This window comes from Gouania willdenowi, chromosome 13 (assembly GCF_900634775.1).
Source record: "Gouania willdenowi chromosome 13, fGouWil2.1, whole genome shotgun sequence".
NCBI lineage: Eukaryota > Metazoa > Chordata > Actinopteri > Blenniiformes > Gobiesocidae > Gouania > Gouania willdenowi.
Genome location: NC_041056.1, coordinates 19,209,141 through 19,280,715, shown reverse-complemented (window position 1 = coordinate 19,280,715; position 71,575 = coordinate 19,209,141). Strand labels below are relative to the sequence as shown.

The window sequence follows — 71,575 nt, the reverse complement described above, 5'->3', positions numbered from 1 at the left end:
AATACAAAGAGTTATAAATAAATGAAGATGAAAAAAAGAATGGAGATGGCTTTCTGAAGAGTCAAAGTGACCCTCAAGTATATTATAATTTTACTTTTGAAACATGCATCTGCTTGCACCTTCCCGCAATGCTAAAATGTATTTGGTGTAGTTGGTGTCGTAGTAATTTCGACAAGTTTTTATGAAGTGTTATTCCTCTTGAAATGCACACACACCTTTTCTATTTTGACCCAATATATGTGACACTCACAGTCATGTTTTTCTAGATTGTTTCTTTTTTCCCCAATCTATTTTCTCCTAACCTCAGCAATGCGGCAGGAAGCAACCAGCTATGATAGAGACACTTGTACTGTAACTCAGAGCCTTTGAACAGAGATAAACAGACGTATGAAAACCTTTGAATACATATTTTGAATCAAGATACTTTTTTATAGAATTTAGCCCTATAAAGTGTCATGGCTATCCATTGAGTTCTTTATGTTGGTTTGTTAGCCATTAGTCTTGGTAATTCAATTAGTACAGTGCCCGTCGGAGGTATGTATTCATATTGACATTAAGAGGAGTTCCAGTGTGGCTGGGAAAATGAATGTGATATATATATATATATATATATATATATATATATATATATATTCGTTTGGTAGTCATAACTCACCAAAATATTTAGTTGTTCCTTGACCCATTATCAACATTTCCTGAAAATTTCATCAAAATCTGTTCATAACTTCTCAAGTTATTGTGTACAGACAGACAGCGTTGCACTGCATTAGCTTAGCATTAGCATAAAATAGAACACTGATGTTGAAGTCTGTTGATGACATCATCAGTTTTGAACCTTCTTGGAACACCAATGACATCACTGTTGATGATGTCATCAGTTAGAACATTCTGTGATTGGAACTCTGATGACATCACTGTTGATGACATCATCAGTTCCACAGTGTGGATTAGTCACTTCAAATTGGTTTTAAATTGGTTGTGGAATAACCACATTGCTCCAAAATTACAGACGCACACACTCTGGGTATTTGGAAGCCGTTGACAAAGTTTCAGATCGATCAGACACCGCATCGTGGAGATATTCGCTCCACGGACACACACACACAGACAGACCTTTCTTGCATTATAGATAGATAAATGTAATTTTATCAAAAACATCTTGTGGCAGTTATATGAAGAATAAAGACATGTTTTAATAATTAAAACATTATTACTATTGGAGGCATCAATGGAGAGGAAACACTCCCTCGCTGTAGAGGAAGAAACCTCCACCAGACTCAGCGGTGCTGAATGGTTCCATCTGCCTCGACTGGGTTCGGGATGTAGGTCTGAAAAGTGGAGAACAGAACAGAATATAGAGATGTTATAATGTTATTTTTGATTGGTAGCACACAAATAGTGCTGCAAGAATGTAATACACTAGATTGTGGGTTCAAACCCCAGTGGGGTCTTTTAATAATTGTCGTCTGTGGGTTATAGTATCTTTTTGTTGTGGATTCTCTCGTCTTTCCAATCTTCACGCAGGAGTACCCAATCTTCTGATTACTACTCCTCACTATTTATTTCCATAGGACTGTTTGAACACTGAATGGCTGCTGATATATAATAATGTTATCCTCTGCTGATTTGACTGGATCCTGATTTTTCAGTCAGTCAGTCTTTTAATATGTTTTTGTATGAAGTTGTTTTTTTGTGTGTATTTATTGTAATAAACAGAACCACTGCTCCCTGACTTCTCCTTTCTCTACGATTGGGTCTTCCAAAGAGGCAACGTGACACAACAAAAAGACAATCCAGAAGTCACTGTATGCTGTGGGTTAGTCACATCTCGTCCACGGCAGAAAGACAATAGGTATTTATAAATTTAGTTAGAATAGGAATTTTATCTGGTTCAAAATGTAGATGTAAGCAGAGATGTTTGGTTTGATTAAATCAAAACAAGGATTCTTTCTTTAAAACCTGACTTATTGTGTTTTAAATAAAATCTTCCTACATTGAATAGTCTTCCTGAAATCTTTCTTTATCGGATTGTATCCCACCGTTTCTCCCATCGCAGTTTCTACAAACGCACACGCATGCATGCAGTTTGTTTTTAGTTTTTTCTTTTCATTTTACAATTTATACACAATCATTATCACAGCAGTTCAGGCTGCAGATAATCCAGCAGTGTTTGACATTTAGCAGACTTGTTTATGAAGACGCATTTATTAAAAGCTCTGGCTGACTTGAAGCATTACCCTCTTAAATGAAGTCAAAGGCTGAAGACACGCTCCCAAATGCTACAACATGACAGTAAACCAAAATAGCTTGTTCTTTATGATTTTGGATTTATATCATTCCAAAGAATTCTTTTTTCTGTACTACCAAGAACTTTTAAAGAGAAAAGCTATGCTTATACTGTATCAAACAACTCTGCTCATGTAATGGATTAATTCTGTATCCACACAAACCACCTGTATGTTTCGGTAAGTAAGGGCCTAGAAATGGGTTAGCAGGAAAAAAAGATTATATTAATCAGAACACACTTAGAGCAGCATTAGTCACTTCGACAAAAAAAGGATTGACAGTGTACATTTGGTACTTGACGGATTGCAAAGCTGTATGAGTCACTTTCTTTAAAGTCTTTAGTCTTTACAGTGCAGGCAAAGAGCTATAAAAAAAAAAAAAAAAAAGTGTAATGAATCAAAGCACTCAGCTACTAATTTATTTCATTGTAATAGAATTTGATTGCAGCTCAAGACCAATATGAAGAAAAATTGGTCAATCTACAAGATGTAAGCCAAGAGTGCAGCAAAGCTCGGCATGTGAAAGCCACTTTAGCTTTTATTTCAGCGTAAATACGCTGACGAGATGTAGAACAGTATTGAAACTGAAATTGTCAAAGGTGAAGGGCTAACAGTCAGTCAGGAAAGCCTCCCTTGTCTTTTGATTGTGTACGCAGAAAGTAGTTGACCTGTAACTTTGTGATCAAGATTGGCTCTAAGGGCTGGGGTGCAAAGCGGGGCTGGTCTAGCTCCGTGGCTGGAGGAGCAGCAGCCCCCGCCGCCAACAGAGGCCCGGCGCTCAGTCCTCCTCGCCGCGTCGGTGGCGCTCCCCCCTTACTTCCTGACCTTGTCATCGTCGTAGGCCTCTTTCACCGAGGGTCTGCGCTCAGTGCGCGCTTGTCTGGATTGAGCGGTTATTGTGATAATACTCTCCGTCCTCCCCCACGACAAAATCGGCGTCCACCGGCCATGGGAGCACATAGACAGTCGGGGACGGTGAAGTTACGTTGTTAGAAACTTTTAATGTCATAATCTACCTTGTTGGACTTTTAAGTGCTTTTAATTCATATGGATCCTTTTATTCTACCTGTTTTTTAACTTAGCGATTTACAACTGACAGCAAGTCTATACCTCCATGTTTAAGTGTATCTCCCATATTAAAGCACATGTATCATGTGCTGTATGATGTATCATGTAGAACATAATAAATAATAACACTGCCTAATTTGAACAACTATACTCTCTCATTCTTTAAGTTACAGTGGGGGCTGAACATTTCAAGCTTTTGGATTTATTTTGGCAGGTCCATAATACAGCTTTAGATGGTTTTGTTACAGAAATGAAAAATAATAATAATTAAAACATTTAGATTGGTACATTTGTTTTCATTCCTAATTTGCAAAGCAAAACAGGAGACTTTTTATTTATTTCTTTATTTATTTATAAAGGTTCTCAAACTCCGCCGATGGTGAAGGGTGAGATGTGTGTGGAGGATCATACATGATTGCATCCCACCTGAATGCATGCACGCCACCTCTCCTACACAAAGGAAGCATGAAACGCACTCTGATCACCGTTACACGTAACTCTGCTGCATGACACGGGGAAAAAAAGAAATCCTGATATTATTTAAGAAGTAAAATGTTGAAAGATTTACCATTTGGTGAAGGCAAACAGAAGGTCTGTAGCAATAATGAATATGATAAGTTTCAGATTTCTATTGCCTCTCTAACACTTTGGTCTGATTTAATTATGTGTGGCACTACTGCATGTGCAATGTATTATGCTGTGTATAATTGGTTAAGTGAAAGTAATGGGGCCTCTCAGTGAAGCTCTTTAATAAAAGAACCTTCGGTTCAATTAGTATAAATCCTAATAAATGCAACAATAATAATAGCATGCAAAACAAACAAAAAAAGAATGAAAAATAATAATTAGTGACAATTCTTTTAAAAAATGCTTCTATGTTTGTCCTCAATCATATTATTGTACGTATTATTATATCATAATGTCCTTACCTACTGTTGACTTCAAATATATAATTGAGCACATATGTAGCTTTACTGAAAGTATGATATGTGATTATAGAACCTCTCCTCGTCAGTTCTGGTCAAACTGCCCTAAGCAGGCCATCCTACTGATAGCATTTACCAAGGTCTCTTCTCAGAGGCTCAGTCATTGTTATGACTAACACTATTAGCAACATTGAAAAAAAAACCCTGACAGCACTGAAGAATGGCAGATTCATTGAGACACACACACTAAAACCTTTAAATCCCAGACTGGTCTGCTCCCAGAACCCACTAACCAAATAAACCCTGTGTCCGCATGTGACCAGCAACCCTAAAATTTGACTCTGTCTCATTTCATCCAAAACTGCCACAACAATGCACATATGTAGTTCTACTGATAATACACCGTAATATATATACAGGTATGTATGATCTTGGTTTGATTCATTCAAAACAAAGGTTGTTTCTTTTAAATGTGGTTTACAATGAAACCACCAAAGACTAAAACTGCAAATCTGACATTTATTGTGTTTTAAATCAAATCTTCCTACATTGAATAGTCTTCCTGAACTCTATCTTTATCTGATTGTATCTCATTGTTTCTCCGTCTGGCAGTCTGTCTTTCACTTTCTTTGCATTTCTTTTTTGTTAAGGCTTTATCCACTATCCTTTATTACCTTGTTTGACATTGTTTATCTCACTCAAATAATTAAGTGAGCACACTTAAAAGAGAATCATTCAGGCAAGTGGGAACATTACAAAAAAAAGCCCATCACAGTTTCTACAAACACACACGCATGCATGCAGTTTGTTTTGAGTTTTGTTTTTTTCATTTTACAATTTCTACTCAGTCATTATCACAGCAGTTCAGGGTGCATATGATCTAGCAGTGTTTGACATTTAAAAGACTTGTTTATGAAGAAACATTTATTAAAAGCTCTGACTAACATGAAGCATTAACATCTTAAATGAAGTCAAAAGCTGAAGACATGCTCCCAAACATTAGAGAGTAACAAATTAAAAAAAATAAAATAGCTTGTCGTTTTTGATTTTGGATTTATATAATTCCAAAGATTTTTTTTTCTTCTGCACTACCAAGAACTTTTCAAGAGAAAAGGTATGCTTATATAACACAACTCTGTTCATGTAATGGATTAATTCTGCATCAACACAACCCACCTGTATGTATCGGTACGTACACAACCAGTACACCTCCAGGACTCTGAGGCGTGCAGGTAAGATTGTGGTCGACCCCTCTCACTCTGCACATGAACTGTTTGTGACTAGTTTCTCTATATACAGTATATAATATTATATTATTATCTCTTCTTTTTTTTATTCTATTGTATATATTGGAAATTGCTTCTCATATTTTATTTTTTTAGGTACTTGTTTTTTAGCCTTGTTTTTTCTTTCGCACCGATACACCAAGACAAGTTCCTTGTATATGCAAATGTACTTGGCAATAAAAAACGATTCTGATTCTGATATGAGGAAAAATTGGTCAATTTACAAGGAGTAAGCGATGAGTGCAGTGAAGCTTGGCATGTGAAGGCTACTTTAGCTTTTATTCCAGTGTAATTACGCTGACGAGGGTTAAATCAGTATTGAAACTGAAATTGTTAGAAAGGTGAAGGGTAAGTTGTGTGTGGAGGAGGATGCAGGCAGGCAGGCAGGAGCAAGATTGCAAACAAAAAGTCGAAAACGTTTTGATAAAGGTTTGAATGGATGTTTTAGAGGCAACAAATACAATCTGCAAAGGATATATCAAAAAGAGGTATTTTTCTATCATTTCCATTTTGACAGTTCAAATCAAAAGACAGCTGAAGTATTTCCTGATCTCTAGTATTTTTTTCCTCCTTATTATTGATTTGTTCCTTTAGGTTCTCTTCTTTTGAATGAATCCCTTTGGTAATGCTTTTCATCTCTGAGCTACCAAAGTAACAGCAGTTAAAGCCAAGATTGTCAGAAAACTTGATTTTTAAAAACATAATGACAACCCTTTCAGTTTTTAATTTCCTTTTACTTTCATTTTCTAACAATTATCTCATAATGGTTTAAAGGGGACATATGCTAAATCCAATTTTTTAGCCCTTAAATGCATTTTGTTGTATATTTAGAGTGTTTAGAAGTACAGAAAAGTTCAAATTAGTCTCTTCAGGTGCTCCGTTGATATCTTTATATTCTGTTTTGGTCATATTTTTCAATCTGTTTCGATTTTTTTATTCGTAGTCCAAGCTCAAGGATGCCGAAGTTTCGAGAGTCAAAATGTTCGGTTGTTGGATGTAGTAACCCACACGCTTCATTACACCGTCTCCCTGCATCAGAACCTTTTCAAAGTGTGCGCAAAGCACTTCAAGGATGACTGCTTCAGTAACCTCCACCAGTATAAAGAAGGAATTGCAAAAGACTTTGTCTGATTGAGGGTTCAATTCCTTCTATCTTTGGAGACGACGAACAGAGCACTTCGGTAAGCTGTAAATAACGCTAAAAAGTGTGATGATAAGACGTCCCTATAATTGTTTTGTTAGCATTAGCAGTTGCACCGTCTTCATATGTTAGCGCTGTGTGCTCGTTTTAGATCCTTGATGATATGGCCTACGTGATTTAATTTAAGTTTAAAGTTTTCATTAGTCAATTCATTTTGCCGTTTTTGTCTCCGAAAAGACTATTAAAATGCATTTCGTGACATTAGCTTGGCGCTAGCGTTCGCTCGATGCTTGTGTTAGCTCACTTGTTAGGGTTCTGCAGGTTCATCATCTTCAATTTCATCTCGCTCCGCCGGGTTTGACTCTGGCTCGAACATGTGAGGCTGGATGGATAAGTCTTCCGTTGTTGACATTTTGTAAATAACGTGTGAATAAACATTTTCTGCGCCGCTACATAGCCATATTTCTTCTATCAAACTACAAAAATGGCCGAACAGGGTGGAGTTGAACCGAGTGTCACCTCTGTAACCTGGAGAGGGGACGGGGCATGAAGTGTCTCATTTACATTTAAAGAGACCGCACCAAAACGAGTTGCTCTCAGAAGCACATCAGAAAAGGGGCCTGTGGAGCTATAATAATGAGGAATTCAGACCCAAGCATTGCAGTTCCGCTTTATATAGACCACAACTGTATGATTTATATGTAAAAAGGAAGGACTTAAATGCATGATATGTCTCCTTTAAAAACGGCTGATTGAAAGAAAAAAAAAACCTGTCAATTTCCATTTTCTAAATCATGTCTGTCAAGTGGTTGGTAAAACAAAAACAAAAAGTTCTTCCTGTGCATGACTTGGGCCAACACACGCCAAAAAAGATGATGTTCACATGAACACACACGCTCCTGGGAATCTTGCAGGCATACAATCTGTCCTCAATCATACATGATTGCATCCCACCTGAATGCATGCACGCCACCTCTCCTACACAAAGGAAGCATGAAACGCACTCTGGTCACCGTTACACGTGACTCTGCTGCATGACACGGAAAAAAAAGAAATCCTGATATCATGATTTAGGAAGCAAAATGTTGAAGGATTTGGTGGAGATAAATAGAAGGTCTGTAGCAACAATAAATATAAGAAGTTTCAGATTTCTATTCCCTTTCTAACACTTTCGTGTGATTTAATTATGTGTGGCACTACTGCAGTGTATGCAATGTATTATGCTGTGTATAATGGGGCCTCTAAGGAACCTTCGGTTCAATTCGTATACATCCTAATATACACAACAATAATATTATTATGCAAACCAAAAAAGCAAAGAATGAATAATAATAATAATTCATGACAATATTTAAAAAAATAAATGCTTCAATGTTTGTGCTCATTTGTAAATTACATCCTTACCTACTGTTCACTTAAAATCCCTGAAAGTAGCTGCTGTGAAACCTCTGTTAAAAAAAAGAGAACACTGGATGCCTCTTTACTGGCTAACTATAAACCAATCAGCAACCTTCCATTCATGGCCAAGATCATTGAGAAGGTGGTCTTCAACTGAGTCAATTCTTAACATTCAACAAAATGTTTGATAAATTTCAGTCAGGTTTTCATTCTCATCACAGCACTGAAACTTCTCTTGTCAAAGTGATCAATGACATAAGGTTGAACACTGATTCAGGAAAAGTATCTGTTCTCATTTTATTGGATCTAATTGCTGCATTTGACCACATAGATTATACAATTTTGTTGCACTGATTGCAAACATGGGTTGCACTAAATGGAAAAGTAATGCAATGGTTTAAGTCATACTTAAAGTTATTTTGTAAGCATTGGAAACTTTGAATCTGACAGATTACCAATGTCCTGTGGGGTTCCTCAGGGCTCTGTTCTTGGACCTCTTCTGTTTAGCCTATATATGTTTCCTTTAGGACAAATTTTACAGAACTGTAAGGTTGATTATCAGAGCTACGCAGATGACACACAACTATATCTATCACTGAACCCAGATGACTATGGTCCCATTGAGGTGTTGTGTGACTGTGTAGAAAAAGTTAACTGCTGGATGAGTGAAAACTTCCTTCAACTAAACCATGACAAGATGGAGGTGATTGTCTTTGGTAACAAGGAAAAGAGGACTGCTGTCAGCAAGTATCTTGAGTCTCGATCTTTAAAAGCTAGACCAAGTCAAAAACCTTGGTGTTCTGATTGACTCAGATCTTACATTCAGCAGTCAGATCAAATCTATCACAAAAACAGCCTTCTACCACCTAAAGAACATCTCCAGAGTGAAAGGTTTAATGACTCAGAAAAATCAGGAGAAACTGATCCATGCTTTTATCTCCAGCAGACTGGACTATTGTAAGGGTCTTCTGACAGGAATCCCCCAAAAGAGCATCAAACACCTACAGTAGGTTCAGAACGCTGCAGCTCGGGTCTTAACCAGAACAAAGAGGTCAGAACACATTACTAAGTCTTTACACTGGCTCCCAGTCAGCCTCAGAATAGACTTTAAAGTTCTGCTGCTGGTGTATAAATCTGTGAATGGGTTTGGTCCAGAATACATCAGTGACATGTTAGTCAGGTATGAACCCAGCAGGTCTCTCAGATCTATGGACACAGGTCAGATAGTGCAGCCCAGAGCTCACAGTAAACATGATGATGCTGCTTTTAGTTCAAAGTGCCAGCAGAGCTGAAGTCAGCATCCAATGTGAACATTTTTAAATCAAAGTTAAAGGCACTTTTTTTCTCTACTGCATATGATGGGAGGGGGATTTTTGATCATGTTGATGATGTAATGTGTTTGTTGATGATTTTAATTGATTTTACTGATGATTTGAAATGTTGTTATTGATTTTAAGCTGTTGAATGTTTTATCATGTAAAGCACATTGAGTTGCCTTATGTATGAAATGCTCTATACAAATAAATTTTCCTTGCCTTGCCTTGCCTTCAAATACATAATAGAGCACATATGTAAGTTTACTGATAATACACTGTAATTTATGTACCGGTGTGTAGATATGTATATATTAGGGGCTTTTTGATACTAGATTTGTCAATATCCATTGATATGCGGACAACATTTTCAGTTTAAGATTTGCCGATACCGATATATACATCCCCCCAACCAATAGGTCATTTATGCATCACTCATCTCTATAGAAATAACAGATTATGGCATTAAATGTGATGCCCCTCTATATTTCACAAATAAATGTATTCTGTGCAAAATAGGAAAACTTGTTCAAATTTAGTAAAAAGTACCATTATTCATTTTTAATATGTTGTCTCAAACAATTTCACGTTAAATGTGATATACCGTAATTTCCGGACTATATGCCGCTACTTTTTTCTCATGCTTTGAACCCTGCGGCTTAAACAATGACGCGGCTAAAATTGTGGTATTTTCCTGGTTTTATAAGCTTCATGCCGCCACAAAATTGAGCTCCATCACATTAGACCAGGTGGTTAACATTAAATTGTTCTTGCTTGCACTGAATCATTCTGATCACTCATTTTGTCATGATACACACTGCCTCATCATAGCAACGACACAGAGAAATGTTGTCAGAGAGAGTGAGAGAGAAAGGGAGAGAAAGAGAGAGAGTGAGCGGGCACCCACTGTAGCAGCAGCGGGGATGAAGTAAAAGTCAGCCAGTTTGTAATAGAAATCACTGCGTTAGGTTTGTTCAGGATTGATCGGTGCTCTGGACTCTGAGGCTGATGGAGACACTTGTGTAATGAGGATCATTCTGATCTCCGCTCCGTCTACAGTAAAAGTCAGCCAGTTTGTAATAGTAGGATAACCTCATGAAGTTGCCAAATCACCTCGTTGGGTTTGTTGAGAAGCGATCGCGTCCGTATTCTGACTCAGAGTCCGACTCGCTGTGATCGCTCCGCTGTAGTTCACGGTAAGAAGAGCGGACGAAGCGGTGTATCAGTCTGGTTCCAGTAAAAAAGTGACCATAAAAAACTGCAAATGGACTGATGTGTAGACGTGGGGCAGTGAGGAGGAGACTTCATGTAGAAAAGGAAACTTATCAGTTGAAACACGGACATTTCCCTGCAACCTAACTTGAGTACAGCAGCCCACCAACCTGCCTGTTCTGATTGGCCGAGTTGTCTGAAGGGCACCCTCATCAGCCAATAGACTGCGGTCTATGTTAGGCTGCGGCATTTGTGTGGATTTTTCTTAGAAAATTTCTCAATTATTATAATGCGGCCAATAAAACAGTGCGCTTTATAGCCCAAAAATTACTGTAATTTTTTCAATATTGGTTGAAAAACGATTTAATGGCTGATAATATCGGTGGGGCGATAATATCACCCATCTATTGTATTTATATAATAATAATTCTATATGTGACAAGGTTACAATGGAATAGTCTTCATTCTCCCCTAAAGCACCTGAATCCACAGTGACTGATAACCTTTAAAAAAAACAAAGATAATTGAGGTGCTCCTTCAGTCTTCATATCTAATTTAACCTTTACATTTAAATCGACCTGGTCACTTTACCTGCCAAGAACAGCATCAAATCCACGTGCCCCTATTATGCTTGGTGTCACACGCAGAGGTAAGAACATTGCCACAAACGGCTGGTGCTTAATGAAGTAAATTTAAAGCTGACATTTAGCTCATCTCAGCAACACTTGAGCCACCTTAGCGACTACGTGGTCTAGAAAAAGAGTTTTATGGTGCATAAATCTTTAATGATAGCGCTTACTGCATGTTGATGCTGTCTCATTTAGAATTACATACATTTATGAAAGATTCATGTGATTGTGAAAAGTGCACATGCTCATGTGACAAATTCTGCATGTTGAGTTTATCACTTTTCATGCTTGAGGAGAACACTATGCCTGAGGACTGGATGGACTGCCAGGAAACCTCAGACACTGCCAGGCTTGAATTTCAGCCTCCTCGGGTTTTAACTGCTCTCTTCCTTTTCACTAATACGAGATGTGAATCTCTTGCTGATTATTTCAGTGGAAAAGATAATAGTTATGTGGTCATCTTAGAAAGGCCAGGCAAACTGTTTAGATTCTGCCAGCTTGTGACATTTACCGGAAATTTCCTTCATTTACTCAAGCTATGAAAACAATGTGGTTGATTAAAATGTGTGCCTTGAATGCAGGTTTTAAGTCACACTGTGTCATTACCTTCAGCATCAAACTGATGCCATAATCCATGCTCCTTGATTGTGCCCCTTTGTGAGTTTTTTTAATTTTTTTTATTATTATTGGTTTTTTTTTTTACATTTTTAGATACAGTTAAAATTAAAGCAACTACAAAAGAAGAATGATGGAATGGTGTTCCGTAAACACAATGTAGATATATTGTTATTTGTTCAGTATCTTCTTTGTAGCTTTAAAGTAGTTTTTAAAAAAAAATGAAATGAAAGGAATACAAGTTTCCCAATGAAACCAATGGACAACCTGGAGACAGCTGAGTAATGGACAAAATTGTCCTATAGGGATGAAAATATTAGTAATGTACAGATTTTCTTTGCTACTATATAAAACGATGTAAATTAAGTCTGAATTTCAGAAGGGAAACTCAATTTGGCAGCATGTGACAGTTGTGTCTCACCCATGCGGGATGCGGGGGTGCGACACCCGCACTTTCATAAAAAAAATTAAAAAATTAATCCCCCTCACTTTTTACAGAGGGATTCGTTGTTGAAATCATATAGGTCCAGTTAGATTGATGGAATGGTGATCAAGCCAATCACAGCCAACAATTTAAACGAAGCCGCCATTCTGAGAAGTAAACAAAGAGTTAACAGCGATGAGTGAAGTGTAAGTAAAGTGACAAAAAATATGTAACACGTGGCAAAAGGTTGAAAAGTGACTAAAATGTGCAAAAAGCAGTCAAAAGTGGCTAAATATATTACAAAAAAGAGGAACCAGGTGGTATGTAATGGCAAAAGCTAGCTTAAATGAGCAAAATATGGCAATAGAGAAAAAGAGCAAAAATGTGGAACAAAAAGGCATAATGTAGGGAAAAAAGAAAACAAGTGTTATTTACTGGGCAAAAGGTAGCTCATTTGGATGAAAAGTGACAAAAATTGGTTATAGAATCGAGAAAAATTGGATAAAAGGGTCAAGAACTTGAACAAATGGTGAAAAATTTGGAAAAAGGGATCTTTATTGGCAAAAGGAAGCGTAAATCTGAAAAAAAAAAAAAAAAGTGTTATTTTTTTTAGGGAAAAGGGGCAAAAAAGGGGACAAACAAAGTTGCAAAATGGCCAAAGAAAAAGGTATAAAGAAAAAAAAAAGGGGGGGGATTAAAAAGTGACCCCCTTTACCCCCTTTTAAAATTTAACAATTCAAATTAAGACATAAAGAGCCACATGTTGAGGATCACTGACTTAATAACAGCTTTATCATGGTTTTAGTAAATTACATTAATTTAATAAACTAAATTGGGAGTTGACGGTTGTCCTCACTTTTAAAATCACTGCTCCACCCCTGGCATGTGAAGAATTAAAATAACTGGTCTAACAGAAAGTTCAAATGTGTCACTTACCTTACCTACCCTGTAGATCTTTTATTTACTATTCCTTTAAAAAATCTGAATTTACCCAAGCTTTTAAAAGTCTTTCCAGACTCCCTAATCCCAGACTTTACTTTGAAATTTAGTCATCTTCCTATTTACACATCTTCTTCTTCTTCATAGCCTGTAAAGTTGTTACTTTCTCACATGTTTTCTGGTATATCTCACACCACTTTTATTGTCTTCTTCTATGAGATCTCTTTAAAGCTGTAAAATAAAAATAAAAAACTGTCATTAACAGAGCTGGAAGAACATTAGGCTTCTTAACAGGGCTTTTTAGATGACATGCCTTTGTTTCTATTTGTGTTGTATCCTCTTTTATCAGCAGGAGGCACTGTTGCTTTTTGATTGACACTGTAACAATAGCTTTTGATTGTACAATATGCACTAAAGTGTTGTTGTGAGCATGTTATCGACTGGAAATCTTCCAGTGTGGATGAGAGAGAGCTAATGACCATTATTATCATTTGAGTCCACAAACACTCTGACCAGATCAGAACAGACCTGATTATATATAGATCAGAGAATGGCTATAGGAAGATCAAATTAAATTTAGAGTGGAAAGCAGAATGAGTGGAAAGAGTCTGTCAGGCTGGGTGAAATTTCATTAGAATATTCTGCAAAAGGATTTTCATCCTCTCGGCTCATTCAAGGCTTTAGGAAATGAAGAGGGAATTTTTAAAAAAAGAAGGGGAAAAAAGTGAAATAGGCCTGTTTTCTAAGAGCACTAAAGCTGCCCATGTTTTACGATTACCTTGAATTATTGTAAAAGTTTGCCTGAAGCGAGAGCTTGTCTGGTTTGAGGTACTTTGCATACTTTGTAAGGTATAGTGGGGGGTCAACAGATTCTAATTTTGAAGAAGGAGGCAGTGGTACTGACATGAAGGCGGACTAATGTGATGGGCTCAATAACAAATCATACTTCTGGCAGCTAAAAAGGATGCTCTTAAAATTCTAAATCACTTCAAATGCTGTTCAGAATACGGTCCTCGCTTTGCCTGCTAGCTCTTCAAGTATAAGTACTGTATATTGAGTATATTTCCCTGGAAAGCTTTTGTTTCTGGGTGGACGGGGGGGGAATCATCTGTATTTTTTAAGTGGGACTGCTTTGTTGACAACAAGTAGAGTGAAGTCAGCGAGCCCTCTGAGGAAGAAAGGTTCTTTTGATAAGGGAGATAAAGAAAAGTATTGCTATGGATAATAATAAATTGTCTTCTGGCTTGTGGTGCCGGCTAGAGATGTTCTTCATAAGTGGCTGCTTTAATCTCCTGTTGTAAAGCGCTAAAGGTCACAATTTAGTATAATAAAGAAATAGAGTTGACAAAAAAACAGCAAATGTTTGCATTATTAAAAAAGTAAATCAAAACAACCACACAAAAAGCTAAATAAAATGCTTCTATTGTTGGATAATTTTCTCATCTTAAGGGGATGTTTTTATTATTGTGCCACCCAAATGTTCCAATTGTTCTCATTAGAAGATCTGAGTTTAAAAAATGCCTTTCATCACCTGTTAGAGATGAGCCTTACTTACAGATAAAGAGCCAGGGGGCCGCCATCTTGAATGACAAGCAAAGCAGAACAGAGCATATACAACATACAAATATATGTACAAATATACACGTAAATACAAATAAGCATGCTTTCTTCTTCCTCCAAGGAAATCATACTTCCCATGCACGACAATCGCAAAAATCTTCCATGAAGGTCCAGTCCCATGTCAGATTGCCTCAGCTGCAAAAACGGATCAATTTTCCTAAGCGTGGCACGACAGCAAAGCACCTATATTCTGAAAACTCTCAACAAATGAGCCATATGTGCAGCAGATTGGCAGTTTTCACGAAAATGTAGTTCTGATGTAGAAAAAAACTTTTATACTGATAAACATATTGTACTTTATGAACTCCATTATAATAGCTTCCTTTTTCTTTTGTAGAACAAATTTAAATAATAATTTAATAAATTAATATATATATATATATATATATATATATATTATTTTTTTTTTTGAGACCCACATAATTCCTTTTGAACACATTGAATTTTTTTTTTTTTTTTTTTTTTTTTGATTGAAAAGTTGTTTTGTATTGAAAAATAAAGACACAAATCTACCTCCATGGATTCTTATTGTTTTTCGATTTTAACCAGAGAAATAAACAGTTTTTATAGCTATGATTTTAACGTGTTTAAAAAATATAATTCTGGTTTTCCTATAATTACAAACGCAACGTTTTCTATCGCGTCATCAAAAATCCCAGAATCCACCTGACCAGGAAGTGGAATGCTGGAGAACGTCTCTTTGCTTGTGATGTGTTGACAATGATGGAGGAAGAAGAATTTGAGTTTGCTGAGGACTTGGAGGCTATTTTGCATCTGACCCCTGAGGTGCAGCAGGCCATTGAACAGGTAGCGACATTCGTCTTCGTCACTGTTGTCTTTGCTGCAGTGTTTTTAGCTTACTCTACAGCTAGAAGCTAAATGCTAACTGGTCGTATGACTCTCCTTATAATAAACTGATGTCAACTCGACGGCGACGCATACAGATTTCAACACAATAACACACTGCTATTTTATAAAGCGTGTTTTGTTCTTATTGTTGTAAATATTTTGAGTGTTTAGCCCGATCCACTGCACAGCCTGTTAAACGTCAATGAGCGCTGGTGTTTACATTTACAGGACATTAGTGTTTATTAGTTAATGAGCATTTACTCAGTTTAATGCTGTTAGCATTTATCTATTTTATTTAGGTCTTTCCCAGTCAAGATCCACTGGACAGAGCTGATTTCAATGCTGTGGAATACATCAACACACTTTTCCCAACAGAACAGGTACCAACACACGTGACTCTTTTATAAATAATCTATAGCGTATAATGTATGTATGGTGTTATTTATTGTATACGGAGAAAAACACGTTTTAATTTTCAATTCCTCTTAATTTAAAACCTACTGTTTCTATTCTTAATTTACCTAATAGCATTTATTCTTTGTTATTGTTGTCATCAAAGTGTTAAAATTGTTAAAAATATATATTATAATTTAAATTTTATTGGAGGTAATACACTTTGTTTAATCTATTGTAAAGCGACAAACAGTTACTTATATATATATATATAAAAATGTTAAACAAAATAAACATTTTGAATTATAGGATAAAAAGTCCGTCCTATGATGGACAAGCAACCTGTTTATTAGAGTTGGGGACCTCACGATACGATACACAGCTCACGATAACGATTCTCACAATATGATGGTACTGCAATTATTGATATATTGGTCAGAAATCAATCTACGATAATCTATGACATGACAAGAAAAAAAATGCTCAGTGATGGAGTTCTGTGTATTCTGCATGTGTGCATATATATTAAGTCTCCATTAGGGGGCAGTGTAACCCAAAAGTTTGCAGTTTACCTTTGTAGAACACTAACATTTGGGTTTTAATCCTTAAACCTAAGCTGGTGCTTTCCTGTTTAGAATATGAACAATTAAACATTTGTCTTTGGTTGTTGATTTGTCCTTAAAAAGAAAAATCTTTAAAAAAGAATATTACAAAAGTAAAAGCATGAAACGATTTTTAGAACATGTCTGCCTGACTCTCTGCTGTTGTCTCTCCTCATAGTCTTTGTCTAACATTGACGATGTCGTGAGCAAGATTCGACTTAAGATTCGGTAAGTTTAAATCCTCTAAACTTTTTGTTTGCTTCTGTGGTGTGAGCCAAGTTATTTTTTGTTTCACATTGGGCAGACGTCTCGATGACAACATCAGGACGGTGGTGAGAGGACAAACCAATGTGGGTCAGGATGGCAGACAGGTAAGATGAGCTGCTTAGAATTTAAGAACCAAAAAACGAATACTTTCAAAAATAATATTATCACTCATTCAGCAGCTGTTAAAGGAGCATAGGGCAGGATTTGTCAAACAATAAACATTCATTTGAAGTATTTTAATACTAATGGGTTGGGTAACTGTTGATGGTTCATAATTGTCCTCTGCTTCATACTCCTGGCCTGAAGCGCTGATCCTGGTCTCACTTCAGTGCTGCCTCAGGAAAGGAAGATTGCTGCTCGCAAACGACACTATGTGACCAAACCCGACCACTAGTTTTAAATATCTGTCTGAACCTGACCCATCCAGACCCGTCAGGCTTTGGTTGGGTATTCATCCTCTAGTCCAGTGTTTCTCAAATGGGGGTACGCAATGGCACTCCAGAGGGTACTTGAGTGAGAAAGAGAGAGAAAGGAACAAATAAAGTGTCAGTCTTGGTCCCATCCCAGGCTTGAGGTGACCGAAAATGATAAAAACTTTAGATACTGTATAAATCAGTTAAGAAGCCACTAAATCAATGTTTTTCAACCTTGGGGTTGGGACCCTTAGTGGGGTCACCTGGAGTTTGAATGGGGTTGTCTGAAATTTCTAAAAAATTAAAATAGATTTTTTTTTATTATTATTAATATTATTTAATCAAAACAACACACTATCTTAACTGTATTTCTAAACTTTCACTTTTTGAAATATAAATCTAGTTCAACTATAAATAATATCTGAGCTCAAACATGTTCAAAAACTAATTCTATAGAAAATGTCTTTGAGGTTACCAGAAATACTTGATATCAAAATGGAGTCACGAAGCAAAAAAGGTTTGAAACGAAACCACTGCACTAAATACTGTTTCTTTCCACTTATTTACAAGCAGAGATTCTTTAAAATGTGTGTTATCACTCTTTCATTTCACCATTACGATCTATAGTTGTGCTTAAATAGTTTTCAATGCAAAATGCTGTAGTCGGACAAAGGGGGTACTTGAATTCAGAACTAAGAGAAGGGGGACTAGAGCCTAAAAGATTTGAGAACCACTGGTCACAGTGTCGGCTACGGTCCTAAAGAGTTGATGCATGCCCCAGTGGCGACTTGGCTGATATTTACAGTTATGCTAACGGCTGTTGTGTCACTATGGAGTCATTCTTGATCCTGCCTTATGCTCCTTTGAATTTTAAAGATTTTTTGTACATTTTTGTGGTGAGGGATGAGGTAACCTTACTCTTAAAAGATGATCTGGTATTTCAGTCAAAAGAAGACTGAAAGTATTAGGGATGTCCCTATACAACTTTTTTTTTTTTTTTCATTCCGATATGATCCCGATATTGCTGCCTTGCGTATCGGCCGATACCGATCCGATACGATATCAGCATGAATCATACATACTTTTATTACCATTTTTTTTTTTTTTTTTTTTTAATAAAACTACTTATTTTGTGGTGTGGAATGTTAGAAAAGGCTTGATCAAGTGATGTCACTCAAAGAGAGATCAATTGTCAGTAACAGTAGGTATGAGAAAAACTGACCCATTTATTATTAACCAATTGGTTACATACATTTTAACCTTCAACATAATATCTTCAGTATTCTACAATTGAATGAAATAAATAAAAAATGAATTGCAAAAAAAAAAAAAAAAAAAAACTTGATTTGAAAATGTAAATCCGATATTTGTTTTCAGGCTGATATCAGACCGATATCTGATATTGGATCGGGATACCCCTAGAAAGTATGGCCACACACACATCCTGTAAGTCTTATCCTGTGGTAGATGGAGGCATCATTGACATGTGTATTAATCAGTTGTGAAGTTAAAACCTTTATTATCTTCCTGCAATTGAGCAGATTTGTCCCATTGGTTAACCTATCATAATTGGCTAAATTAGAAAAACAGACTTGTTTTGCCCCATGTGAGCTCATGATCTTTGAAAGTTGCTTCCATGCAAAGGACAGTATGACTCTGATTAATTCCTGCAGCTCAAACTGTTCCTCTTGGAAAATGAAAAAAAAAGTTTCCTGCATAGACAACAGTTTACATGTAGTCGTATAGACATCTTTAAAACAGAACACATACAGTATGAAACTATGCTATTTGAGTGCTTGTTGTTTTGCAGACACTAAGAAGGGTAAGACAAGCTTCTCCTCACCCTTTCAGAGGCTTAGTAGAAGGGCACTTAGTGTGATACGTGATGCTGCCTTGTACTCTCGGACCCGCTGACATGATTAGGTGTTTGTTCTGTCGTCGGAGTGTCTGCGCTGGTGGCCCAGGTTTTCCCAGTTAGCTACCGTTAGGTAGCGGAAACGCTTTAAATTTCTCCTTCCAGACCTCTGACTTTAAAGAGGCACGCACAATAATTTTGGTTTACTTTTCCGACCCCATAGAATCATTCCAACTTTTCCCGAGTGGGAAATTCTTTCTGCAGATGGAAAAAGAGAAGTGTTCATTTTAGGGAAGGTGTGTGGAACATGCAGAAGGCAAGAAATTAAAACAACAAGATAAGCATTGTGCTCTGCATTAGTAAACTGTTCTTCTGGTGACTGAACTTGCCAGCTTAACTGATTGCAGGCCCAATTTTGAAAATGGTAGATGGTAACTTTTACCAAGATCAACAAGAAGTGCAAATTGGGAAGAAGTAGAAAGCAGTGATGTCTGGGGAAAGACTTCCCTTGTTTTTCTTTCCTGCAGGGAATCAGACAGAATTACGCCTGCAGACAGAGTGGAAATGTGTGTTAGTGGTCAGACTGTGACCACTACCGTAATGGATAGTGTGTCAGTGGTTTTATTACTTTCAGCTAACTGTTTTTATGTTTTGTTTTTGTTTTTAAATGCATGTATTCGATCAGAAGGTAGTTGTAGCTTTAGAAAAACCACACGAATGATACGCACATACTATTTTCTTTTTGCAGATAAACTGATCGGATTAAAACTAATTGATAGCTGGTTTTTAATACAGTGGTTCAACCATAGAATTTCAGACTGAGTTGATGGTTCATTTCATCGAGCATAGATTGCTTATTGTTTTATTCACTGGCATGTCAATGTATTTTTCTTAATTGGTGGGATAGCTGTCATAGAGCATTTTAGAGTTATTTCAATTTGCAATTTACTCTTAACTTGGCAAGCTTTTAACTTCTACAGCACAATTCAAGGAAAAAAAAGATGCATGAATAGAAACTGTGAGGTCACATAATGTAAAAATGCGTTGGCCATCATATGTTTTGGGATTTTGATTAAATTGTAGCTATTCTTGTTTTTATTGGCTGGAGCTACCTGTTGTCATTGCAGTGAGGATTATGCACCACAATTAGCTCAACTAAATATCGAACTATCTTAATGACTCTGTTACATTTAAATTGTTTCCAGGGGGAAAAAACAGGGTCACGCATCATTAGTTACAAGTTAGTCTTGTTCCCCAATACACTTTAAAATATGGCTATTATTTCATGTAGTGAAATACATACACAGCTATGTTCTGAACTCAGAATAAAAGACACGCAGCCCTGATATGAAAAACAGTAGTGATAGTGATGTTTTCATTTTATTTATCATCAGGGTTTGTTTTGGAGATCCACAATCTCTCATCCACCCAATATTTATCATGATAAATACTTTCCTAAACTGTTATTTTCTTTGTAATATGTCTTTTTAAAATGGTTCATATATTAAGCTAATGCTTAAACTGGTTGGTCTGACTTTCTCAAGCATGTTCAGACATTGATAGGAAATAAGCACCCTGCTCTTTCCATCCAGCGTATGCATTCTTTCGAATATGTGTTGTTTATTGCATGTTAGGGATACGCTAGTTTACCATGTGTAGATAGGATCTCTGGCACGGGGCCACCTTAGGGTCTCTCTCAGCTTTCCTCGGAAAGGAAATGAGCACACGGAGGCGTGCCAGATTAACTCGGCTGTTGCTCTTCAGAGATTTAGGCTTTGTCTGCGTTCACTCCTTAAAGGCATCTCTATGAAATATTTGTGGCACTCCCTTTCTCTCTAACCCTCAGATCTAAGATTATTTATATAACCTGCCTTTAATTTTTCAAATAGATTATTCATGTACAGCCAAATGTTGGTCTAAAAGAGAGACGGATGCATGCATGTAAGGTGGAATAAGGAGCTTTTGTCACCATAACTATAGACCAATCTGTACCAGAGTTAAATTGAACATAGCAAAATGTTTATTGAGACTTTAAACTTTTCTTTTGAAAGTTGTAAAAACACAGTAATTCAAAGCATTAAAGATCAATCAGAAGGAGTTGCTCACCTGTTTTCCAGAGTTTTAGCCTCTGAACAGTGGCTTTTCTTAGCAACGGGCTGTTTGGTGCCTGCTTATGCATATTCATGAGTGGGCGTGTCTTTAGACGCTGCATTTGCCTGCATGCGCTTGTGAGTCAGCAGTCTAAAGTCACTTTCTCCTCCTCCTCTGCTCTTCTAACTACAGGAATAGTGCATTTAAGGTGATAAGTGCACCAATTAAAAATATGTCAACAAGAGTTTGTTTCTGAAAAGCAAAAGCAAGAACTGGGTGTGCTTTAGTTTGCAGACTGGGACCAAAGATATCCTGTTTTTTTTAAAGTATGAGCAAATGTCATTTGAGTTACGGGGTGAAACCAACAACTTGCTGGTTTTAGACAGTCAGAAACTGCCTGATCCCCCTTGGGATCTTCTTGACAGTAGGGTAGGGGAAATGGTGAAGCCTGCTTGTGGATCTTGTGTATGTGTATGAACTTTGAAGAGTATTTAACTGAGAAAAAAAATGCACAGATACGAAAGCTCCACCTTGGTGAAGTTAGTTTCATATTGGACATTCAATAGACATAAGCTGAAAAAGCTCAATCGCTTCCATGTTTTTGACCAAAGTGGTCCAGTTTTTAAATGTTTTTTTTCCCACTGTAAAACCAACATTCATAGACATAACATAAAAATATGTTAACAACTTTGGTCAAAAATGCATGTTTTCTATTTTAAGATGAATATTTGTTAATCTCAAATATCAAACAAACTTCACCATGTTGGAAAACCGACCTACTATTAAACAGTTGGAGTTAAAATATATATGTATTAAGACTGCTGACTAAATGAGGGTTTGAGACCCAGCACACAGGTTTTGTGGCACTTTATGTCCCAGTATTTATTCAGAGTTCTGTTAGCTCTGCTCTACTTTGCTTCTCTGCAAAAGTGTGTGTGCAGACTGCTTTTAGTTCTCCCATTCCAGCTGCTTTCCAGCAATATAATTAATCAGTGTCTTTCCCTGAACCACCTCCCCCAATCCTGTCTGTCTGCCAACATATGCACACACACATCACACTATCATATATTTAAATACCCTTTTCGTCCACATTTGATGTTTTTCAGGGTTTTGTCTTTTAGTGGGGAACGTATACAATAGAAACAGTGGACTACATATGCATCTACTGTATTCTCTACTATAATGACAAGCATGTACATATAATTTCTAATTTTTCCATTTCATGAGTGCATAAAGACTGTTGACTTGACTTTTCCACTTGGAACCATCAAGGGGCATATGGCTCCATAAGTGCTATTTGAGCGGTCCTTAATAGCACAGTATGGACCAGGCATACTGACTTAAGATTCTTTAAATACAAAAAACTGCTTCACAGTTTAGAGGTCGACCGATATGGGATTTTTAAAGGCTGATGCAGATACTGATTTTTATATATTTATTTTTTTTTTTAATTTCAACCGATGGCCGATTTTGGAAGCCGATATACTTTTTTTGTAAAGCACATTGATTATGAAAGACAATTGAAACACTCATATGATATAAATGTGGGGTCCTTCCATCAGTCAGGCTGCAGCTACCCACACAGGTGCCTGATCAAATATCCTTATCCTATTATATCCTTATCTTATTAAGGTTATAATAGGATAAGGATATTTGATCAGGCACTATTATATTATATACTTATCCTATTATATCAGCTTTTTATTTGTAAGCCTATTGGCTTTTACCTCTCCCATGCACATGCTATTATTATTATTACTTTTTTATTTTGTTTTATATTCAAACATCTGAATGGATGTGTTTTTTTTCTTTAAATTGCTTCTCTAAAGTGTTAAATAGATTAGGAAAAAAAAAATAATAATCTTGAAAAAAGTCCATATCTCGGCCCGATACGTCAGTTGACCTCCATCACAGTTCACTTATCATTGCAACCAATATAAATATGATGACGAAAAATGAGTTTGGTTACTGTGACCTTTGACTGGGAATTCTTCCGCATGCGTAGTTGAAATGTCAATTTAGTTTATTGCTTTTCTCTCTTTTTTTATCACCTCGTCATATCATACTCTCTTGATTATGGCAGTGTAACTATGATGTGGTCGCCATACTCACGACTCTTTGGCGTCAGTGGGAAATCAATCCTTGGCGGTCACTGGGAGTTACATTAATGTTTGCAGATATGTGTGGTGTGCACATGCAGCTTGCTGTGTACGCATGTCCACTGGCCACTTGTTTCTTTGAGGTTCTTGTAAAAGTGCTGGATTCTTTCCACAGCTGGTGCCGGCTGTTAGCATTCTGTGAGTGTGTGTGGACAAAGTTGTAGCTGCAGCATCAGGCCAATTACCTTGGCATCATATGTCTCAGCCAATTCTCTGTTTAGGACCATCAAAGAACAGCTGCCATGTCGGATGAAATGGAAATATTAGAATGGTGCTACAGTTGTGATCCAGTCTGGCTTGGCTTTATAGGCTGGTAAAGCTGTTAATGAGCTCTTTAGCCTTCATGGTTACCATGCCAGAACAGAGCTTAGCCCCTTGGCTTGCATGTCAACTGAAGGAGTGTCGGAGAGCTAGAAGATAGCACTTCAATTAGACACACAATTAGTATGTTTGAAACGGTTCTAATTCTCCAGTGTGGTTGTTTCTTGCATGAACCAACACGAATAGATACAGTGAATAGGGTGTTGGTATGATCAAAAATATTTTTATCTCGTTTTTTTGTTGAAGTTAATGACTTTTACAATGTGCTTCAGCTAGTTTTCTGTGTTTGTTTGTCTGTGGTTATAACTTTTGCAGGGTGTGTGTGCTCGGCCAAATAAATAAATGAATGTACAGGAAAAATAAAGTTCACACTATTTCTATTCTCGTGCCTGACCACCTATATATAAATATGGACGCAGTTACACAAAACGTTGAGAAATTGATTGTTTCACACAGCTGTTTTATACAATTTCAAAAGGCCAGAAAACCCCATCAAAGCTGTGTATTTGTAATGTGACAGGGTCCAAACAGTAGCTTTAAAGTTACACCTTTGTATGTTAATTGATTGTCTTTCTTTCTTTGTTTTGAGCAGGCTTTGGAAGAAGCCCAGGTTGCCATCCAGCAGCTTTTTGGAAAAATTAAAGACATTAAGGACAAGGCAGAGAAGTCTGAACAAATGGTAACTACGACATGAACACACACAGGTTAGCTTTCTGGTGCTAGCCCCGGATGTATCGGACTATTAGAAGTAAGAGCAGCAGGGCAAGTTATTTAAAATCAAGTTAATGCACATTTCAAGTGTCCGTCTGTTACCAGGAGGGCTGTGCATGTGAGTGAGTCAGTAAGAGTCATAGGAAGGCCAGACGGGTGGGTGCGAACTGATGGGAGGGAGTTTGGAATTTTTAAGAGGGAAGAATAGCAAGTCCACCTTTTCTATGAGGTTAGAGTGAGAATTTGTTTAACTGAACAGAGCTTATGTGGTGTATTTTCTCCTGTTTCCATTTATTCTATAAACATTGTATGTTATCAGGTTACACTTTTGCAAGTTTTTTTTTTCTTTCACTATGTTTTGTCCCTTTTCTACCTAAACCAGTGAGTTTTTTTTCTTCACAGGTCAAGGAGATCACAAGGGACATAAAGCAGTTGGACCATGCAAAGCGCCACCTTACTACTTCCATTACCACACTGAACCATCTCCATATGCTTGCTGGAGGTGTTGACTCTTTAGAGTGGGTACACTAGCATCAAAGAAGGACTTGAGCTCATTTGTACAGAATTATCCTTTTTGTCCAGGATGATCTTCATCCATTATTTAGGAATTCTTGGGGAGGAGATTCTCTTTACATTATCTGTAAATCTATGGGTGGATTGTGATGCAAATCATAAGAAAACACAGCCTTGCAAAGTAATAAGTAGATCAACTTTTCACACCTTTTTTAAGTAGATCAAAATATAAAATTTAGTTAGCACCCCTGTCTTACCCCTGTCTTACTGTTTAAGCTTTTACTGAAGATTTTTGTGATTTTACAAGATTGAAAAAAAAAAAAAAACTGTCTCTTGATTTTCAGAGCCATGACCAGAAAGAGGCAGTATGGTGAAGTGGCCAACCTCCTGCAGGGCGTGGTGAATGTGCTTGAGCATTTCTACAAGTACATGGGAATAACCCAGATCAGGCAGCTTTCTGAAAGGTAACAAATGTGCACAAACTGTTAAAAAACTAAAATGTCCTTAAAGCGAACATCAGCATACACAGTATAACAGCCACAACACTAAAAGGTAGAAATCACATACAGTACATCTTGTAAAAGGCACTTTTGCTTTAGTGTATACAAATCTTTGACCTTGTTGATGACATTATTGATACACATTTCAAAATCAGAAATTGTACAACTGGTAAAATGACTTAGGTGGTTGAATAAAAGCACCGTTTTCAGTGTAACCTACCGTAATTTCTAAAAACTGTATCCACTTTGAGAAGTGGATACAGTTTTTAGAAATTACGGTAGTGTGCTGCATCCTGTTTGATATCACTCACAGTCAATTTCAGGAAGGAAACGGACTAAACAGTGCTTCATTGTGGCAACAATTGGTTTTCTGAGAGAATAGAGGCACACCTCTCAGAGTGTATTTGGCTCTATGTATGTGCTTCCTCTTGCATGTCTATGTAGAAATTGCATTTGGGTGTGGGTGTGTAAGATTGCTGTTCATTTTTTCGGCAGGTGGTATTGATTCATTTCAAGTTGAAGTCAACTGTTTATTTGACACTGTTTTAATACTAAATCAGTTTTGGCCAATAAAGCACAAACTCACACTGACCAGCACCATACTGTCATTTAGGTTAATGGCTAACATATTAACATGGAGTACCGTGATTGATCAGTTTGAGCCACATAAGCTAACACCACAGCTCTAGTGATCCCTCCACACAGACAAAAAGAAAGAGCTCCTCGTTTTTTGCTTTTTTTGATGGAGGTGTGGTGGATGGCATTGTTACCAAATAGCAACTGTGTGGAAGTGACTGTTGGAGAAATCCATGAGATAAGAGACACAAGGAAGGGGAAGCAGTGGAGGCAGAGCTGACAGCTGTGCACAAACAATTGAACAAATAATCTATGTAACACGTATCAGTAAAACTGCACAAACAACCTAAACAACATGTAGTAGAGGAATAGTACTAAACTAAAAAAAAGGTGCTGTAACATGTCAGTATTTCTAGTATTTGTGGTAAATGGGAAAGCATGCTGGATTTTGTAATAATACATGAGGCAGGATTAGAGTCTGATGAGGACAGCCTCTTGTTGTCTTTTATGTAGCACACAAATTAAATAACCTTTCATCCACACAATATTAGATTTAACCTGTGACTATGTGGAGTTTTTTTTGCTGTCACCGTTGAACAATTTCATCTCTGATTATGCTTTAATAGACCACACTGTGTATGTTGCTGCAGTAATAATGTCACATACTGTATGTACAGTGCAGCTGACATCAGCTATTCGCTCATTGATGTGTGTTCAAAGTCTCACGTCTACAGCATGACAGACAGGAACTCAATAGTTGTGATGATAATGGCTTCACCACCCTCTCCTGTATGCTCTGGGTGGCCTGATCGTTACTGTTTGCTTTAGTGGTCCTTGTTTAACATTCCTTTGTGCTTTTGGAAGACTATCACTAACTTTTCAAAAAGCACTGACACTTCAAAGACACTATTGGATTTTATACTTTCAAGTAAATGAATTGTTAAGTTGAAGCTCATAGCTGAAAGCTGTTGTTTTAGCTCTTGGATTGAAATGAAAAAAGATATTTTTCCACTGGGTTTTGCCTATAAATGGTTTGGAGAAGCAAACATAATTGCCTGTAGGAAGAAAGTCTTTACTTCTTTTTTGTTATCGTATTCCAGTTCAATGTAAGATTTGTTTAACAGTGTAATTCAATGGTTCAGTGACGGAAGCGTGTTTTTTTTTTTTTGTCATCTCTAGAGTAAAGGCAGCTCAAAGTGAGCTCGGGACACAAATCTTGGCAGATTTTGATGAAGCGTTTCCCTCACAGGGTTCTAAGGTAAATGTGATCTACAGGAATTCTTATGTGTTATTCATATAAGTTTTATATCGCTGAAAATAACAGTTTCACAATGTTTTTATTCACTCAGAGACCAGGGGGGCCCAGTAATGTGCTCAGAGATGCCTGTCTGGTGGCCAACGTGCTTGACCCACGCATCAAACAGGAGATCATCAAAAAGTTCATTAGGCAGCACCTCTCAGAATATCTGGTCCTGTTTCAGGAAAACCAAGATGTGAGTAGGAAACTTTTGGCTCATACATCAACGTTGCATGTAAAGTTTTACAATAGATTGATGTTTAATTGATATTTGGTATTAAGAACATACTTTTCTTCTTTTTAAGGCTGCCTGGCTGGACAAGATTGATCGGCGTTATGCTTGGATCAAAAGACAACTGGTAGACTATGAGGAAAAGTATGGCCGCATGTTTCCTGAGGAATGGTGCATGACGGAGCGAATTGCAGTGGAGTTTTGCCACATCAGCAGGTAAACACTCACGTAGCACATGCATTCATTTTAAGAAATGGTTTTTAAACTTTTTAAATACAACTTTGTTCAAAGCTACCAATTCTAAAATGTTAGCATATCTGCCTAAAAGATGATACCAAACAGGAAGTAGCAACAATGTCAACATATTGTTCATGGCGTGCTTGGCATGACTCTGAGCTTTTAATTAATGTAGGTGGCCTACATGTGCAGTGACCTTGTGTCAGCACATTTTTTTCCACTGGTGAAGAAAGTAGAGAGTGATTTACTTTGTTTTATAACAAATGTTCGGCAGGGTTTATTGTTGTCATGAGAAGTTCTGACAGCTTGTTTTTGCAGTTCATTGTCCTATTAACTTTAATGCTTGAGTTGTGTTTTGGTCAATGTATTTTATTGGTGCAATGAATTGTTAATAGAGTTATCCTGAGTTGGCTTGAAAGTCAATGGTACTTTTAATTGTCAACATGTTTGCACAGTGTGTCTGCTTATCGATTTATAGAGTAAGACCTTGTCTTTGTTAATTACAATCTACGCCATATGTAAACAATATAGTCTTTACTCATACTGTGTTACTTATCACTGAGGTGTTTTGATGTCTGCATTTTCCCTGCCAGTAAGTAAAGTATGTCTTTTCTGGAAAATAAGGTTAGAATATGAATAACTCAACTATTTATTTCAATAATTAAATCAAGTTTCAACACAGATTTGCACAACTCTACTTTCTTAAAGCTGCAGTTTAGAAAACAGGCAAAGTTTGTTATTGTGCACTCAAAATGTTTTTTGTTTTTTTTATGTTTAAGCAATGAATGAGAAAACACTCTCCACCCTATTGTTATTTTTCTCCTTCAGAGTGGAGCTAGCTAAAGTGATGCGAACAAGAGCGAGAGAGATAGAGGTCAAGCTACTGCTGTTTGCCATCCAGAGGACAACCAACTTTGAGGGTTTACTAGCCAAACGCTTTACAGGAGGCACGCTGACAGACGTACCTGGAGTGAGTGAAGCACACACACACAGATACACAACACATGGATAAAGCTGCCCCCCCCCTTAAAGTCACTGTTATTTATATGAATTCAGATATTTCTAAATTCATAAATGCTTTTCACTTATGCTTTTTTTTCTGCATGTTGATGAGTGTAGGTCAAAGAAAAATGGTTTGACCAGAAGGGGCACGATTACCTTTGTAGGAGCCAACTAGGCTGCCCTCATTGGAACTGATCCTCTTTAGGCTGGATAAAGGCTTTATTGTACTCGCTTCAATTCTCAGCCATTCATTTTGGTCTCAGTAATTCAATCAGGGATTTGGTTGGGTGCAGTTTTCTAATTGGTGGTGCCTTTTCATCACAGCTTCCATAAAGTGGTCAACTTGGAAAAAGTGCCCAAATGTGTTATAATTTAACATTTTTTAATGTTGAATAAATTGGATGGTTACAAAAGTGTAGCTTCATGAGCGACAAAGCCTTGGACTAAAGTTGTACAATGTCTCCTCATCATGCAGCAGAAAAGGCCAGAGAGCCCACTGGAGCCAACAAACCCCTTCCTAGAGGATGACCCTGGAGAGGATGTGGGCAATGAAAAAGAAGAGGATCTTGCAAAGGTGAGTTATCCTGAATTGGCCTGCAGATAAGGCTTTAATGGAGAAGTTTTCTCAATGCTGACTGAAGCCTTTAAGTTGCTCATTAATCTCACTAATCTTGCTTTTTTCTTTCACTTGCAGCCCAAGAAACCCAAACCTGCTGACAACCCTTTCCATGGCATTATTTCCAAGTGCTTTGAGCCTCATCTATACGTCTATATAGAGTCCCAGGACAAGTAGGAAACCTAAACTTACACAAATCAGAAATCTAATCATGTTGTAGTACACAAATCCAGATGTTAGCGGCAGGTTGTGTGCGTTAAAGCTAGCACATACATTATTTTTCCACTTTCCCCATGCCAATCAAAGCCCCTTTCTTCTGTTCTACTTCATGGCCTCTTCTGACTTTCCATCCCTCACTCCTGCACATGCATCTTTCTCCACTGTGGCAGAAATGTTTCCCATTAACTGAACAACCACAGACAGAGAGAGGAGGAGGAGGGTAAAATAAGTGTTGCTGCAGCAGATGTGCCCATTTTTTCCCACGTCTTTATTTTTTCCCATAGGATTTCTTTTTTAACCCAATCAGTATTTTATATTTAATTGAAAATTGTTTGTGTTTTAGAATCTCAGTCCTCCAGTCTTGGTTTTTCTTTCCTATTCTTTTCTTTTAGTCAAGTCTTTTACCTTGTTTATTGAGCGTCCCCCCCAACCCCCCGGTGTTTTGGAGCTGTCTTTTAGAAGTGAACACATCTACTCTGCTTGCCTATACCGTCTGGTTTTTGTCTTTGGTACAATAATACACTGCCCATGTCAAAGGGGGAAAGGCTGACCTTCTCAGAGACGACATCAGTTTAATTAAGTTAAAAGGCCATAATGTGTTCCAAATCAGATCAGCTTGTTCCCAATGGAGCCTACCCTTTTGCTGATTGGTCTGTGGTTGCTGATTCATCAGAATTAAGTCACACCAACTGATTAGTGCTGTTCTGCTTCTGGTCACCCTCTTGTGTTAAAATCTTTATTTGATATTCATGAACCAGTTTATTAATCATTAATCAACTTAATTTGTTGTTTATTTCATGTCAAATTGATGTATGTCTAAACGTGAATCTTTTTGTGTCTATGTGCAGGAACTTGGGTGAACTGATTAATCGGTTTGTGGCTGATTTTCGTGCTCAAGGCCCACCAAAGGCGGGTACGGAAGAGGGTGGAGCTGTGCTTCCCAGCTGTGCAGACCTTTTTGTGTATTATAAGAAGTGCATGGTGCAGTGCTCCCAACTGAGCACTGGAGAACCAATGATCGCCCTCACGACCATCTTTCAGAAGTTCCTCAGAGAGTACGCCTGGAAGATCCTTTCTGGCAACCTGCCTAAGTAAGACCGTTTAGGTGTGGTCAGTTGAGCAATATGCTAATTATTAGAAATGGCCATCCTCTGATTTATCCTGATTGATTTATTGACAAGTACACATTGCTCAAAATGATATTGTGATAAACCCAGAGTACTGTGGGATCAATAGTTACATATGGCTAGTGATTAGTAATATCCAGTGTCATATTTTCCTCATTAATGTTTCCTGTGGCCATTGTGTACAACAGGGGTTCTCAACTGGTCACACCCTGGGAGCTTCATTTTGCCACATTCATTAAATAGCAACCCACTTTTTTTTAGAATTCAACCAACCAAATTTAGACAGTTAGGATTTTTATAAAAGACACGACCCGTTGTGAGGAGCCTTCACTCCCAAAATGCAACAATTATGACCTCCATGACCGTTTCCATTTCACAGCTGTAATTTTTGTGGATCGTTTTGATTACGACTCACCTCTGCAGAGATAAACACTAAAAAAGAGCTCCAGTTCCTGGGTTGATTGACACAGCTGTATCGCCATTACAATCTAGCTCAGCTCAAACGGCTCAAAACTATAGATCAACTACCTCAACACATTTCTTTCACTAGCCGTTAAATACAATCAGGGATAAAAATAGTGTTGTGTACTCTCCCTTCTCTGGGGTAAAAATATGTGCATGTTGACCTGTTAAGCCTTTTAGAATATACATCTTTATTTGGAGAGAACAGCTTGGGGCTGAGTGCCAAAGTAAAGCTGTATTGATTGGGTTCTTGGTAAATATGCTTCCTCAAGTAAAACCCAATCTGTCTTTTCTTTCATACAGACTAAATGTTTATTGTTCCGGTTAATATTCCTGATCAGCTGCTCAGTAGCTTAGTTAAAGAGCAGCAAACGGGTAAAATCAAATTAAGCATAAAAAAGGAGATTAGGATAATGAAAATAAATTTCGGTTTTGCCTTAGTTTCTCCAAATTCTATAAAATACAGGAAGGGGTTGTGTATTTTTAAGCAGTTGTACCACACAGTGAGAAAACCCTAGGCCACTGGTTCCCAACCTTTTTCGGGTCGTGACTTGTGGCATTTTTACATCACAAATTTCTGACGACTCCAGATGAAAATTTTTTTTCTTTAGAATCTATTTTTATCATGTTTATCAGGGCTTTAAGTTATCTTTTTAGATCACCAGCCAGCATGGCTATTAGATTCTTAAAACTACCAGCCAACCAGATTTTCCACCAGCCAATATTTTTATCTAGCGACAATAAACTACATCATGATCCACAGAATGGATTTAAGCGTTCATGTTTTTTTAATTTATTTTTATTCATTTTTAATTTAGTTGATTACAGAAATACATTAAAATGGTAAAAAAAAAATATATATATATATATATATATATATATATATATTTAAAAACAATGTTGTAACAATGCCTAAAAGGTGCAATATGGAACTTTGGGTGTGTCGGAGAAGTGAACCTTTTATAAAGTATATTCTTGTAACTTAAACAAACTTAATTAAGATAAAAAATTGGATCCCTGGAACACTTTTAAATTACAAAAATAGAAGTAATCAAGTACTAACTTCTTTTCAGATCATCATTCCGTCTGACTCCTCCGATAATGAACCATAACAGTCATGCTAACGTAAGCACGTAGCCAATTCTTGAATGACACGTCACGACATAGTGTTCATGGGAAATGTAGGATTAGCACAACCAGCAGTGTTGCCAGATACACGTTACGTTTCAAAGTCCAAGCACACACAAATTTAAAGCCCTATTTGTTATACTGTGTGACGAATACAAAGTAGCCAGGATTAGTGCACAAAGTGACAAGATATTTTTATACTGCATTTTGCCTGAGAAAGTGAAAGTATAGAATGCTTTTGTTTTAGATCGTGTGTGGTAAAAAATATCAATTAAATTAAAAAAAAAAAAAATATATATATTAATTAAAAAACCACAAAAATTTTATTTTATTCAGTAATTTTCATGCAATCCCAAGGTTGAGAAACTCTGCCCAAGGCCATGTTAACATTTCTATGTAGACTCGTTAAGACATGCCTACGTGGGTTTTATCTGGAGTCAAAAAAGCAGGTGTTGGGTTGATTGGAGTTTCTAAATTACTCATGGGAATGAATAGAATATTCTGTCCTTAAGCGTTAGCTCTTTGACAGATTGGTTTCCTCCTGTCACAAGCCTTGTAACCCCCAGGTTAAAGCAGGTAAATAAGTGATGAATTAATACATTTGCACTAAAAAGACAGATTTCCCACCATTTCCTTGGTCTGTCTTTTTTGCAGTGTCGCAAACAGAAAATGATTGATTTAATCAATGTTTCAAAATCAAACATCCAACGCCCACTTTTGTTTCTTTGCCAATATTTTGTTAGAAGCTTGTCTACGAGTTTGGTTTAATCTAACATATTCAGTTCCCAACCATCAAACTTGATGGATGAGAGTGGCATTTCCTGAGCAGTCTGGAGCTGGTTATGTTGTGGCAAAGTAATATGCTACCAGCAAAAACATCATAGGGTCCTTGGCCACATTAGAGCGCATCGCTGGCTGTGGTGTACACACAGAGGCAGAGTCTATTAGTCTCTGATACGCATGGATCTTAATTACACACTTGCTTCTGCAGACTAATGCATACCATATTTACAGCTGTATGCACACAGCGTCATGGATGGCCCCCAGACTGCTTACAAACGTGCACACTAAGACTTAAGGCAGACACCCCATGAGTGTGGTGCGGCTCTGAATTAGTTTTGAAAGGGGGCCCACGAAAGGAGCGCCAACTATGTTGTGGTTCTACCCACGTCTCTGTTATGACTTTTAGTAATGACTCGGCCATTGATGAAGCCTTGTTGCTCCACTTCCACATGTTTGTTTTTGCTTGTAATCATGACGATTGTGTCTTTGTTTTTAAATTGGCTCCTATACCTTTGCTTTTAATCAAAAACACAAGTTTTTCTTTTTTTCTTAAGATAAAGAGCATTGAGAGACATAAATAAGATTTTTGGAATAAAATGTAACTTCAGGACGATATATAGCTGAATATTAAAGAAATCCCATTGCAGTCATCACCACTGCTATCTATTAATACATGTTAGTACGTGGTTCTAAATAAACATCTTTTTTGCACTAGACACCATAGACATTAGTAGTAATAATAGTTTTAATATGTGTAAATGTTTTTTTTTGTTTTGTTTTCAGAGCAATATAGGTGTATGTGCACCGTTTATTATGCATGGATACCATGTTCATATGTGGGTCAGCAGCCTATAGTTTTTGGGTTTGCACTTTAGGTCTGACCTCTGATTTCCATATTGTGTGTGCTTTGCCAGAAGCTTTTGTTTTCAAAAATAAAACCAATCTAATTTGGTTATTTTGTTAAATAGTCTATTTACTAATTCATTATTTTGCTCCACTAGTTCTTGATATCAACTGAAATGTATATTTATGGCTTCTGGGACGTGCGTCTATAACCAAACTAAAACATGTGTTTGTCTTTGCTGTCATGTCAAACTCTAGATCCACCAGTAACAGCGGGGGTCTCACTATTAGCAGTCTGCTGAAGGAGAAAGAAGCCCCTGAAGCAGCAAAGTTCACTGTGGACGAGCTGTGCCTCATCTGTAGCATTCTAAGCACTGCAGAGTACTGCCTGGCTACCACACAACAGGCATGTATACAAACTAAAACCAAATGTGGGTCCTTAGTTAAGCTAAAGAAGAGATTTGCCTCTTGCAAATGACAATTGTAGAGATTAGGACAACTGCCTCACAGTGACAGTCTGCTCTGAGTAACTCAAGCAAAATGTGAATACATTTATAAATTAGTATTCCATGTGTTTCAGTTTGTCTCTTTACTGTGTTTTTTAGCTGGAGGAGAAGCTTAAAGAGAAAGTGGATAAATTGTTGGTGGAAAGAATTAATTTGACCGGGGAGATGGATACATTTAGCACGTAAGTCCTTTACTAAGTGTTAATACAAAAGGCCCTTTTTGCTTTTCACTGTGTGAAGAATTGTCTTTAAAAGAGGTGTTTTTGTGTTTCCCAAGTGTGATCTCAAACAGCATCCAGTTACTTGTTCAAGATCTGGATGCAGCCTGCGATCCGGCTCTAACGGCAATGAGCAAGGTTCCACTCTTTGCATCATAAAAGAAACTAGAATATTTGCATTTCCTGAAGAAAACGCAAGTGAGGATGCAGGTGCTGGCCTGCGTCGCACTGTATTAGCTTAGCATTAGCTAGCATTATCATTACCATATGTTAGCAATAGAAAGCATTATTATTAGCATAAATTAGCAGTAGCTATCATTATCAAACATTAATATTAGCATAAATTAGCATTAGCAAGCATTAATATTAGCACAAATTAGCAAGAGCTATAATTAGAATTAGCTTGCATTAGCCAGCATTAGCATTAACCTGACTTTAGCATTAGCCTAACATTAGCATTAACCTAGTGTTACCATTAACCTAGCGTTAGTCTAACAATAGCATTAGTTTAGAATTAGCAGTAACCTAGCATTAGCCTAGCAATAGCATTATCCTAGCATTAGTCTAGCATTAGCATTTGCCTAGCATTAGCATTTTCCATGCTTTCTGCATCCTCACTAATAACACTATAAGTCAGACCATTTTGAATCACATTTTTTAAATTTGGTCATAAAACGTCTTGTATTTTTATATTTATTTTTACATGATATATAGCACAAGTCTGTTATTATGAAAAGAATTATATAACATGGCAAAAATAAGCTTGGATCTTGTGTTGAATTGTATCTGCTTAAACTGTGTGTGACTGATCTCCATTTCTTAGATGCCATGGCAGAGTGTGGAGCATGTGGGGGACCAGAGTCCTTATGTGACATCAATTATCATGCACATCAAACAGAATGTTCCAATCATCAGAGACAATCTCGCTTCTACACGCAAATACTTCACACAATTCTGTATCAAGTTCACAAAGTATGTTATGTCCACACTCAATAAACCAGTTTATAATCTGTTTAAGGAGAATCACGCTTTTTACCTTTTCTCCTTTTTTTCTAGCGCTTTTATTCCCAAATTCATCAATCACTTGTTTAGATGCAAGCCTGTCAGCATGGTGGGAGCAGAGCAAGTGAGTTTTTACTCTCTTAAAGAGCATTTATGTGAATCGACTTTGTCCTCTAACCAAAATTGTCTATATTGTGCTTTGCTAGCTGCTACTTGACACTCACTCGTTGAAGACCGTCTTGTTGGACCTGCCCTCGATTGGCTCACAGGTGCTCCGTAAGGCACCCGCCAGCTACACCAAGATTGTTGTGAAAGGCATGACACGAGCAGAAATGATACTCAAGGTGAGCTGGGTCAGGTGAGGGGATTGGTGGGGGCTTTACTTCTGTGCAGTCGTTCTCCTACGGTTCTCTTAAGTGTGTGCTTATATTAATCTAAACTCCACCTCAGGCTTACTCCTCTGAGATAAGTGTTGGAAAAAATGCTCAACTCTTCACCCAAAGGCCACTAGAGATTATTTCAAACTGTTTGCATTTCATCTATAAACCCTGATGGAGCTTACAACTTAAACTGAAGGATTTTATTGACAACCTTACAGTCGAGCTGTAAATAAAAGGTAGTCCAACCTAAACACTACATCAACACTACTTAATGTTTGTAGTGCTCTTCAGAGTTTATGACATTTCCCTCGGGTGGCTAAGTCTATGCTAGTCATTTTTACAACCAAAGCCTCAGTTTGTGACCTTTAAAGGCTTGGAACTTTACTCAGAACATTTGACTGAAGTGCAGGCTAAATGGCTTTTTATCTGGCATTGGCCATTTAACAGATTTAATGGTGAAACTCTGGCATGTCCAGTCAAACATGAGCTCTCGTGCTGACGGTAACACTTGACTGAGAGTAGCCTGGCACAGTATACAGCCAACTGCTTTTCCACTAATTGAGGTTTCATCCTTAGATTCAACCAAGCACTGAGCAAACGTTTCTGCTGGGAGTGTTTGTGGTTGCATTGTCGTGCCAGTTTTTCTTCACTCAGTTGAGCAGATTACCTAGTTAGCATTTATTTTTGGGCAGAATAGGCCTTTAATTGTGTTGTTAACCCCACTTACAACAACATTTTACGAGCACTTTCTCACTAAATAACCCTTGTCACACGTCGTGAGAAGCCCACATGTACACACCTATTCTCACACACTGTATGTGGTTGACTTTGATTTAGGGAAAAGGTGTGACTAAATATACACACACACACATGGCCACGCCTGCTGAGTTTATGTTGTATTCAATGACAGGATCCAGCACAGGTCTCAGCCAGTTTGCATTTCCTCCAAGTGGCTTTACGAGGCTCTAGAGAACACTGGTATGTGGATGCCTTAGATTAACCGCACCCTAATTAACTCTCTGAGGGGTGTGCAGAAACGCACGCACACTAAGTACACACCAGCCTGTTCCCTGATTTTCCCTGAAATCCCAGATGATTATCTTTCCTTCCTAATGTTCAACAATCTCTGAATATATGGCAGCGTGCGACCTGGTTTTAATCTGCTTTGTCTTGTATTCACGGTTGAAGCTTTGACATCCAAAGTTCTTTGATTTATGATGTTGATATACAATCTCTTTTACATGTGTCTTACATTCTGGGCTTTAGGCATTTTTTAATACTTGGTGGGTTATTTTTAAAATAATTTGCGTGTGCATGTTTGCGCTTTATTTTACTCTTGTCTGCCAATCAATGAAGAGGTTAGAATTTGATACAATTGTTTCCATCAGCTTTCTACTGTCATTTTTTCTGAAATTTATGTCACAGTAGGCCCCATTCAGCTGCAACATGATGTGTGGCCTCTAAATAGCTGTCATTGTTGCAGCCGATACTGTATGGAGGTTTTTGATTGATTAATTGACATTACAGTGACTGTAGCAGCCAGAGAAATACGCTAAAAGCAAAAAAGTTGTAATAAATGGTTTAGTACCTCAGGAAACATGTTTAACACAAATAACACAGCCCTGAAACTATGGAGAAAGAGTGAATATTCTGCACATTTCTATTCAAATATATGTTCTATGGCAAGGATAGGCAACCATCACAGCGGGGGCCACAGAAATGTGTTTGTATCTGATCCAAGGGCCACATTATCAATGTTCAAGTCAGCATTTAGAATAATGACCAATCAGTGCATTAACACAGGAGGAAAAGGGTTTTTTGTCTTTTTTTGTTGTTTGTCATTGTGTGTTTTGTTATTTTTCTGTTCTTGTAATTTTGTGTATTTTTCTGCATTTTAGTTTTCTCTATTTTTGCTGTTGTTTTCTGTATTTTCCTGTAATTTTGTTGACAGTTTGTGTGTCTTTGGAGCTGTTCTGTAATTTGTTGATGTTTTTGTAGTCATTTTGTTTTAAGTGGTTGTTGTTTCTGTCTTGTGTATTTTTGTGTACTTTGTGCATTTGTGCATTGTTTTATGTATTATGTTGGGCTTTATATTCCTTTCGACTTATTGAATTACAATTTTTGGGGATTTGCTTTGGGGGTTGCAAGAAACTAGAATGAGGGCCACATGTGACCCCAGGGCCGCCAGTTGCCCATGTCTGTTCTATGGCATGGAGACATCCAATTTTTGTGCACGAGAAAAAACACACCAACAGAACAAGATTTTGTCATTTCTGTTTTGATTTTAAAACTGAAAAATGCTGCTTACCTGGTTTTTGTGTTTTCTGTATTTTCGTTTAGGTTTTTAAAACAGTAAAACAAGAACGAACGATACACAGATTTCCAAACCTCACCCTGTTTTGCATTGAAAAGTGAGGCAGCTGTTCAGCCTGCCGTCTGTGAAGGATAAACTCGTAGATAATATGGCAAGACAAGTGTTTCACTGTCCAGACTCTGACTGTGATTTGAAGCTGTTTTTGTGTGGCTTGGACTTGAAATTGAATCTGCTTTTTTACCGACACAGAGAAACCGCTTTTAAAAAACAAATCTGAAAGAGGATTTTTAAGTGTTTACAGTCAGAGGCAGATTTCTTGTTTTTTCTTCAGTTTAAACTCTTTGAATTAAAGCATTTAGATTTTTCACTAATAATAATAAAGCAGAGTGAAGTAGTAACTTGGATATAGGACTTAAATTAATCAAATTTACTAACTTGCGAATGTGTGCATTTTCTGCCTATCTAAGATGAAAGATGCCAAAATGTTGTAAAGATCTTCTGTCACAGCTTCAAATTTGTGCTAACTTTTATTACTGTACAACTGAAGAGCAAACTGCTGTGCCAAAGGCTTTCCACCAAGGATAAGCTGCTATAATTCTCAGACTGTTGTAAATTTAGGGGGTTGTTCTCTCCATATCTCAAAGTGTGGCAGCTTTTATACAACCCATGCCTACTTGGATATGAATAGAATTAACACCACATCCATCCGTGTCTCAGCTGTGATTCAGTCAATGCTGGCATTGTATATTCTCTTAACTTGTCAAATGTGATGTCTTACACAAGTTTATGAGATCCACGTTGCACTGTGTAGGAATGTAATAAAGCGGAGAGATTGCTAAAATTATACATTCTGCTCCTAGCTTTGGTCGTCCAAAATGTTGGTTCTTGAGGTTCAGCGTCGCGTTCAAGGATTCTTAGAAACTTGGTTTAGGCTTCGGCAAGAAACATCAACCATCAATCAGCTGTCTCTACCACCTAAAGCCCCCAACGCAATAGAAAAGATCGATTGTTTCTCCACGCTTAGGTTAAAATATGTGTTATTCCTCACAGTCACATCAGTTTCAGAATTTTTATGAATGACTTTTGGATTTGATTCTAATTCAGTGAGGGCTTTTGATGTTGTGCATGGTAAACAAGACTAAAAGCTTCACATATCTGTTCATGAAGAAAACTTGACAACCCTGACACAAGCTTACTTTAATTCCAGTTTACTTCTATTTAGTTTTCACCGTGAATTTAGTGCTTGTTTGATGTGATTAGGTTTCTGTGACTGTCTGGCTCATTAAAGAGTCTTGGTAAAAAAAAAAAATAAAAAAAGAGCAACTCTAAAAATTGTAAGTTTAAATTTTTTTATTTTTATCCTTGTTTCTTAATCTGGTCTTAGTTGGAAAAATTCCACTGTGTTGCACAAACATTTACAAAAACCTTTTTGTCACTGCTGTGTTAGAATCTTTAGCATCAATGGCCTTCTCTTGTGTTTCCAACCTTATCAAAGTGTTGTAGTCTAAACTGTGTTCCATTCATTTGTGATAAGAACTGCTAATATTTTAAATATGCTTCATTATATGTGAAAGTGATATAAGTGATTTACAACTAATGTGTCTGTTTAGATCATCAAAATTTTGCACAGCTGTCAAAGGTCCAACAACACTGTATTTGATGTACATTGCTCCAAACCCATCCGTGGTCCTGAATTTTAGCTGTCTAAAAGTTGCTCAAATGAGCCCTGCTGAGAACAGGCTGTTTCTGTGCCTGCACCTTTAAATGCAAATATGCTCCGTCTGTCGACGTCTAATTGGAGAGCCTTCCCCAATGGCCTTACCTGCGACACGCCCCTCTCACGGAGAGGATGCCGCTTACGCTGTAAGCTGCGACAGAATATAGGCACTTATGTTGATTTGTACAACCAACAACAGAGCAAATTGCGTGTCAAGCTCTGAGCGACAACATTGCAAAACACTACTGCTATCTCACCACTGGACACACCAAACTTCACCTGACCTCGGGGATGAACCTCCTCTGAGTGGTGATAGGACACACCCTCGGGTGTCCTATCACCACTCAGAGGAGGTCTGCCTATTAAAATGACTCCTTTGGTTACGTAACGACAGGAGCTGAATCTGAACAGCCTGTAGGAGCGCTATTTTACCAGTGGGTGGGCTGCAGAGACCAGGAATCACTTGTTTTTCTCATTCTGGGAGTTGGCGGGCTCAGGGAGAACCAGTTTATAGATGTGGAGACCAGAAAAAGTGTTTTTTATAATAAAGAATCTTTAAACAATTCAAAAGTAAAACCGCTTTTAAAATGAAGAACGTTTGTTTGACCCATAAAACATAATAATAATAATATTCTATGTATGTTTTGTTTTTTCAGATTAGTTGCAATACGATGGTTCCACTGACAATTTAATTGGCACTTACGTCCTGTAATCAGTGCCACTTCTAATTTTCCATTCCAAACCCACCTTCTACATATTTAAGTGAAAAGCTTTGAGTTGCAGTGTTTATTGAAGCAAATTCTTCTAATCTGCCTGTGATGGCCTCTACTGGCTGATCCATTGCACATGAAACGTGGCTGTTTTCCACGCTGTCTTTGCGCGACCCACCACACCTCCCAACTCTGTCTCTCTCCCTCCTACTTCTTAAATTCTCTTCTAGGTAGTATTTAAATTGTAACCCCCAAAACACAGACTGTATTTCAGCCCAAGTCTCTCCCCTCCTCCCAAAGTCTCCTTTTTTTACTTTCTCTCACCCTGGATTCTTTCATTCTGATGCTGTCACTTTATTCCTTCCCTACTTTACATGGTCCCTGCAGGGCTTTCCCTTAGCCCAGCACCTTGGCATTTACTAAGTGAATCACTCATTCAGCTGTGCCAGAAAACAAAAACAAACATAAACAACTTGATGACAAGAAGCACGAGACAAAGGAAAAGAGTACCGTATTTCTGCTGCAAAGGATAGAGGCAACACTTGGACGTGGAAGGGAGTCTGTTAGCAATGTGTTTTTGGCTTTTCCGTCTCTATTTTCAAATAAAATCCACTAAAGATACTCAAAACAGAAAAGGCTGCCCCAGTTAAAGTTTCTTCCAGCTTTTGAATAATGCCAACTTTTGCCCAGAGTCATGTTACCCTCAAAATAATTACCAGTTAAGCCAATTCTTATCCACCCGTGCGTGAAGTAATTGGTGTGTAAAAGAGAAAAACAAAGCAGAACCCACCTAAATATAGAACAATGTTAAGCCTATGACATTGTTAAGCCTCATTCAAGCTAAGCGGCCCCATGTGGGATCACTTAGAAATTTCTCAAGTCGTCCCATGATTGTTCACAGGAAAGGGGTTGTGGGAAATTGAAACCAAAATTAAATGGTACTTTTCCACAGGTGGTGATGGCCCCACATGAACCGCCAGTCGTATTTGTTGATAACTACATCAAGCTTCTGGCTGATGGCAATCCAGAGACCTTCCAGAAGATACTCGACATGAAGGTGGGTTGGTTCATCTCCACTTACAGGTACAGGTCTGTACTTTAGGGGATGTGTTTACTTCCAAAGTAAGTTTTTCAAGTTCCAAAACTCACTGTAAAACCCTCAGCTTTTAATTTTATGTTTGTGCTTTCAGACCAACCAATGTAATCTATATGTTCATTTAAGTATTAGATTTTATATACTTGACCTGTTTTCACATTTACATTTCTCATTTTACTTTTTAATTATCAAACTAAGAGTTACAAGGGCAAGTCTTCATATCCTTACAGGTGTTTAGTGTTGGTACAAACTCAAATGTGGGTTTTTTATATTTTGCCAATGATGGGAGACTAGACTTTATGGAGTATTCTATGGCACATGAGCTTTGGCTAGAATTTTGTCAGAATCCATTGCGTGTTTTTAACGTTATCCTGCTAAAAGACAAACGCTGGCCAAAATATTACTTCCATGGCAGAGGTAAAAATCTAGTTAACTTTGTTGGAAGGAAAATCTTGGCTATTAGTTTGTGTGATTGTGATTTGATTAACAAATACAGTTTTGGAAGTGCATCGTCTACATATACTGATGGAAAAATGATAGATTTTATCTTATTTGTATTGGTGCTTTAGAAAATAGTTGTGCTTTGGTCAGGGTTGTAAATATGAAGAGTGGAGCAATATAATTTCTTTTTAAATAATATTATGGCCTGTTTTTGTACCTACTGCTTTACTTTGTGTTTGTGTGTAGGGTCTGAAGCGCAGCGAGCAGAGCAGCATGCTGGAGCTCTTTAGGCAAAGACTCCCCACCCCCCCATCTGGAGCAGACGGCCCCTCTCTGTCTTTCAGCACCCCAACACCAGAGCAGGAGTCCTCGCGCATCCGCAAGCTTGAGAAGCTCATCAAGAAGAGACTTTGAGGAGACACAGTCTGGGTTAACATCCCCAAAGTTCAAGTGGGTGTGGCCAGAGATGGCTGTCAGCTTTCATCTCAAAGACTCCATCATGCTCTATTGTGGTTAAACAGAGCAGACTGATGCATGAACCCAGACTGGTACTGGATGATGAAGGAAGTTCTACAACTTGGTTGGTGTTGTTACCTAATATAATGCATATTTCCAGTTCATTCCAATGTCGTAACTTTGTATTTTATTGCATCTAAAGACCGAACTTAGCTAGCAAATTCAGGCTATTTTGTTCAACATGCAGAATATAACTGAAGAAATATCAGAGAAGTTTGATTTCAGTCTTTTTACATCTGTCCAGGAAATGATATACTTCAGTTTATAATCAACAATATTAATCATTTTTCCTAAATGTTCGTCAAATGTGAGGGTCACTGACTTTAGTGTGTGTAACTTTGACATTTAAAGACAAGACGCTGTTGTGAATATTGGTCCATTTAAACTACTGTCTTAACTATGTCAAATCACATTTTAGTTTCCTATATTTTAATGTCCTGTTTGATAATCTATAAATTACTCCTAAATAATTTAAAATTGTTGATTTTCCTTTGCACCAATGGTAAATACAGTTTGTTTTCCACCTAATTAATTGAGGTCATGGTGCAAACTTTGCTTCAGCCAGATCATTCTATTAAATAATTATTACAGGTACTTTCAGAGGTGTCTGATTTTGTTATGTTTTTATTTTTTCAATGTTTACATTGTTTATAATTTCTAACTTTGAGGGGTTGACACAGTTGGCTCTAAATAGAAACAGCTTTTCTGGCTGCATCTATAACCCTTCTCTGTCTTTGATTTATCTTCTTACCTATAGCAGCCCCGTCTGCAAATCCTTTGTCCGATATATCCAATGTTTCTTTCTTGTTGATGTCCCAACCATCTCAGTTGGGCCTTTCTGACCTTATACCAACTGCTGCCCCTCAGCTCTTCCTCTAATGTACTTATTTCTAACCATGTCTATGCAGGGTTTTTGTTGTAAAACCTTATGACCTTCATTTCAGCCACCTAGGGCTCTCCAAACTACACAAGGGGGGTATTGCACAAAAGTCGGATATATACATCCAGGATAAAGGACAATGTGTGGTTAAACAAAGTCTGGTTGGTGCGATCTTGAATAAATTGGTTGCACGTTTGCTTAGGCAGGATAAAGAGATGAGGCTTAATGAAGCTGGCTGTGGATGTTTGAGATAAGTGGGCAATCACGGCTTTCTTAAGAAGACCATGAATTTAATCACAGAATCACTGATGAAAGTATGGATCACAGACCCTCAGTTTCATTTACACCTGCAAACAACTGCTGCTTCTGCAGCAGGATGAAGAAATAAAAGACATGGTACGGAAAAAAGGAACAGCAGCGCTGCTAAAAAGGAGAAGGAGAAAGGCTGGCAAACAATAGCCCACCGCCTTAATGCATAAATATCCCAAACATGTAGAATTGTGGTGGAGCTGATCATTTTATAAATCACTGATTATTAAATTTACACTTTATTTATTTTTTTTTTAGTTTAACATAGAATAGAACAGAATAGACATTTATTGATCTTCGAGAGGGGAAATTCACAAAAAAAAGGTACTGTGTGTGTGTATGTATATATATATATATTACAAATGCCACAACATTTTTACAATTTTGAGAAAAAAATTCACATAATTAGCTAAAAAAAATTACAAATAGCAAAACACCTTTACAAATGTTGAAACAGATTTACAATGGCAACTTTACAGCTTGCCACACCTACTTTTACACAATGCGCTACTGTAAATATGTGTTATGCTATCCGTATTCATTTCTTTTAGCTAATTATGTAAATTTGTTTTAAAAATTGTAAAAATGTTGTGGCATTTCTATAAGTGTTTTGCTATTTGTAATTTCATAGATGACTATGTGTGGTGTTAAATATTTTGCACTTAGGCGCGAGGCTCGTTACCATGATCATGGTCGCCAAATATCCCTCAGCCAATCAGCAGCTGTGAAATACCCTAGGGGGCGTGGCTGGAGCTGTGTTTTGTTTGAGGACCTGAATTCCTCCAGTGAAGGGTCTGAGCTCAGTTTAAAGCAGGGCCGCGGGCTGGAGGAAGCACATTGTCACGCCTCTCTGCTGTGAATGTGTCCTCTGTCGTTTCTTTTTAAAGGTATTTGTTAAACTCCAATATCTGCGTTTGAGTTCTTCATTTATTTAAAGTGTGCAGGTCTTACATTGAGCCTCAGCCACCGTCTCGTTGATGCTACTGGCTTCGTGCAGCCGTGCGGTCCGCAGGCACGAGCCTGAAGTCTTTTCTACACTAAAGGAAACCACAAGCTGGACGTTTTTCTGTGTCGTAACTCACTCACTGGACTTTTGCAACTGTTCTGTACCTAGACCATGGTCGGAAAGTTGAACTTGCTTCATGCTTGTGAAGAAGAGCCGCTGGATATGAGCTGCCGGGCAGAGAGAGGTCTCGACAGTCCGGACTCAGGGTTACCTCCGAGTCCGAGCCCCAGCGCCTGGCTGCTGCCCGTGTGCTCCGAGGGTAAAGGTCGGTCTGTGAGTCCAGTGTCCGCGGAGGAGGGAAAGAACTCACAGGCATGTTGAAGTGCTTTTTAAATGCTTATTTACAAAGTGTAGTGAAGTATAGATAACTTGTCATTCTCTTATTCGATGTCCTTTTTTCTTTTTTTTAAATTTTGTTTTTTATCTTTTAACAATCGCATTGCAAATATAAAAAGTAGGGTTGTCCCGATTCAACTTTTACACTTCCGATGTGATATTGCAGCCTTGAATATTATCAGCCCTAATCAAACTTGTATTACTTATTTTACAGTGTGAAATGATAGAAAACTTCACATCAACACAATATTGCTCAAAAAGTGACTTCCGCTAGTCGGCAACAGTAAGTATGGGCAAAAAAACGACCCGTTTAGTATTCACCAATCAATTATATACATTTTAACCTTAAACATATGAATATTCTACTACAACTGAATAAAATGGAACACCTTGACAAATAACCTAAATATTTTTTTTTTTTAAAGTGCAAAATAGCCACTAGTTTGGTTAACTTAAATATGATTATTCCACAATTGATTAGAATAAATCAAAAATAAATTAGAAGACCCTCAAAACCAATGAACAAATTATACTTTTAAAGTGAAAAATAACTATTAAAGTTCAGTTTAGATATATTTTACTGTCAGTAGTTATTAAGTTATCTAAGCTGCTGGACAGAAGTGCCGGAGCAAAGTCTGGAATGGACTGATTGTGTTGGAGTGATTAAATATGAGATTTTAGACGCAGGCCTATATAATCCTATCCGCTTTCCTTTATTTTTTGCCAATACGGATCGATTTTTGATATCAATATCATATCGAACACCCCGCACTAAAAATTAGTCAAAAGCTGCTTCCCAACTGATGTGTTCTGCATTCTAGGTTCAGAGTCTACCTGCTGGATCTTTGCCGCAGCTCCAAACCTTGTCCTTTGGTGAAGGCATAGCACTGGATCCGTTACCTGCAAAAGAAATGAGGTGGGGTTCTATGGCTGTGAGAAACACTCGACTAAACTTATTGGCTTGGAGGTCACTTGTTGTGTTTTAACTGAAGTCAGGTGAATCCTGTTCTCTAATGGCTTTGCTTTCTCTTCGTCCTTAGATACACCTCCTCAGTTTTATACGACTCTGACCGACACTTCATCCAGAATGTGGCCCTGCAGCCTTGGGGCCAGGGCCTGGAACACTGCAGACAGACGGTAGTGGCTGCATCTCATAGCACCTGGCGACACTACAAAACACAGTTGGACTTCCAACCTCGTCACCGTCCAGAGCGCTTCAAGAGTACCACGATCATTTACCCCAAGAAAACCAGTGCAGTTTACACTACAGAGCTGAGCTACAACTGCCACAGGCTATCCAGGCGTTTCCTGTCCAGTGTAGAGTTAGAGACGACTATCCCTAGAAAGCTACCTCAGTGACAACATTGAGTAAGGGTGGGGCAGAAAGTTCTATTCAGTGCCCCCCTTTTTGGACACTTCCTGGTGGCTGGCTGCCACTGACCTGCTGTTTTCCTCTTACAGTTCTGCAGCCAATCAGCATTGAAAGTGTCAAACCTAAGCTTCAGGCAGGAAGTATCTTGACTATGATGCAAGAAAAACAATGAGAAAGGACTTGTGTGTAAACATGTGTACACCCCCATTGATTAATGGAACAATCCATCAGCAGTGGCATTTTTAAGAGTTCAGGTATGAAGCGTGTTGAAACCTTTGCAGAGGTGTGATGACAAATGTTTTTATTAGCCATAAAACTGACACGTACAGATATGTCCAACATAAATTCACACTAGCTTTACAAGTTTGCTAAAATGACATGTGTTTATTTCTTTTAATTTGACTCAAACCTGCCTGGGCTCATAGGATTTTAAGGAGAAGTAAGGATATCTTTTTATAATAGTGTGTCCAATAGAACTGTTTCACGTGTGTCTTGGATTGATTATTGAATCACCAACTTCTTCACAATGTACACCGGATTTCATAAATTCTATTCTTTTTTTCCACCGGGTGTGTTATGAGCACAAGCACAATCAAAGGCCTTCTTATAGCTGTTTGGCAGGCATTTGCATTTTCTATATGTAAATGGAAAAGGGATATTTTAAAGAAAATCTATTTTATCACGCTCAAGATTAAAAACTGTATTTGTAGGTGTTGCTGATGGGTCATGAGTGATGGGAACAGCTGTTGCTTTTTACTTCTTATAAATTGCTCATTGACCAGTGAATTCACTGAGCGGCGTTCCACTGTTTTAACTTTTGTGTGACTTTGATTGACATATTGTATTTATTCCAGAGTTGGCGTGAGCCCTCCACGGTTGTGTTCCAGAGCCTTTTTTACACCCATCTGTGCTTTATTGGTGTATCTTTTGATGCTTTTTCTATTTGAATCATCCAGTGCCAGTTCTAAATAAAGCAACTAACAGTTTACATATGTTTGAGGCTCTGTTTTTAAGGCAGTAATAGACAGTTATTGCTTTTTCTTGTGCACATAATGTAAAACGTATAATTGAATACTTTATTGAAAACTTTTTGAGAGTCTTCTGACACATTTTCCCAGTGAGTGAACTCTGGGGTCTTATAGAGCTATTCCTCTAAGTTACAGACACGCCCTCCTGTGGCCTACCACTGTACTAGCTAGAACATGGCAGTGCTTTCTGCTCTACTCACTACATTTGTTGCAAGGCAACTAAATGGGTATTTTAATCTACTGTATTTGTTGTTCTGACTTTTTAACCAGTAATTACCAGATATTTCTACATTTTTATGGCGACTGCTTCTTGAATAGCTGCAAATATCAGTGTGATATTTATTTTGTGTCTAAAGTTAAATGCTATTCAAATGTGATTTCCATTTCTGAACATATGGGGTGTTTACATTGGGCCAACAACATTATCAATCTGATACACAATTGAATAGATATGTTTATTAAACTGACTGACTGCACATGCAAGTGTTTAGCACAATCTCCTACTCTTTAGGCTTTTAGCTTTCTTGGTCTGACCTGGTTTATTTTTCCACAGAAAGAATATCCTCAGCAATTTGCTGGACACTTACCGCTAAAATGCATTATATAGATGGATAATTGTACATTAATTCTTATTTTAAATAATAAAAATGTCAAATTAGATCTTTGGGGAATATGTTTAATCTAAACAATGTTATACATTTAAAGAAAACTAATCTATTCAAAAGACATTAAGTAGCATACGCAAATAAACACAATTTTAGCCCAGTCATTCATTTATATCTACAGTATCTATAATGCAAGAAAGGTCTGCGTGCGTGCGTGTGTTTGTGGAGCGAATATCAGATTTTATCAATTCCTCGTGCGCATGTCCCATAGAATTAAAACAGGGAAATATACCTGCAAATATACCCCTTTATAACACTACAGAGTACAAAACACGCCCTCACCACACATAAGGTATTTATAATAAAAATATACTAAATGAGTAAATTTATACAAAAAGTACACAAAACAACAAAAATGCACAAAAATATACAAAATTACTCCAAAAAACATATATTACAGAAAAATACACCAAACGACAAAAAAAATTACAAAATGACTCAAAATACACAAAACTAAATATTTATGCAAAAAATACACAAAATGACAACAGAAATGCACAAAACTCCAAAAAAGATTTCAAAAAATACACAAAATGACTCCAGAATCACACCACAATGGAAACAAAACACAATAATTATACAAAAAATACACAAACACAACAGAAAGATACAAAAGGAAGCATATAAAGGCTAAACAGAAGGGGTCCAAGAAAAGAGCCCTGAAGAACCCCACAGGACATTGGTAATTCTTCATATTCAAAGTTTCCAATGCTCAAAAAATAACTTTGCTCCTCGAAGTAGGACACGTAGCACAAAAGTGCTCAGATATGTGCATCATTCCCGGGTAGAGGCAAAATTCTGCCCACTGGAGACCCAGGTAGTCTGTGTTTTTGTGCACCAGGTGTAATCAGTGTTGAAGCGAGGGGCTCCCATCAGTTTTTGAAAGTGCTGGGATTTGCTGAAAGTGGCTTCAGCGGTAAGTCCTTGTCCCTCTTTGAGTCCGAATATGTATAATAATATAAACACTATTAAAACATTAAGGTTTTAATAGCTACAAATCTAGATAACTATATCCTGGATTCATCGCCGTTAGCGGGCTTCAACTAACCAAGCATTGTCCGTCAGACAGAAGCTGTTTTACGAATCTTGATCACAACAGGCTGATGTAAACTCTTGATTTCAGTCTGGTTAACTGGCGCACTCTAGTGATGGAGGTGGATATCACAGTGTCAGACCAATCAGCTTACATCATAAAGTGGAATATATTTATATAGTATCAACAAGACTGAGGCTCTTTGCATCACCACAGAATACATGAATTAATTAATTTATTTATTAATTTATTGGTGTCAAAGCGGCCGATGCCTGCAGGCTTTATCAGCTGACTTATTTTATTGATTTGACTTTATCAGTCAGAAAATATAAATCTCTATGTTTCCTAAATAATGTCATCAGTAAATGAAAGGATTGCATCAGTGTCTAAATATTCTCTCTCTCGTCAGCTGTCAGATCAGATCCACACAGTGACGTGTTCACACATCACCTTTTATTGGACAGCTCGTTTTCTAAGAGATCTGATTGGGCAGTAGGCGGGACTCGCTAAGATCCTAGCCGGAGAAAAACCTGCTCGCGAGCAGGCTAGTCGTTCAGCATAAGTTTCCATGGTGATTTAGCTCTGTAAAACGTCAGCGAGCTTCATAGTCCAGATGTAATCTCTGAAATAAAATTACAAATGATGTTAGGTTGGAAATATCAACAGAGTGAACAAGCTTGTTTACGTTTATATGCCTCTCGACCTATGTTCCCCTCCCCATGTCGCGCATGCGCAGTTCCAGAGTGTGAAAAGGCTTATTGAACAGTGGGACACAAATAAAAATGGTTCTTAATCTTGAAGGAAATTATTATCATTATCATTATTATAATAATTATTTAATGAACCTGCAAGTCTATACCAGCTGTGTCCTTTAAAATAAAGGTAGCTTCGATGGTTCTCAAGTTCAAATCTTTATTTTCCTACAAACCTTGAAGTTTGCAACAATAAGGACTGGCAGTAACGTCGGGACGGTATTACGTCAACTTTTTTCCAAATTCAAATAGATTAAAACAATTAAAAAAAAAAAAAGGTTAAAACGTTGAAAGAACCAAGTTGTAGATAGATATGCTAAAAATATGTTACTATAGAAAAATAACTTTTTTTTTAATGACGTAGCAGGTCACAGGTTACGGGGACACGCCTACTTTTCTACACACACGCGGTTTTTTTTTCTCTTCCTGTTTTGTAATTCTGTGTTTTGGTGGAGCCGCTGTGTTTAATACTCCTGTGTTTACCTGAAAGGCAACCGATGCTTGTGTTATTTCGGTGCTGAAACCATGGCAGAGCAGAGCTCATTAAACTGGACTTTCTCATAGTTAGCTTGTAGCATTCCGCGGCTAAACGAGGACTACACAGTGGTGGAGGAAATGAAGCCTTCCAGCTCAGACAGCGGCGGCATCATGGACATGTTTGAAAAGGGGAAAGTCCTGAAAATGTGTGCTCCAATGGTTCGATACTCAAAGTAGGAAACGTGTGACTGGTTTCTGTGTTTATGGCTGATGGTCTGCATGGCTCACATCGTTCTGTGTTTCCAGGCTTGCCTTCAGGTCTCTGGTGAGGAAATACAGCTGTGACGTGTGTTTCACGCCAATGATCGTTGCTGCTGACTTCCTACGATCTACCAAAGCCAGAGACAGTGAATTTACCACAAATAAACGTGAGCTTCATTTACATAACTGTTTACACTCCACTCCAAGAGCCTTAACATTATGACTGCTGTCTGCTGGAGGGAATAACACTGACCTAGGGCTGGGAGATGTACCAAGATTCAATATATATATCGAGTTTTCTATTTTGGAGATACAAAAAATTACAATATATATATATATATATATTTTTTTTTTTTTACGTACGTAGAAAAATTAAGAATTTATTTCCAAAATAATAAAAAATATTCTCACTCATTTCACAAGTCCGTCAGTAAAATGGTATGTGTGTGCAATGACTTGTTTTTAAAGTGTAAATGGCTGGTAAATGTCATAAAACTTATATATAACACAGGCAGTGTTACGCTCAGCCTAACACACCTGACTCACATCAGCAATCGGGTAGGAGAGGAGGACGGGCAGGCTGAGAGGCCATGAGGCACCAGCCGTAACAGGCAGGTTAATTATTTGTTTTGTATTTATTTATATTACTTATTATTTTTGATCTATTCTTATTTTTTTCTAATGTCAACTTTATTATTTTTCTTTAATAACAATATAATCATAATATATTGGTATTAATAATACAAATGTTTACTATAATATTATTTTTTATACTTATCATTTTTATTGCCTTGAGAGCAACATCATTTTATGTTTAGTTTGAGTTAAATGAGAAAATAATGCCTGAATAATAATTGCTTAATTTAAGAAGATGAAATAAAATGACTTGCGTTGAATATTCAGTTGTGTTATGTTCTACTTTTGGAGAATCATGAACACATATGAGTGAGGGGGTACTCATGGTATGACCAAAAGGCTCAAGGGGTACACAAGACAAGAAAGTTTGGGAATCACTGCATTAGAGGAGAGAAAGACAAAAGCAACACATTTTGTGCAGCTGTTTGTTAATAAATGTGCCTGTGGGACATTTTGCATCAGCAAATTTAACCCAGAATTGTCTTTCTGGTCAGACTTTATTTGATTTTAAATTATCTAGATTTATATTGTATATTGCTATTTTAAGAACAAAATATTGAGATATGAGTTTTGGACCATTACTCCCAGCTCTACACTGACCAAATCTTTCTCAGGGCATGTGCTTCTGGGATGGATGGAGGAAAAGTTCATTTATCAGGAGAGTTGTATTCAACTCTTAACGTTAAAAGCGCATGACAATTGAGTTTTAGATTCTTTGTTTAAAGTTGTTGAAAACTATATTTTTTGTTATTGTAGGCCTCATTGATCAATACATCAAAGTTATTTTGCTCAAAAACAAAAAAGATGTAAAAGGTTGAAATTGCCACTCGAAAGTTTTTTTAAGGTCCACGCTTTGTTGGGAAAGTTTCACACATTGCATTGTGGGATGTGTTGTCGCAGAGACCGATACATAGAAGTGTTTTTACTGTATTTTAATATCACTAAGAATACTGTAAACCAACTGGAACACTAAAGGTTTCAAGTGAATCACTATCCTTGTCTGAAGAAACACAAGAAATCATGTGAGAATGAAGGAAAAACAGTTCTATGCATCTGTCTACAGAACTCCACATCCCACAATGCAATGCGTGAAAATGTCAACAGTCATCACCTGCAATGTAGATGATTTTTAGTCCTGTTTTTCATTTATTTATTGTATTTCCAGGAATGAAGAACAGAGTTTAGAGAGTTAACTTGCAGCTTCTTTTAATCCAACCTGATTTCTTTAATATTTATAAATATAGTTTTTTGTTCATCATTTTATTTCCTCTCTCCTCCAGACGATCGGCCCCTAATAGTGCAGTTTGCTGCCCACGATGCTCAGACTTTGGCTGATGCAGCCTGTGTGGTGGCACCATTCTCAGATGGCGTGGACCTTAACTGTGGCTGTCCCCAGAGGTACCATCACTACTAAAAATGTTCTCCAATTTATAGCTGATCTGTGTTATATTTGCACATTTACGGTAGATAATTTATTTAATTAGGGGTTTAGAGTTTTGTTTTGCTTTGTGTTTTGTAGATGTTTCATAAAGTCTTTTGGTGTGCTCTGTTATCAGGTGGGCCATGTCCGCTGGGTATGGAGCCTGCCTCATCAACAAGCCTGAGCTGGTGAAAGACATGGTCAGATGTGTGAAAAACCAAGTAGACAATCCAAACTACACAGTTTCCATCAAAATAAGGTACACAATTGAAGTTTTAGCGTCTACATACAGTGGGGCAAAAAAGTATTTAGTCAGCCACCAATCGTGCAAGTTCTGTAATTTTCATCATAGGTATACCTCAACTATGAGAGACAAAATGCAAAAAATCCAGAAAATCACATTGTAGGATTTTTAATGAATTTATTTGCAAATTATGGTGGAAAATAAGTACATATTTGTATTAACAATAAAAAGAATAAATACTAAACAAAGAAAGAGAAAGTAAAAGACTGTTAATTAAATGTAAGGGCACACATTACAGTAGAAAAATTATAATAATAAAAAATAAGATTAATAATTATATAAATGTACACATATGATAGATATATACAACAATCACTCATAAATGCCAAATGGTTCCCAACTACTGGACCCGCAAATGTCCGCGGACAATTTAGCACCCGGCTGCAAAGAAAAAAATACAATTTCAAAAGTCATATGCATCTTATTTATGGGTGTTTTATTTTGAAAAAAATTGTACTTCTGCTTTAACGCTTAACAGTCCTCTAACCACCTTGATACACACAGCTGCAGACTGTGGTGACTGCATCACGTGCGGCTCTACGCATCCTCCACACAAGCCCAGAATGTAGGCTTCTAAAAAAAAAAAGAGTTGCTTTTCCTTTAATACCATTATCATTGTTTTTTAACTACCTGCAGAATTCACAAGGACCTAAAAAAGACAGTTGATCTGTGTCAGAAGGCTGAATCTGCCGGTGTGTCATGGGTAACAGTCCATGGCCGGACTGCTGAAGAACGCCACCAACCAGTGCACTATGACGCCATTAGGACCATCAAAGACAGCCTGTCAGTCCCTGTGATTGCTAACGGAGACATAAAGTACCTGCGTGATGTGGAGTCCACTCACCAGCTCACTGGTGTCGACGGTAAGTCAATAATAACAGCACTTAACAAATACGATCATAATTTCCTTCAAGCATTGTGTTTGGATTGATTGACAGGTGTAATGGCTGCACGGGGGCTGCTTTCCAACCCTGCCATGTTTGCTGGATATGAGGACACTCCTTTGGATTGTGTTTGGGACTGGGTGGACGTCTCTATTGAACAGGGAACTCCGTTCACATGCTTCCACCAACACCTGATCTACATGCTGGAGAGAGTCAGCTCCCAGCCCGAGAGAAAAGTCTTCAATTCTCTGTCCAGTACCTCAGCTGTCATAGATTACCTGCAAAACACGTATGGTTTACCTCAGGATCTTGAAACGTGAGCACATTAGAATGAGATGAGCTCATTTCTTTTGCATTTTTATTGTTTTAATGCCAAATAAATCTGAATGGGTAAACGGTTGTTGATTTTCTCTTACTGGATCTAAACTGATATGCAGGTAATGAAACATGCCATCCAAGGTTAGACTAAGGATATTCTAAAACTTGAGATTTTTACTTGGATTTGTTAAAGTCTCAGGGTTAGAGAGAATATTAAGACTTATAGACTTAATAAAGACCCACTTTTTAAAGATAAACTTTCAATAAAGCACTTGCTTTTTGCACGATTTATCAACATTTGTTAACCTCAATAACCTATTTATATCTATATATAACTATGTCATGTTAATATTTTTTTTTTATCAACTATTAATCACTTTATATTAGTATCCATTTATTTGACTGATTATTTTTATTTGATTGTGCGTTTGTACAGTTGTTTCCTCTCCGGTGTCACCTACTGAGTTTACCTCCGTACTGAGAATATAACCCTAACCTAATCCAATAAACAAATAAAACACGCATCCGTTCACTTTGAAAACAATGTTTTTTTGTTTTAGCAAAAATTCATTTTCCGGTTGTGCGCATGCGCATATAAGCGCATATCACAATCAATGTAGTGCGAACTCAGTACATGACACCTTGGTTGCATGTGATTACCTGTCATAAGCTACTTCCGGTATTTTCGAATCCAACCAGATAATAGGAGTTATCATTTGACCTTCGCTTAACTAATCATTTTTATCGATGTGTTTTGGGGGACGTGGGGGGATGTTGGATTGTTAGGCACTTTGTTGTTATTGTCATCTTTGAAAATTGCTAAATAAATACAATTTTGATTGATTCAGTGGCAAAGTGGGGTTTGGACCTGTTTTCTGTGGGATCAAAGGTATTTTATTGGGTAAAAATAGAAAAAAGTAGTAATTAAAAAAGTTATGAAGTTACTCAATAATTAATTTTTTTTTTGCTATAACGTAAATAAAATGTATTTCAAGAATTTCAAAAGACCCATTCCACTGCATCTTTACAGCAAAAAGTAGATATATCAAGTATATTATTATTTATAATTTTGGCGTTCATATCTTTTGAGTGTTGTGTATCTTGAAATACATTTGCAATATTACCCCGAGAGTGCGACGAGGGTTTTAACCTTTATTCTGAAAGTTTAACCGGAAGCTTTGATTAAGTCGTCTGAATCAGGAAATACCAAACAGGGTAACTTGTGTGGAAGTAAACGTTTAAACCCCCGGTTTTCGTTAATATTTTGCTGGCTTATTGGTAAGTTTGACATAATTCATTACATTTTAACTTTATCTGTTTTTATGTTTCTGATTTTGCAGAAGTTGCGTTGTGTTAGCAACGATCATGTCACTCACTTTTGATCCAATGAACGTAAAGTGAAGATACAAGAAGAAGAAGAGGCGTGTTATAATTTTATTTAATATGATATGATTCCTCTGATAAACTTGTGACGCGAACACACATTTGTATCAGGAAATAAATAGTTGGCAATTAAGAACGGTTCCAGTCCAACTGGTTACCATTTTACCGGGGGACCAATTCTGTGAGTGTCGCTTTTTGCTGCCACGAAATGTAATATTAAGCCCAGAACAGGCTGATTTCATCATGATTTAGTTCGTTTTCTGTCTGAATATTTAGAAGTAATTTGCAGCCCGAGGCAAATGCTGCTACATTTTAATATGTGGTCTTTGTGTGACGTGTTTCTGGAAAATGCTGCACAGGCGGAAGTCGATCAACAGCTGTAATGGATACAAGCAAATCCGGAACACCATATTTTAGCATTTACAAGTTAAATTTAGATTTTAAAAAAAAGAACTGTTTGAATTGGATTCAAACATTTAATTTCATATTAATAACATTTAGAGCCAGGGATGTCCCGATTACAACTTTTTCACGTCCGATATGATACCGATATTGCTGCCTTGTGTATCGGCTGATACCGATATTGATCAGATACGATATCAGCACGAATCATACATACTTTTATTACTTATTTGTATTGTGGAATGTTAGAATAGATTTGATCAAGTGATGTTACTCAAACAGAGAACAATAGTCGTCAACAGTAGGTTACTTTATTGGAGTGTGAACCACAGTCACCTATGGATAGAAGCGCTGAATCAATATTGGATCGGGACACCTCTATTTAGAGCTATGTTAAAATTTAAAAAAAAGTTAAAATCCACTTAACATGAAGTGAAGTAATTACCTTAAACCCTAAATCTAAATTAGATTATCTTGGGTTTTTAGTTGTATTTTACCCAGCCATAGTTTGAATGCAACAACTTCTTTGTTTGCTGGACTTAATGTAATCAGATTAAAGTATTTATGAATCGCAAACATTATCAAACAGATCTTTAGTATTTAAAATCTCATCCACATTCAGGTGCAACTCAAGATATTAGGGCATAAAATAAATAGTGTACAAGTTATTAAACGTTAGCAGAGGTAGGTAATCTTTAGGCATGTATGTATGTGGGTGAGGCAGATGAAGTTGAATACAACAGAACAGAAGTGTTTTTGTTTGGCGGTTTGATCTGTGCCCAACTGTGACTGAGCTCTGTGATGTGTTTTGTGTGTTTAGTAAAAAAAAGAATTGGCCTGGATACAGTTGGTACATGCTTTTCTAACAAAAGTGTCTTAAACCTGTTTTCATAAGCGTTCTGCCAAGATGAGTCTGCAGTGGACAGCTGTGGCTTTCTTCCTTTATGCGGAGATTGCAGTTATTCTCATCCTCTGCCTCCCATTCATCTCAGCCAGAAGGTATGTGACCAATAATCTGACTCCTGTATGGATGATTGAACTGAATTAGTTTTGTCTTTTGCCAACAATTCTTCATGAACTATATCATCGATCAATTTGTAGATAAAAACGATGTTGTATTGTGCAAATTCGAGTTTAAAAAAAACAAAACATTACCTTTTAGTTTATTACATTTTTTTTTTTTTTTTTCCCCCACTACAGTTTTTCTGACTTATTCGCGTTCCGTCCATGTGGGTAGGAGTGTGACGATATCTCGATATGGCGATATATCGCGATATTATTATTGTTATTTTTTTTCACGATCGATTTAAAAAAAAAAAAAAAAAAAAAAAAAAAATTTTTTTTTAAAGATTTATTTTATTATTTTCAAAACCTTTTCTGCTTTTTCACTAAAATGTGCAGGTAGGTCTTCACAGAAATGTTGTCACTGTTTGTTGACTCTATTTTTTGTTTTCAGAAAGCACTATTAGAGATACTTATTCGTGTACATTGGTATGTTGACACTTATTTACAAAAATGTTGGACTAAAATAGTGTCACTGTTCATAGGACACTTTTACAATGTATTGTCTTTCAGAGATATAAAATAAAAACTGTTTTTTTTCACTTATTTTTTTTTTTCTTGTTATTTCATAGATTATCATAGATTGATTTCTGACCAATAGTAGGCTATATGTGTGCCACATGCATGTTTAATGTTTTATTTGTACTATGCTGAGATGCTAAGGGAAGAGTTTATTATTTTTTTAATTATAATGTTATAAAATATGTAGTTATCTCATTTTTAATCAGAAAATTTAAGCTACTGTGAAGTTGCTGTTGCACTTGTAGAGGCAACATTTCAGCTGTCCTCTGATTTAGAGCCACAACAGTTAATCTGCATTGATGAAGTCTACGCTGAGACGGGAATGTATAAAAAAAACATATTTATTAAGGGATAAATACAATGACCCTCCTCTGGCTCCTCTGAAAGAGTAAAGCAATATATTGTGTAACTGATAAAGGGGAGGGAGGGTGTGAAGGGAGGATTACTACTTCTTCAGAGCTCTGCTTATCAGAGCTTTGTTGAGACCTTGAGTAAAGATTGGTTTTTGCTGGCACTGTGAATACAGCACAGTCTGTCTGTGCTGCGAGTAATCTAATCTAGCATGACTCAGCAAAGGAGCAACGTCTCTTTTCGAAAGTCATCCTGTATAAACACATGAAAAATTGTACACATGAACAATCATTTGATAATAAGATGATTAATATAATGATAACTGTAACACAGTTCTGCCTAAACCTGGGTTAAAGCTTGAAAGTGTTCAATGACAGAGCGTCATTTACTTTTTATTTTGGGATTGTTCAATGCATTTTAGCTCTTGAAGACAATCACAGCATTAAAATTGTACTTTTGACAATATATCTGATGTCTGCAGTCATTTTTAAGTGCATTGAAGAAGAAAAAATCCAAAATGGAATCGAAACTCAAATTTTTCTTTAAAAAAATCCGAGATTTCTTTTAGGCAAAATCGCCCACCCCCAGTGTGTCTTTAGTCAAACACTAACCAGTTTCTTCTTCAATCTCAGAGCTTTTAACTTCATTTGTCAATTATTATTTTCCCCCTGAAATTACAAATTACAGTTACACTCTCAATCACTAAAACTCCATTACAATTAATTACAATTACTGAGCCTGAAAAAAATAACCCCATAAAACTTTACATGTGTTAGCTTTCTGTTAGCATCTCTTATGATAATGGGTCAGTTTGACCCATGTCTTAAATCTGCTGTAAAATACACAAGAAAATATTATCTATCATGTAATTTGTTTTTCATCCCTTGGTTACCTTGTTAGGCTTCCTTATCAATGAAAATAATGGTTTGAATGTTTTTGGTGTTAGATTACTTTTCAATTGGTAGAATGATCGTTAAGATTCACTGACAGGTAGAGGGAAAACCTGATATGAAACATATTTTAATAATTGTTAACCACGTATGTGTAAGCTGTAGAACTTTAGCATGAGTCACAAGTTTGGCATTTATTCAAACAAGTTCAGTGCCCGTCGGAAGTACTGTATGTATTCATGTAGAAGCTTAAGTAGAGTTAATTATGGCCAAATGAGTATGTGTTTGAAGGTTTGATGTACAAAGAGGTGTAAATACACTGTACTCTGTACTGTTATAAAGGGGTTTATTTGCAGGTGCAAAGTAAAATAGTGTGTGTGATTTCCCTGGTTTAATTCTATGGGACATGTGCATGATAAATGTGTTATTTTTAACTCATTTTTATATATTTTTTTGTTTAGTGTATTTTTCTGTAATGTATGTTTTTTGTAGTCATTATGTGTATCTTTTTTTTTTTTATCTTTCTGTTGTCTTTTTGTGCATTTTTGGTATAATTATTGTTTTTTGTTGCCATTGTAGTGTGATTCTGTAGTCATTTTGTGTATTTTTGTATCGTTTTTGGTGTAGTTTTGTGCATTTCTGTTGTCATTTTGTGTATTTTTTTAGTATAAATATTCAGTTTTGTGTATTTTGAGTCATTTTCATATTTTTGTTATTTGGTGTATTTTTCCATAAAATATGTTTTTGCAGTCATTTTGTGTGTTTTTTTTAGCCTTTTTGTATATTTTTGTGCATTTCTGTTGTCATTTTGTGTACTTTTTGTATAAATGTTAAGTTTTTTGTCTTATTTTACTCATTTAGTATATTTTTGTTATAAATACTGCGTGGTGTGTGTCTGTGTCTCTGTCTCTATACCTGGTTACTGTGTGGGCTCTGGCCACACATGTGACTCTAGCTCGCTACTGTGATTGGCTCTGGCACGGAGCGGAGCTGTACAGTGAAATAGATATAGATGGTGCGCTAGCGCCCCCACACACTCAGGGCTGAGGGCAAAAGCTGAATAGGTTTCACTTCTGGGTGAACATGAATGTGCCGTCCGGGCTAAATAAAATTAAAATAAACATTTTGAAATCACCAAATTGCTCCAAAATAACGGATGCACACACTTGTAGTATTTGGAAGCCGTTGACAAAGTTTCAGGTCGAACAGACACCGAGTCGGGGAGATCCACAAACACGCACGCATGCAGACCTTTCTTGCATTATAGTATCGATAGAATAGATTGTAAATGACAATTTTTTTTTTATATATAATTTCCATGCTAATTACATCTACAAAGTCAATTATTTTTAACTCAATTACAATTCAATTATGATTATGATTTCACTTTTAATTATGTCACGATTGTAATTAGTTATCAATTACGCAATCACAATTATAATTGGCCCCAACCCTGACTAACCCTTTGTATGGCAGTATGTGGTTGTGAATATGGCTGATAATGTAAAGTACTTTATAACTGCATTGATTATTATAATTTACTAGAGGTGGAAATTAGAATAGCTATACACTCTTTGTACAAAACATCAGTTGCATTCAAACTATTGTTACTATGTAAAATTGTATCATCCCTTTTTAAAGAAATAACCCACTAAGCCCTACCTCTGCTAATTCTTACCACCTGGTACAAGTAGTGTGAACACTTTAAACATATTTTAATAATTAACTACATAGGTGTAAGCCATGGAACTGTTTTGGGTTTATTTAAATTGTATTTGACAGTTTTATAGAATTTCCATGGTAATTACAAAGTTAATTTTCTGAACTCAATTACGGTTAAAACGGCAACAGATTTTTAAAATAATAATCATGCCATGATTGTAATTTATCAATTGCATGATTACTATAATTGAGCCCATTAACCCTGGTCACAGGTGAATGTAGATACATACAGTAATTATTTGCTGTTGCATGCAGTAAAGACTGTGAAACAAACCCTGCTGCTGCCCTGATTTATTAACAAATAACGGTTAGAACGGATGGTAAACATCAACATACCTCAACCGTAGTTCCCAGCAGTAACAAAGACTAACAGGATTAGAATATGAATGAGATGTGTTGGTTTATGTGACTGTTTATTTTCAGGCAGACCCAGATAAATGTTCATGGCATGTACTCTGATAGGCCATGTCTAGAGCAGCTGTCCAATATGGCAGTATGGGAAAAAAGAAAAAAAAATTCTTCACAAAACAGAAATACAGAAAGCAGGGATTGTAGCAGTATTTATATTCCGTCTCTGAATTCCTGTCTTTGCTTTTGTAGCTGGCAGAAAGTTTTCAATCTGAAAATTTGGAGCTGGATGTCAAGGTTCTGGAACAAAGTATTTCTCGCCATGATCATCATTCTCATTATTCTCTTCTGTGGTAAGTGGAAGTCCCGCTTTCTCAGGCTCACATATATTTTTGCAAATGACTTGTATAAGTTTCCAATGTCAATCAGAGCTATCGATTACAGGCTAAATGTCTCCTCAATAAATAAAACAGGGTGTTTGTTTGGGGTTATTTTGTAATGAAAGGTAAAGGACAATGTTTACAATTTCTTTAGCTTTCTGAAGAATTTGGTATTTATCTGTTGGAAATGAAGTCAGACTTAGTTATTGTTTGTATTCATCAACTAGCAATGAGCCATCAAGGCTGTACGCCAAGGGTGGGGAACTCTAGTCCTCGAGGGCCAGATTCCTGAGACTTTTAGCTGTCTCCCTGCTACAACACACCTGGTTGAAACCAATGTGTTGTAGGGATCGACCGATATGGATTTTTTAGGGCCAATGCCGATACCGTTTTTTTTCCCGTCAGCCTTAGCCGATGACCGATACGGACTGCCGATTTTCTTGAGTCGATATTTGGAGCCGATACTACTTTTGCTCCCTCAATTTACATCATAAAAATTACACAATGAAGATAACAAATGGTACAAGTCTCAATTAAAAAAAAGGAACATTCATTGAAATTAACAAAGGTGAGGTGGAACGACTAGTAAAAAATATTTAACAAATAATAAAAACAGGTGATGTAGAACAAGAACAAGTAAAAAAATAGTGAGACATCTCATGAAATATTATGAAATAGAACTGTTTGTTCTTGTCCTGAAAATAGCTTTGACAAAAGTTGGCCTGAGGATATATTTTATTAACAGGATTATTGAGTATAAAGATATATAATTATAGTATTAAACACAAAAAGAAACCATGGACAAGTGTCCATTCCAACACAACCCCAGAACATAAATTAACAGAGGAAAATAACGTGATGTCAGATGCGCATTAAGCAACAAACTGTTCAAGTTTCTGTTCTAAATTGCATCAACATTAACAGGAATAAATATTCAAACAAGTAGTAAACTGCTTCTCAAAGTTAAAAACTTCTCAGTGCAGTGATGAGTGAGAAGCAGAGAGAGAGGAAAAGAAAATCACACGCCAAACCTCCAGCCAGCTGCTCGTTAAATACAACTGCGACACAACATGGAACAACGCTAAGTTAAACAGTTAAAAGATGCTTTGAAAGTTTAAAACCTGTTGGGATTGAAGAGCTTCCTTCACGCTCTGCTAGTGGGGGGGGGGGGGGGGGTGGGGGGGGGGGGGGGGCTCTGCAGCCTGTAGCAGCCGCTCTGTTTATAAAGTGGTTCGGCGAACACAGCAGCGCGCATTGGCCGATGACAATACTCGCAAAACACGCAAAAATCGGCCAATTAAATCGTCCGGCCAATGAATCGCTCAATCACTAATGTGTTGTCATCAAGCTCTGCAAAAGCATGATAACGAGCCATTCATTTGATTCAGGTGTGTTGGAGCAGGGACACATCGAAAAGTCTCAGGAATCTGGCCCTCGATCACTGGAGTTCTCCACCCCTGCTGTACGCTGTACTTTTATTAACTCAAATGAAGCAGACGAGAGCAGAAATGTTGAATTTCTTTTGCGAATAGTTTTGAAAGCTGCATATTTGCACATGTCCAATCAATCTAAAGTTTTTGACCCTTAAACTCACCCCTCTATTCAGATGCAGTCCGTGAAGTGAGGAAGTACTCTGGTAAACAAGCTAGCACTGATGCTAGGCTACCGAACATGGTGGACCACCTGCACATGAAGCTTTTCAGGGCCCAGAGGAACCTCTACATCTCTGGCTTTTCTGTGTTTCTCTGGCTGTGAGGCTCTGTTTACAGTACACACACTGAATTTAGACATTTCTCTGAACTTTGATTGATTATTATTTTATTTTTTTTCTAATTTTCAGGGTTATGAAGCGAGTGGTCACCCTAATTAACAAAATGGCATCAGTGTCTGGCACTGTGAAGGCTTTTCAGGAACATGCTGAGAACGCTAACCAGGCTGCTGAGAAATGCATGAAGGAGAATGAGGAGCTGAAACAGGTGGGCGTCGCTCTTTAAAAGAGACGTTAGAGCAGTGTTAACTTTAACCTTTTCACACTCAGGAGCACTTCACCAAGGACACACTCATTGATCAGTAAACTCTAAGTATTCATCAAAACATAACTTTAGATAACAGTCAGTACATACAAGAGAGATGACCAACAACAGTCATAGTTCTATGGATTTGTCACTTTACAGTTAATGATGTTTGGAAACAATTTGATCTCAAAAGGATAGCTTAACTTGTTCCTAGTGGTCCACAAACCACACTTTGAGAAAGTTTTCTTTTCTTTTACAGTTTGGTTTTGTGACAGGATAGATTGAAAATGAATGAGTTGTTTTACTGTGGATTATTGTGGTTTTGCACCTCAGGCTCTGATGGGAGGTGAGGGTGACAAGGCCACTGCAGAGGGAATGAAACTGCTGAAGGAAGAAGTGGAGAAGCTCAAAGCTGAGCTGAAAACTTCAGGAGATGGTTAGTGTCATACATATGCTCATTTCTTACAGGAATTTGTTCAGTAGATCTTTAAAGTATAGTTGCATCGATGGTTGTGTTCTTTGTGAATGACTTTAATGGATTAAAGAGTTTTAAATGAAGGGAAGGTGATAAGTGAGACGAAAGTATTAAATTAGATACACATGGTGCTGTCATTGGAAATATTTAAGTTAAAATAAACAAGTTTTTTTGTTTTTACAGATGTATTAAGGCAGTGGTTCCCAAACAGGGTTATGTGTGCCCCTGGGGATACAGGAGCACATTGCAGTGGGTACTCTGAAAGATTTAACAATTAATTTAAAAAAATAATTAGGAAATGTTCCTTTTTAGGCTATTCTTTAGACAAATTCACCACAAACTAACAGTATTATTGCTCAATAAAATACTGTATTTTTTGTAAGTTATTTCATGCTGTAGATGCCATTTTATCACACTTCTGACAATAGGAGACAATAATTAGCTACAATAATTGCTTGGCCGGTGTTTTTTTAAAAACACCGGCCAAGCCCTCCAGATCACTCTTCATTGATGCCGCCTACGTGATGAGCCTTAGTTATTGTCAAAGTCAGGACCCCCCCAGGGCCCCAGCCAGACCGTCATACCGGTATGCGGCGCGCACAGCCCTGAGGCGGCAGAGCCGCAGACCTCGGCCCAGCCAGCAGGCTAACCACTGTATTAAGCTATTAAGCTAGTGAGTGCAGCAAAGTATTCAGAAAAAGTCCAAATATAAGTTTATAATTCACGATCAAATGCATATTTTTTGGGGCGGGAGATCACAAGTAAAGCGTTCTGCATAGAAACAAAAGGATTGTGTCCCCGGTCAATAAAGACGTGTGATTGTCTCTGTGCAGCTTTAACAGAGTCTCAGTCAGAGTCAGACACCATGAGGAAGCAAATGGATGGTCTTTCCAGGGAGTATGACCGACTGCTGAAGGAGCACCAGGAGCTCCAGGTGAGCCCAGATGATCAAACACCTCTGATTAAACAATTCAGGGTTAACATTTAAACCTAAGATGTTTTAATTTCATTGTAAAGGGTGTGTAACGAGCAGGGTTGGGGTCAATTACATTTTTCAGTTACAAATACGTCTTCAATTATCAATGTTCAATTACAATTCAATTACGATTACTTTGACAAGCATTTTTTTTTTTAAATTATGATTATTTTTTCCCACTTGAATGTCAATTACGCTTTGGGAGTAAGAGCCCAGATATACAGTTTACTAGTGACTGAATAAGAAGCTTAAATCATTTGAAATGAAGCTATTGTGTCCAATATAAAACCACATTCTGTAACACTTTTTTCTCTTTGTGTTTTCAGAATCATCAGGATGATGGAAACAAAAAGGACGACTAGTGCTGATGTTTAATGTGTTTTGTTTACACATGTAGCTTCCACAGCATAGCCACTGCAGCACGTGCTTTACCTCCATATTCCACTGTGCACATTACAGTCACAGGGCCCACTCCTCTGGGGGGACACTTTGAAATGATGTTTTTAAAGGTGGATGTTCATTAAAGTAGCAAACTGGCTGCTGCTTAGTGAGAAAGGCTTTTCCAAAGGGTGTGTGTGTACAGATGCAGAGAGCTTAATGCGTTAACATGACTCAGAATAAAGAGCATATGGATGCTCTTTATTCTGAGTCATTTGTTGGAGCTGTTTACTGTGAGGATGGAGCGAACTGTCAGTGAGGGCTGTGTGTGTCTGTGTGTGTGGGCCAATGGTTTCTTTCCTAATGAATGTCCCCCGCATAAAAAAAACAACAACAAAAAACACTTCTCCTATGGTCTAATGTAGAAATCTAGTGAGTGGATTTTGTGTGTGATTTTTCCGTTTACTTTACTTTTACCCTAAGGTGACACTTTTTAATGCAAGTCTTAACCGTCGCTTTCACAGTCTTATAATCAGAGTTGCCGCGAAATGACATTTTAAATTCTTTCCTCATGGTTCTGTGTTGTATTTAGTTTGTTGAATTTACATTGAAATCAACAGAAGGAAGAAGTTTTTTTATCAAACAAGCTGTAGAAACTGTTAGTAAATGTAGGACAATCTGTTTGTTCATGGTTTTTATCTGAAGTGTTTTCACATGTTTTTTTTTTTTTTAATTCACATTCTTCTGATTTAGTCCCACACGTGTGATAATTAAACTGAGGGTGTACTCACTATGTTTAATTTTTTGTTCATCCAATGAAATGCAACCATGAGGTATTTTCTTTATTTGGGTGGTGGGTTGTTTCTTGTTTAAGTGCCTTTTATAAGTGGATGTTTGAATAAAAAGTACTTTTTTCCTTTTCTTCCTTTTTAAATGGAAACTATGTGATCCATTGATTCAAATAAGGCTCTGTTTACACAACAATTTCAGGCAATAAGCGCCGACTTTGCTTGTTTAGAGTCTTTGAATATGGAGCTGATATAAAACAGTGGAAAACTGTGTTTCCAGTCTGCATAAAGACAACAGAGAAGCAATAGTTTACATTGATGTAAATAGAGTTTGAGATGGCACACAACATTTTGTAATTCCTGATACGATAACCAAACCAACAAAAAGACTATTCTGGAAGAAAATAGAGATTTTTCTTAATTATTATTTTATGTTATTTATAGAATGTGTTGACTGACTTGATCGTGTGTTATTTTTGTAGCCCTTCAAATACATTACCTCAAAAAAAAAAAATTGTTTACATAACATTATTTGATATAATTTTACACACATTATTGTCTTCATTGAGAAGGTATTTTTGTTCTGGAAGGATTTTAATCCAGGCGAGATTAGATAAAATGGCTCCTTTGAGAGTAAGGGTTGCAGACCGCTGACCTAGACGTTTTTGTTCCATGAGCTCAGGGTTATATGGTGCTCCAGGCAAGAGTAGACTTTGGCTAGGCAGCACATCGATTTTTCATATTGAGCTTTTCTGTACTTTGTATTATTTAAAAGAAAATGTGTCAAGTAAATGTGAAGGATGGGCTGAAATGTATTATTCATATCTTTTTTTTTTATTTTTTTATTTCAATTTAAGAATTCAATTTTGGGGCCCCAGGCGACCGCCTGGTTCGCCTATACTCAGAGCTGGCCCTGCATGATAGCACACAGGTTTTAACCTATAGTCTGAGAATCTTATTCTGGTTTATTTGCTGTATTTACACATATTTACATAAATCTAAAGTAATGTATCAAAAACTATTGCAGTCAAGTCCTTGCAGTATAAAGCAAGTCTTTGGTGTGACTATGAAGGCTGTGAAATGTCTAGGTTCAATTATATTGGCTTTGTCTTTGTGTGAGTTTGCATGTTGTCCTCGAGTGTGCCTAGATATCCATTGGGTACACTGGGTACTGTTATCCTATCTAGAATGCTTGCCAACTTCCACCTTCTTTGAAGCATTTTGAAACTTTATTTGCTCATTGATTTCAAGTTTATTACTGAGGCTAAAACGTAGTTTGTTCTGTTTACCATGTTTCCATTAGCACAACGTGTGATATTATATATATATATTGATTGACAGGTCACACTAAGGGACACACCTGATAACTGAAGTTTATCTTATGAAGACGATCAATACGCTGGAGTAAAGATGTAATGCCTCGGTGGATTTCTTCAGCTAAAGTGTACTTCACTATTTTCTCTGCTTTAGACAGATCTGTTGCCTAGGAATAGTGAGCATTATCTTTAAAACACTAATTTTGAATGGGATTACAATGCTTAAGTCATCTTTATTTAATATACAGAGATTAATAAAAGCCTTTCACTTAACACCGCATTATGACATGATGCTACATTTATATTAAGAACTCAAACAGTGAAACATTTAAACTTTGCATTTTGTAATAGATGCCATGTGAGCAATATATGTACAAGGTTTTTAGCATTTCTTAATGCATGTTGCAGGATATGCTTTACTATTTAACTCAGCATGTATAATTCACTAGTTTTGTTTATTAGCCTTTGATGTATTTTGGTTATGCAACCACATTTATAAAATACTGATTTTTTTTTTTGTCAAAATGTGAAACTATTTGCTGAAAAAAATATATAACTTGTATATTGTAATTTATTTTGAACAATGCCTATATATTTATATATCTATATATAGATATCTATGATATTTATGAAATACTCTTGCATTTTGAATTAACTTCAGTATGTAGCATTTTATCATCAATGAAGGCAAGCAGACTTTCTACACATTGTGTTTATTACAAAAAAGGTAAATTATCACAAAATGCAAGTGTTGTTACATAAAAACATGAAAATGTATTTATTTTGTCTTGTTACATAATGCAATGTTACTGTACACGTCAAAGCCTTTGCTTTTTCCTTCACTTTTTCTTTAAACAACAGTTCATTTAGAAAAAAAAAAATCTCTTTTAAAAGATTGACTTGCTTGTGCACACACACGTGCACGCTTGCTTTAAGGCCACATTACACATACCTAATAAATGCTGGTGCTCAGAATTTTATTATACATTTTTGCAATAGTCTGGCAATGTCACATTTTTTGTCTGAACATGTGAAACATTGAACCATTAATAAAATGAAATTAAACAGCAGGAGAATTCATTTATATAAATACATATATAAATCTCTGTCAAATTCAAAGGTGACAGGTGCAGTAGTACAAATATAGAATTTCTGCTTTACACTTTACACGATAGCATTGGGTACAGTATATGGTTCCCTGCATATCACATTGTGTGTGTGAGAATGTGTTCGATACTATAACTCTGTGCACATGTAGAGTGTGTGTGTGTGCGTGCTTGTGTGTGTGTGTTGAGGTTCATTCATGTTGCCTCTGTCAGAGCCGGGTCTGTCGGTCTGTGCAGTTGTTTGAGGTGTGCTGTGATTGGTCAGAATTGGAGATGACAATCTCCTCCTTCCTAAGCGCTTCCAGTTCAGTTCCTCCGTTAGTGACGGCGTCCATAGCGCTGCGTTCCTCCTTCTTCAGCTGTCGACTCAGCAGAATGAAGCCTGGGATGCACACGATGAAGGAGACGGTTCTCAAGCTGAGGGTCAGGCCTAAGTATGCTATCCTGAGGAGAAAAACAACTATCAGCCAAAACATTAGGACCATTGAGAAGTGAAGAGAAACACAGGTGTCATTTCTGGTGTATAAATGTGTGATTGAGTTTGGTCCAGAATCCATCAGTGAGCTGTTAGTCAAGTTTGAACCCAGTATGGTACAGATAGTGGAGCCCAGAGTTCACAAATCTACGGACACAGGTCAGATAGTGGAGCCCAGAGTTCACACATCGATGGACCATACCTGTTAAGTAACCCGTTTTGGACGGGAAACTCCTGTATTTTACCCCACTTTCCCGCCATGAGTATTTTTCAGGAAATATCCCATCTTTTAATGTAATAATAATTAAAAGATAAATTAAAAAAAAAAAAAACATTCCTCTGCCTTTATATATAATATATGAGGGATACTGGAGCTTGGTTGGGTTAGTAAGACAACTCGTAGCGGGCGCCAGAACATTTCCTTTATTTTCAAATCAGAAACTTGTCAGGTATGCTATGGAGAAAGTTCACCCCAAAGCTCATTGGTAGAGTACATGTACAGTATGAGGCCCTGGGATCAAACCCTGGCATCTTAAAGAAAAAGCTTTCTATGGCAAGTTCAGTTTTTATATCTTACTATAGCCTTACCTCTGATTTGAGGCGTTTGTCACTTTTTTCTCATTTTTCATCCCTTACTGCATTTTTGTGCACGACAATTGATATAGCTCAGTGGTAAAGTGCATGCTTTGTAAGTGTAAGGTCTAGGGTTCAATCCATGGCATCACCGTGAATTAACATTCTGATGCAAGTTCTGTTTGTAGGGCTTGTTAAGACTTTACCTCTGATTTGTGGTGTTTGGCACTTTTTTCTCATTTCTCATGACTTCCTGCATTTTTGCCACAGTTTAAGTGTGCACATCATATTTGCACTAGTTTATAATATCTTGTGATAGCATTATCTCAGAAAAAAAAATCTAAAGTTTTTCCATTTTTATGCCTTACTATAGCCTTACCTCTAATTTGGGGTGTTTGTCACTTTTTTCTAATTTCTCATGCCTTGCTGCATTTTTGCCACAGTTTAAGTGTGCTCATCATATTTGCACTAGTTTATAGTATCTTGTGATAGCATTATCTCAGAAAAAAAAAATCTAAAGTTTTTTCATTTTTATGCCTTACCTCTGATTTGGGGTGTGTGTCGCTTTTTTCTAATTTCTCATGCCTTGCTGCATTTTTGCCACAGTTTAAGTGTGCTCATCATATTTGCACTAGTTTATAGGGTCTTGTGATAGCCTTATCTCAGAAAAAAAAATCCGAAGTTTTTCCATTTTTATGCCTTACTATAGCCTTACCTCTGATATGGGGTGTGTGTCGCTTTTTTCTAATTTCTCATGCCTTGCTGCATTTTTGCCACAGTTTAAGTGTGCGCATCATATTTGCACTAGTTTATAGGGTCTTGTGATAGCCTTATCTCAGAAAAAAAAATCTAAAGTTTTTCCATTTTTATGCCTTACTATAGCTTTACTTCTGATTTGAGGCGTTTGTCACTTTTTTCACATTTTTCATGCCTTACTGCATTTTTGTGCACGACAATTGATATAGCTCAGTGGTAAAGTGCATGCTTTGTAAGTGTAAGGTCTAGGGTTCAATCCATGGCATCACCGTGAATTAACATTCTGATGCAAGTTCTGTTTGTAGGGCTTGTTAAGACTTTACCTCTGATTTGTGGTGTTTGGCACATTTTTCTCATTTCTCATGACTTCCTGCATTTTTGCCACAGTTTAAGTGTGCACATCATATTTGCACTAGTTTATAATATCTTGTGATAGCATTATCTCAGAAAAAAAAATCTAAAGTTTTTCCATTTTTATGCCTTACTATAGCCTTACCTCTAATTTGGGGTGTTTGTCACTTTTTTCTCATTTTTCATGCCTCAATGCATTTTTGCCACAGTTTAAGTGGGCTCATCATATTTACACTAGTTTATAGGGTCTTGTGATAGCCTTATCTCAGAAAAAAAAAATCCAAAGTTTTTCCATTTTTATGCCTTGGGGTGTGTGTCGCTTTTTTGTAATTTCTCATGCCTTGCTGCATTTTTGCCACAGTTTAAGTGTGCTCATCATATTTGCACTAGTTTATAGGGTCTTGTGATAGCCTTATCTCAGAAAAAAAAATCTAAAGTTTTTCCATTTTTATGCCTTACTATAGCTTTACTTCTGATTTGAGGCGTTTGTCACTTTTTTCTCATTTTTCATCCCTTACTGCATTTTTGTGCACGACAATTGATATAGCTCAGTGGTAAAGTGCATGCTTTGTAAGTGTAAGGTCTAGGGTTCAATCCATGGCATCACCGTGAATTAACATTCTGATGCAAGTTCTGTTTGTAGGGCTTGTTAAGACTTTACCTCTGATTTGTG

General features: G+C 37.0%; 5 protein-coding genes across 6 annotated transcripts in view; 4 read left to right on the top strand and 1 right to left on the bottom strand.

The window, feature by feature from the left end:
- Positions 1-15,525: 15,525 nt before the first annotated feature.
- vps53 (VPS53 subunit of GARP complex) lies at positions 15,526-43,526 on the top strand. 2 transcript variants are annotated; one of them, XM_028465317.1, is made up of 22 exons: positions 15,526-15,663; positions 16,005-16,085; positions 16,879-16,928; positions 17,005-17,071; positions 24,399-24,485; positions 24,920-25,035; positions 25,375-25,494; positions 27,286-27,364; positions 27,456-27,599; positions 27,709-27,851; positions 28,701-28,842; positions 29,350-29,448; positions 29,569-29,663; positions 30,558-30,800; positions 34,311-34,458; positions 34,658-34,740; positions 34,836-34,914; positions 35,600-35,748; positions 35,833-35,902; positions 35,985-36,122; positions 41,852-41,956; positions 42,683-43,526. In XM_028465317.1, the coding sequence occupies exons 1-22, from the start codon at positions 15,577-15,579 to the stop codon at positions 42,848-42,850; spliced, it is 2,493 nt and encodes an 830-aa protein (XP_028321118.1). In that variant the 5' UTR covers positions 15,526-15,576; the 3' UTR covers positions 42,851-43,526. The 2 variants fall into 2 exon arrangements, with proteins under 2 accessions (XP_028321118.1, XP_028321119.1); XM_028465318.1 differs by having other exon boundaries at positions 29,353-29,448; positions 42,683-42,850.
- Positions 43,527-44,765: 1,239 nt separating this feature from the next.
- Positions 44,766-47,972, top strand: rflnb (refilin B). Its single transcript, XM_028464905.1, has 3 exons — positions 44,766-45,459; positions 46,305-46,399; positions 46,524-47,972. The coding sequence occupies exons 1-3, from the start codon at positions 45,259-45,261 to the stop codon at positions 46,840-46,842; spliced, it is 615 nt and encodes a 204-aa protein (XP_028320706.1). The 5' UTR covers positions 44,766-45,258; the 3' UTR covers positions 46,843-47,972.
- A 2,754-nt stretch (positions 47,973-50,726) lies between these two features.
- dus4l (dihydrouridine synthase 4-like (S. cerevisiae)) lies at positions 50,727-54,710 on the top strand. The gene is made up of 6 exons (XM_028465121.1): positions 50,727-51,043; positions 51,117-51,238; positions 52,988-53,105; positions 53,264-53,386; positions 54,068-54,294; positions 54,370-54,710. Exons 1-6 carry the CDS (start codon positions 50,949-50,951, stop codon positions 54,633-54,635), a joined length of 951 nt encoding a protein of 316 aa, XP_028320922.1. The 5' UTR covers positions 50,727-50,948; the 3' UTR covers positions 54,636-54,710.
- Positions 54,711-55,802: 1,092 nt separating this feature from the next.
- Positions 55,803-66,459, top strand: bcap29 (B cell receptor associated protein 29). Its single transcript, XM_028464643.1, has 8 exons — positions 55,803-55,911; positions 57,314-57,417; positions 61,566-61,666; positions 63,300-63,444; positions 63,534-63,669; positions 64,042-64,144; positions 65,017-65,117; positions 65,486-66,459. Exons 2-8 carry the CDS (start codon positions 57,326-57,328, stop codon positions 65,519-65,521), a joined length of 714 nt encoding a protein of 237 aa, XP_028320444.1. The 5' UTR covers positions 55,803-55,911; positions 57,314-57,325; the 3' UTR covers positions 65,522-66,459.
- Positions 66,460-68,461: 2,002 nt separating this feature from the next.
- Positions 68,462-71,575, bottom strand: part of slco1c1 (solute carrier organic anion transporter family, member 1C1) — a 44,375-nt gene continuing 41,261 nt past the window's right edge. The window contains exon 15 of the mRNA XM_028465511.1: positions 68,462-69,191. Coding sequence (XP_028321312.1) covers positions 68,957-69,191 — 235 coding nt within the window. The 3' untranslated portion in view covers positions 68,462-68,956. The remainder of the gene's footprint in view (positions 69,192-71,575) is intronic.

Bases quoted from the DNA above. Each gene is read 5' to 3' on its own strand.
- vps53 (XM_028465317.1), top strand. From the start codon at position 15,577: ATGATGGAGGAAGAAGAATTTGAGTTTGCTGAGGACTTGGAGGCTATT. The intron at 34,915-35,599 runs GTTCCACTCTTT...TCCATTTCTTAG, and splicing joins CTCTAACGGCAATGAGCAAG to ATGCCATGGCAGAGTGTGGA. The intron at 35,749-35,832 runs GTATGTTATGTC...CTTTTTTTCTAG, and splicing joins TTCTGTATCAAGTTCACAAA to CGCTTTTATTCCCAAATTCA.
- dus4l (XM_028465121.1), top strand. From the start codon at position 50,949: ATGAAGCCTTCCAGCTCAGACAGCGGCGGCATCATGGACATGTTTGAA. The intron at 51,239-52,987 runs GTGAGCTTCATT...TCTCTCCTCCAG, and splicing joins TGAATTTACCACAAATAAAC to ACGATCGGCCCCTAATAGTG. The intron at 53,106-53,263 runs GTACCATCACTA...CTCTGTTATCAG, and splicing joins AACTGTGGCTGTCCCCAGAG to GTGGGCCATGTCCGCTGGGT.
- rflnb (XM_028464905.1), top strand. From the start codon at position 45,259: ATGGTCGGAAAGTTGAACTTGCTTCATGCTTGTGAAGAAGAGCCGCTG. The intron at 45,460-46,304 runs GCATGTTGAAGT...TCTGCATTCTAG, and splicing joins AGGAGGGAAAGAACTCACAG to GTTCAGAGTCTACCTGCTGG. The intron at 46,400-46,523 runs GTGGGGTTCTAT...CTTCGTCCTTAG, and splicing joins TTACCTGCAAAAGAAATGAG to ATACACCTCCTCAGTTTTAT.
- bcap29 (XM_028464643.1), top strand. From the start codon at position 57,326: ATGAGTCTGCAGTGGACAGCTGTGGCTTTCTTCCTTTATGCGGAGATT. The intron at 64,145-65,016 runs GTTAGTGTCATA...GTCTCTGTGCAG, and splicing joins GCTGAAAACTTCAGGAGATG to CTTTAACAGAGTCTCAGTCA. The intron at 65,118-65,485 runs GTGAGCCCAGAT...TTGTGTTTTCAG, and splicing joins AGGAGCACCAGGAGCTCCAG to AATCATCAGGATGATGGAAA.